This window comes from Armigeres subalbatus, chromosome 3, assembly GCF_024139115.2.
Source record: "Armigeres subalbatus isolate Guangzhou_Male chromosome 3, GZ_Asu_2, whole genome shotgun sequence".
Lineage (NCBI taxonomy): Eukaryota > Metazoa > Arthropoda > Insecta > Diptera > Culicidae > Armigeres > Armigeres subalbatus.
This window is the reverse complement of record NC_085141.1, coordinates 105,612,008-105,674,789: the sequence shown is the minus strand read 5'-3', so window position 1 is coordinate 105,674,789 and position 62,782 is coordinate 105,612,008. Positions and strand designations below refer to the sequence as shown.

General features: G+C 41.2%; 2 protein-coding genes across 2 annotated transcripts; one reads left to right on the top strand and one right to left on the bottom strand.

Annotated features, from left to right (window-relative positions):
* Nucleotides 1–25,593: 25,593 nt before the first annotated feature.
* LOC134227169 (acidic fibroblast growth factor intracellular-binding protein) lies at nucleotides 25,594–46,754 on the bottom strand. The gene is made up of 4 exons (XM_062708483.1): nucleotides 46,614–46,754; nucleotides 46,026–46,549; nucleotides 45,835–45,968; nucleotides 25,594–26,065 (listed from the first exon to the last, which is right to left on the bottom strand). The coding sequence occupies exons 1-4, from the start codon at nucleotides 46,696–46,698 to the stop codon at nucleotides 25,729–25,731; spliced, it is 1,080 nt and encodes a 359-aa protein (XP_062564467.1). The 5' UTR covers nucleotides 46,699–46,754; the 3' UTR covers nucleotides 25,594–25,728.
* A 798-nt stretch (nucleotides 46,755–47,552) lies between these two features.
* On the top strand, nucleotides 47,553–59,025 carry LOC134226198 (hemicentin-1-like). Its single transcript, XM_062706811.1, has 10 exons — nucleotides 47,553–50,080; nucleotides 50,145–50,809; nucleotides 50,866–51,821; nucleotides 51,886–52,060; nucleotides 52,117–53,071; nucleotides 55,380–55,510; nucleotides 55,564–56,772; nucleotides 56,842–58,281; nucleotides 58,344–58,470; nucleotides 58,536–59,025. The coding sequence occupies exons 1-10, from the start codon at nucleotides 47,952–47,954 to the stop codon at nucleotides 58,912–58,914; spliced, it is 8,166 nt and encodes a 2,721-aa protein (XP_062562795.1). The 5' UTR covers nucleotides 47,553–47,951; the 3' UTR covers nucleotides 58,915–59,025.
* Nucleotides 59,026–62,782: the final 3,757 nt, after the last annotated feature.

The window sequence follows — 62,782 nt, the reverse complement described above, 5'->3', positions numbered from 1 at the left end:
TCGTGCAGCAAAGTTGTACCGAAAGGCTATCATTTCACTACAAAATCGAACTTTTTATAGAAGTCTCGGAGACCCATGATGTCATATGAACAAATGTCTGTCTGTCCTTGTGTATGTGTGTGTGTGCACACGAAACCCGAAAAACATTAGCCACTTTGTCATATAGTAATTCTCAACCGATTTTCTCGCAACAAGTTGCATTCGACGGAGGACAAACCCTTGTTGATCACTATTGAAGATAATCACGATCGGTCATTGCGTTCAAAAGCTATAAAGAAAATTGTGTGTTGAACCATATACGGTTGGAGCCTTTGCAAGAGCCGTAATGTAAGCAATTATTTATGATGTGTAAAACAAGGCAAAAGGGCAAATAAGGCAATAAATAAGGCAAAACCAAGAAATTGAATCGAGAAAGACATCGTCACCGCTAGGTGGATTAATCTGGGTTTTTGATTCCTATTCAGTGAGTGCAACTAATAGAGGGATATTTGAATTTTCTTAAATGTCATGTCAAACTTTGAAAAATTCTCGTAAGAGCCAGATGAGCACACGCACTGAAAATACTCATCTGTTGGTCTTACGAGCATTTTTTTTGAAAGTTTGACATGCCATTTAGAAAATTCAAATATCCTTCTATTAATCGCACTTACTATATTAAGATTATGAAATCGTTTAGATGGTGTAAAATCAAAGAGCAGATTTTTTTGCACAGAGTGTAGGACAACACTGATTGCAATTAGGGTTATGGATCATAAGGGCTTTTTTTTACCATATTTACCTCTCGAGGAATTTGTACTAATGATGTATTGATCACAGGGCTTACTATCAAAAATTGTTTTTGATTTAATCAGTGATTCAGGGTTTTAAAATAGTCCTTTAATCCTACTCCGACTGCTTTCCACACGGTGCTCTGGTTTCACTCTCTTTGTCCGCTTCGTCCATGCTCTCGACGAGTATCGCCTGTTTCTTGGGAGTTTCAGCGCATAATTAGCTTTGCTGAAGTCTGCTCCCGCTTCCAGCAAGATATTCCCTTTACGCTCCCTGATATTCTAGTATCGACGGCTTCTTAATCACGTTCTTACAAAACGATTCCGATTGTTTTTAGATTTCGAGATGAATTTATTTTTAAAACTTTAAATAGTTCTTTTTGGAATCCCAAAACTATTTCTTTTGGAATCTCAAAACATTCCAAGAACGCAATTCCAAGACGATTATTTTTAGAATCGCAAAACGATTCCTTCTGGAAACCCAAACCGATTTCTTTGGGTTTCTAAAACGATTACTTTTTCAATACAAAAGCGATTACTTTTAGAATCCCAAAACGATGCCTTTTGGAATCCAAAAACGTTTCCTATTGGAATCCTAAAACGATTCCTTTTGCAATCAGAAAAGGATTAATTTTAGGATCTCAACACAATTCCTCTTGAAAACCCGAAACGATTCCTAAGACGAATCCTTTTAGAATCCCAGAACGATCCCTTTTAGAATATCAAAACGATCCACTTTTGGAATTCCAAAACGATTCCTTTTGGATTCACAAAATAATTCCTTTAGGAATCCTTAAACGTTTTCTTTTGAAATCTCAAAATGATTCCTTTTTTTTGTATTCCAACAACAATTCCTTCTGAAGCCCCAAAACGATTTCTTTCGAAAATCCAAGACAATTGCTTTTGGAATTCCAAAACGATTCCTTTTTCTGAATCCCAAAAAATATTCCAAGGTTTCCTTCTGGAATCCCGAAACGATTATTTTAGGATTTAAAAACGATTCCTGTTGGAAATCAAATAGGGTAACTTTTAAAATCTCAAAAGAAATCTCGAATACTCAATTATTTTTGGAATTACAAAACGATTTCTTTTGGAAAACTAAAACGATTCCTTCCGAAACCAAAATGGTGTCTTTTGGAATTCAAAAACGTTTTGAAATTGAAAAACGGAATCCCGAGATGATTATTTTTGGAATCACAAAACGGTTCCTTCTGGAATCTCAAAACGATTCATTTTAAAATCCCAAAACGATTTTTCTGGGTTTCTAAAACGATTCCTTTTGCAATCCAAAAACGATAACTTTTAGGATCCCAAAATGATTCCTTTTGGAAAATACAAAACGTTACCTATTGGAATCCCAAAATGATTCTTTTTGCAATTAGAAAACGATTACATTAAAAATCTCAGAATAATTTCTTTTGAAAACCTAAAACGATTCCCAAGACGGTTTTTTTAGAATCCCAGAACGATCTCTTTTGGAATCACAAAACGATTCCTTTTGGAATACCAAAACGGTTCCTTTTGGAACCGCAAAATAATTGTTTTTGGAATCCTAAAACGTTTTCTTTCGAAATCTCAAAACGGTTCTTTTTTGTATTCCCAAAATGATTCCTTTGGAAGCCCCAAGAAGATTCTTTTTGGAAGCCCAAGACGATTACTTTTGGAATTCCAAAACGACTACTTTTTTGAATCTCGAAAAAGATTCTTAAGATTCCTTCCGGAATCCCAAAACGATGATTTAAAAATCTAGAAATGATTCATTTCGGATAACTTTTAAAATTCCAAAAGAATTCATTTGGAGATCTCAAAATAATTCTTTTTAGAATCCCAAAACAATTTCATTTGGAAAAGTAAAACGATTCCTTTCGTAACCAAAACGGTTTCTTTTAGAATTCAAAAACGATTCCTTTTGGAATTCCAAAACAATTAATTTTGGAATCCCAACACATTTTTTTTTGAATCCCAAAATTATTTCTTTTGGAATCTCAAAACGATTTGCTTTGGAATCTCGAGACTGTTATTTCTGGAATCGCAAAACGATTCTTTCTGCTATCTCAAAACGATTTCTTTGGATTTCATAAACGATTTCCAAAAGAATTTATCCTTAAATCTCAAAATTATCCTTTTTGAAATACCAGAACGATTCCTTTTGGAAAACTAAAACAATTCCTTTCGGAACTAAAACGATTTCTTTTGGAATTCAAAATAAAAATTGGGATCCCAACACAATTGGAACCTTAAAACAATTCCTTTTGGAATCCCGAGACGATTATTTTTGGAATCGCAAAACGATTCTTTCTGGAATCCCAAAACGATTCCTTTTAAAATCCCAAAACGATTTTTTTGGGTTTCCAAAACGATTCCTTTCGCAATCCAAAAGCTATTCCTTTTGGAATCCATAACATTTTCCAATTCGAATCCCAAAAAGATTGCTTTTGCAATCAGAAAACGATTTCTTTTGGAATCTCAAAACAATCCCCTTTTGAAAACCCGAAACGATTCCTTTTGGAATACCAAAAATTCCTTTTGGAATCGTAAAATAATTTTTTTTGAAATCCTAAAACATTTTCTTTTGAAATCGGTTCTTATTTTTGTATTCCAAAAATGATTCCTTTGGAGGTTCCTTCTGGAAACCCAGGACGATTGCTTTTGGAATTACAAAAAGATTTCTATTTTGAGTCCCGAAAAAGATTCCTAGGATTCCTTCTGGAATCCCTAAACGATAACTTTCAAAATCCCAAAAGAATTCATTTTAAAATCTCAAAATTATTCTTTTTGGAAAACCACAACTTGAGATTGTCTTTTGAAAACCCAAAACGATTCCTTTTGGAAAACTAAAACAATTCCTTTCGGAGCCACCACGATTTCTTTTGGAGTTCAAAAACGATTCCTTTTGAAATTCCTAAACAATTAATTTTGGAATCTCAAAACATGTCCATGTTGGAATCCTTAATCCTTCCGTCACCAGCCCCCCTTTTAAAAACGAGAATAAAAATCTTTTTGGCTGTAACTTTTTTGTCTTTCGACATATTTTTTCGCAACTTTCACCAAAAGAAGCGGAATTTATTCAAGTTTCAGTGGCTTTATGGATTTTTAGGACTTGCCACATGATACCGGAGTTATTCCGGATTTCAAATGAGTGTTAGCTTTTGCCAGAACGCTTACTTCGAAATGATTATTTTAGATATTTTGAAAAGAAACGACGCATAAACTATAACAAAGTTGTTCAGGAATTTGATCGGTCCGAAATATGGCCTGTATTCCGGAATCCGGAGGTTTCGCCGGGACCTGTTACAGGGTCACTTTACGGAAATAGTCGAATACCATCCTGCGACCCATTAAACTTCATGAGTTCAAAAGTTATGATATTATATGGTAGTTTTGTACTTCTTGGGCCGTATTTGAACCGATTAGAACCAATTAACTGATTTACCGAGTACCGGTTCACGGGACAATTTTGGAAAATTAGAAAACCCCATCCTGCGGCATATCAAACTTCATGATTTCAAAAGTTATGGCATTCCATGGTAGTTTTGTACTTCCTGGACCACATTTTAAAATCGATTGGAACCGGTAAAATGTTTTACCATGAACCGGTTCAAGCGTCAACTTTGGGAAATAGTGTGCAGTGAAAAACTACCCGTCCACCGGTTCCAATCGGTTCAAATACGAACCAGGAAGTACGAAACTACCATGGAAGACTACCATGCCATAACTTCTGAAATCATGAAGTTTGATATGCCGCATGATGGAGTTTGCTTATTTTCCAAAATTGTCGTTTGAACCGGTACTCGGTAAATCCGTTTGCCGGTTCCAATCGGTTCGAATTCCGGGCAGGAGGTAAAAAACTACCATGGAATATCATAGTTTTTGAAATCATGAAGTTTGATATGCCGCATAATAGGGTTTGCTTATTTCCCAAAATTGTCCCTTGAACCGGTTCATGGCAAAACCGTAAAACCAGAAAGTACAAAACCACCATAGAATTCCATGAAAAGTACTCGATGGTACTTTACGATAAACTACGATTCCTTACGTCAGGGATGTGATTGTAATCAAGTTACACTTAGCGAGAGATGGATGATTAGGTTCTGAATGCTGACTGCAGACTGACTGATTCTTTATTGACATTCGCTCTTAAAACTAGTTTACATTCTTCTTAGCCTAGGTAAAATGTTTTACAAATGTACAGCGCACGTATGTAGCAGAAGGCCTGGTAACTGTAGTAAATGTATGATGCGTCTATGCATCTTGTTTTATGGTAGGGTCTAGAAATGTTGTTTGGATTTTTCTTGTTTATTTATTGCAGAGGGTTTTTCTGTCTGAAGATAATTTAGGAAAAGGCTTTTGGATGTGATAAATAATAATGTATGCTATATGCTACTGATAATTGGGGATTTCTAATTTTGTATACGACACCTTCCCCCTATGAATGACGAACCATTGAGTCATTCGATATCTAAGCTTTTATTATTCTATTCTTATGAACTGTTGACTGTTTATTTGAGGTGGTGTTAACAATTGTACATTTTGGGTTATCAATTGCAACTATTGTAAAATATTGTATTATTGTAAATATCGTTTTTGTTGAGTATTTTGTCTATTAACTGTTGCCTGTCCTTATAATTAGGTATTTCCTTCGAAAAAAAAAATTTTTTTTTAATAATTAGTTTATAATACAAAACTCGTTACATTTGTACCAATTTAGCAGCATTTCACGTATACTTTACACTCCAAATGATAGATTCTGAGTACGGGCATAATCAACGGATAACTGGCCGTTTGACTCTTGTCCTTATACTTTTTTTTCGCGCAGTAATTAGTGGATAAGTTGGCAACGTAAGTGTGTAACATATGTTCTGAGTAAGGCAGATGATTATTCTGTCCTTGGTTGCCTTCCACTTGATGAGTGCCGCTAGCCCCTGGGTGCTAAGTAGGAAACCAAATCTATCCATGCCATTTCGTGTACGACTCACTTTGGTTAGCTATTTTTACAAAGCAGAAGAATTTTATTAGTCGAGCTTGTTTTGCGGATACGAGACCATATAACACGAATAATTTGTAGCTCTCAGGTAACAACCCAAGCTGCACAAGTTGAGCAAATTTGGTTCTAGTAACCATATTGTGACTGAATCTAGTCATATATAAGTTACTGTGATTGACGTGCAATATGTGTGCAGCTTGGGAATGTTCATCATCATCAATCTAACTAGAAAAAACAAAAGGTTCTACAGAAATAAGTTTAAATTGTCCTTTAATTTTTATATTAGCATCACACTACAGAATAAATATGCTATTTTCAACAAAAAAAAAACATAGAGAATCATACACAAATCAGAAACATCGTTTACTATCTGCATATTAATCATTTTTGTGGAATGTGTACAAGTATAAATATAAGGCAGCAAACTGTAAGTAACAATGTTTGATTTCAGAAAGCACGGTGGAGACGCATGGTATATTATCGAAATGTTACGCGACACGTTCTGTGTTTGTATCCAATGAGTGCAATGCAACATGAACCCACCCAGTCGTTATCGTCCTGATGACTCTCTCGCCCACTCTTTCTGAGCAAAAGCATTCTGTACGCTCTCAACAGAACCAATCCCGACTGCTCTCCCTTCTGCGCCTAAAAGTAAATCCCCAACAACAACATCAAGCAGCAACGAAACCCTATTCTTGTTCCTTTCGCGGGCGGAATCGTGCGTGAAATGGAGCTATCACTTTTGTAACCGTCGTTTCCCACCACCATCGTGTGGCTGAGCTGAGCATTCATCGAATCAAATCGTCTCGGCTAAGCCACATGGCTCGTTCGAGTCGGGAGCTTTACGTGCATTGCTCAGCAATTTGATGAACACACAAGGAACGAGGTGATCGTGGGAGGTAATATTTATAATTTTGCAAACCAAGCGAAACGGCTGTCAGGACAAGCGTGTGCTGGCGACAGACCGGGCGGTCGTTGCGTTCGGACTCACCCAGTGGATAATTTATAGACGAGTGATTTTCTGGTACACGCATTGGTAATACTAAACCATATCCTCCTGATGGACAACGTCGGAGGATCGCAGTAGTAACCGCCGCTGTAAATCCAATTTAGGGCTCGAAGCGCTTGAGGCAGGTTGTTGCGTGTATGATAGGGAGAGTCTTGAACGACGGCCGATAGCTTTCGAATGGTTTGCGTGACTACTGCCGAAATATGCTAAGCACTCACGTTTCATGATAGGCGGCAACTTGTAAGCCAATTTTGACCAGTAATCTACTGAGTTACCCATAGCAAGCACAATTTAGAACAAACAAACGTCGAGCCAACAATGAATTCAATAATACGTTAGATAAAATCCATTCAATCCCAATCCAAGGCAAATGCAAATCAAATTTTATTAAATTTCCAATTACATCATAACTAATATAAATAAATTTAATACCAATCCAAAACTATTCCTAATTCAGTTCAATCCAAATCCATTTCAAATTAAATCTATATCCAAACTTCATATGATCACAAAAATAAGGCCAATATCCAAGACTAACCCAATTAAAATAAAATACAAATAATTCAAGACTAACATTTGAAAAGGGCGTAACAGCCAAAATTTATTCCTTCTGATTCCTCGTCTACATACATAGCAATCTATGTAGACGAAGAATCAGAAGGAATAAATTTTGGCTGTTACGCCCTTTTCAAATGTTGATCTAGAATTAACCTCAGGCTGAAAGTCTCTCAAATGAAGATTTAAAAAAATTCAAATCAAATCCTAATCCAACCATAATCTAATCCTCATTTAATCAAAATTTAAATCTAATCCAAAACCAGTTCAAATTCAATCGAAATCCAATCCAACCCAATACAAATCCAATTTGAATGTAATAAAAAAACAATCCAAATCCTCTTTGGAAACAATACATATCAAATCCGAATCTGAATGTAATGCAAATCAAATCCAATCCAAACTCCAAATTCAATCCAAATCCAATCTGACTTCTATCCAATTCAACCCAAATTCAATCCAACCTAAATCCAAACCATAATCCATAAACAGTCTAAATGCAATCCAAATACAATCACATCCAATTTCAATCCAAATCTAATCCAAATGCAATCGGAATCCAAACTAAATGTAATCCAAATACAATTCAAATTTTATTTAAATCTATTTCAAATCCAAATCAAATTCAATACAAATCCAATTCAAATCTATTCCACATCCAATTAAAATCCTATCCAGACCAATCCAAATTAAATCTCATTTCAATCCAAATCTAATTCAAAACTATTTTCAATCCAATCTAAACCCATTTGAAATCAAATCAAAACTCAATCCATTTCCAATGAAAATCCAAAATTCAATCGAGATCCAATCCAAATCCAAATCAAAACCAATCAAAATTCAATCGAGATACAATTAAATCCAATCCAAATACAATCCAAATCCAATCCAAATAAAATCCATATCCAATTTAAATCTACTTCGAATCCCATTCCATTTAAATACAATCCAAATCCAGTCCCAATTCAATCCAAATGTAATCCAAATCCATACCAAATTCAATTCAAATACAATTCTAATACAATCCAAATCTAATCAATCTTAGTCATATCCAAATACAATCCAATCCAAATTTAATCCAAATCAAATGCAAATCCATTTCAAATCCAATCCAAATCCAATCCAAATCCAGTCTTAATTCAATCCAAATGTAATCCGAATCCACACCAAGTTCAAGCCAAAGTCCAAATACATTTCAAATCCATTTCAAATCCAACCCAAATACAATCCAAAACCAATCCAAATCTAATTCAATCCAAATTTAATCCAAATCCAATCCAAATCCAATCAAAATTCAATCCAATTCGAATCTTAATTCAATTTTAATCTATTTCAAATCCAATCCGAATCCAATCCAAATTCAATCCAGACCAATCCAAATTAAATCTCAATTCAATCAACTGTCTAAGACGAGTTTAGTACTTTCCATTTAATTCCACTACGTTTTGTTATTTTTACAGATACGTATTTCGATTTCAACTGTGAGGCCGTCTCGTCTTCTTTTTATTGGCATTACATCCCCACACTGGAACAGAGCCGCCTTGCAGCTTATGCCCAGGGAAGTCGAGACAATTTCCAATTCGAAAATTGCCTAGACCGGCACCGGGAATCGAACACAGCCACCCTCAGCATGGTCTTGCTTTGTAGCCGCGCGTCTTACCGCACGGCTAAGGAGGGCCCCATAATTATGTATGCAGACGACTTAAAAATTTATCGAGTCATATCATCACTGGTGGATTGCTGCGCATTGCAAGCGGATGTTAATACAATTTTGGATTGGTTTGGTAGAAATGAAATGGAAGTTAACGTACAGAAATGCAACGTAATAACCTTCACACGCCTTCGTTCTCCAATTGCCTTTTACTACTTGATGCAATCCCAGGATTTGGTACGTGTCTCTCAAGTCAAAGACCTGGGCATTATTTTAGATAGCAAACTACGTTTCGCTGAGCATATTTCATCGGTGACCGCAAAAGCATATGCACCGCACGGCTAAGGAGGGCCCCAGGCCGTCTCGTACTTGAATCGATTTCAAGTGTTTCGAGTTAAGGGTCTGTTCACAAATTACGTAACGCAAAAATCTGAGTTTTTGACTCCCTCCCTCCCCCTCGTAATAAAAAGTAACATTTTCAGTACCCCCTCCCTCCCCCGTATAACGCGTAACTATGAAAATTTTAACGAACAAAACGAACACGCTGTCTTTTAGAATTAAAAAAATACACCAAAATAGCATGCTCTAACATAAAAAGTAAAAAACTACAAAGACTAGTATGGTAGTAAAGAGGATAGGTTGACGCGTATTCATCGTCAAGACATGTCAACGATTACTTTAATCAGTGATTAAAAAAACATTAGAAATAAATTTTCATTCGCGTTATGCGTAACATTTGGTAGTACCCACCCCCTCCCCTATCTTTTGGTGCAAAAAAGTATAACGCTAGTTGGACCTCCCCTCTCCCCCAAAAGCGTTACATAATTTGTGAACGGACCCTAACTACGAGACACTGAAGACACCCTCACAGTTGTGGTCGAAATACGTATCTGTAAAGATAAAAAAATGTAATGGAATTAAATGGAAAGCACTTAACTCGTCTTAAACAACTGAAGACATTCCACAAAAAGAGCTTAAATAATTTATCTGAACCTCTCAATTCAATCCAAAACCAATTCAAAACTAATTTCAATCCAATTTAAACCAATTTTAAATCTAATCAAACCCCTATCCAACTCCAATGAAAACGTATCCAATCCAAATTCAATCCATTGCAATCAATTGCAGTCCAAACCCAATCCAAACCCAATCCAAATCCAATTTAAATCAATTCGAAAATCGAACCCTAATTCAATCCAAATATAATCAAAACCTATTTCAAATAAAATCCATATTCAATCCAAATCCGGTCCAAACCCAATCATAAACCAATCTAAAATCAATCTGAATTCAATCTGAAAACAATCAAAAACCAACTTTATTCAAATCCAATCGAACTCAATCTAAATCCAATTCAAATCCAATCAAAATCAAATCCAAATCCAATCCAAATCCAATTCAAAATTCAAAATCAAAATTCAATGGAGATTAAATTAAATCCAATCCAAATTCAATTAAAATCCAATTCAAATCCACTCTAAATCCAATCCAAATCCAATTGAAATCCAATCCAAATTCAATCCAAATCCAATCAAAATCCAATCCAAATCCAATCCAAATCCAAATCCAATCCAAATCCAATCCAATTCCAATCCAAATCTAATCCAAATCCAATTCGAAATTAATCAAAATTCAATCGAGATCAAATTAAATCCAATCCAAATTCAATTAAAATCCTATCCAAATTCAATTAAAATCCTATCCAAATCCAATCCAAATCCAATCCAAATCCAAATCCAATCCAAATCCAATCCAAATCCAATCCAAATCCAATCCAAATCCAATCCAAATCCAATCCAAATCCAATCCAAATCCAATCCAAATCCAATCCAAACCAATCCAAACCAATCCAAACCAATCCAAACCAATCCAAATCCAATCCAAACCAATCCAAACCAATCCAAACCAATCCAAACCAATCCAAACCAATCCAAATCCAATCCAAACCAATCCAAACCAATCCAAACCAATCCAAACCAATCCAAACCAATCCAAACCAATCCAAACCAATCCAAACCAATCCAAACCAATCCAAACCAATCCAAACCAATCCAAATCCAATCCAAACCAATCCAAACCAATCCAAACCAATCCAAACCAATCCAAACCAATCCAAACCAATCCAAACCAATCAAACCAAACCAAATCAAACCAAATCAAACCAAATCAAATCCAAACCAATCCAAATCAATTCCAAACCAATCCAAACCAATCCAAACCAATCCAAACCAATTCAAACCAATCCAAACCAATCCAAACCAATCCAAACCAATCCAAACCAATCCAAACCAATCCAAACCAATCCAAACCAATCCAAACCAACCAAACCAATCCAACCAATCCAAACCAATCCAAACCAATCCAAACCAATCCAAACCAATCCAAACCAATCCAAACCAATCCAAACCAATCCAACCAATCCAAACCAATCCAAACCAATCCAAACCAATCCAAACCAATCCAATCCAATCCAAATCCAATCCAAATCCAATCCAAATCCAATCCAAATCCAATCCAAATCCAATCCAAATCCAATCCAAATCCAATCCAAATCCAATCCAAATCCAATCCAAATCCAATCCAAATCCAAATCCAATCCAATTCCAATCCAATCCAAATACAATTCGAAATTAATCAAAATTCAATCCAAATATAATCCAAATCCAATCCAAATCCAATCCAAATCCAATCCAAATCCAATCCAAATCTAATCCAAATCTAATCCAAATCCAATCCAAATCTAATCCAAATCTAATCCAAATTCAATCCAAATCCAAATCCAATTCAAAATAAATCAAAATTCAATCGAGATCAAATAAAATGCAATCAAATTCAATTAAAATCCAATCCAAATCCAATCTAAATCCAATCCAAATACAATCCAAATCCAATCCAAATCCAATCCAAATCCAATCCAGATCCAATCCAAATCCAATCCAAATCCAATCCAAATCCAATCCAAATCCAATCAAAATCCAATCCAAATCCAATCAAAATCAAATCTAAATCCAATTCAAAATTAATCAAAATTCAATGGAGATCAAATTAAATCCAATCCAAATTCAATTAAAATCCAATTCAAATCCACTCTTAATCCGATCCAAATCCAATTAAAATCCAATCCAAATTCAATCCAAATCCAATCCAAATCTAATCCAAATCCAATCCAAATCCAAATCCAATCCAAATCCAATCCAATTCCAATCCAAATCCAATTCGAAATTAATCAAAATTCAATCGAGATCAAATTAAATCCAATCCAAATTCAATTAAAATCCTATCCAAATCCAATCCAAATCCAATCCAAATCCAATTCAAATCCAATTCAAATTCAATCCAAATCTAATCCAAACCAACCAAACCAATCCAAACCAATCCAAACCAATCCAAACCAATCCAAACCAATCCAAACCAATCCAAACCAATCCAAACCAATCCAACCAATCCAAACCAATCCAAACCAATCCAAACCAATCCAAACCAATCCAAACCAATCCAAACCAATCCAAACCAATCCAAATCCAATCCAAACCAAATCCAATCCAATCCAAATCCAATCCAAATCCAATCCAAATCCAATCCAAATCCAATCCAAATTCAATCCAAATCCAATCCAAATCCAATCCAAATGCAATCCAAATCCAATCCAAATCCAATCAAAATCCAATCCAAATCCAAACAAAACCAAATCCAATTCATATCCAATCCAAATCCAATCCCAATCCAATCCGAATCCAATCCAAATCCAATCCAAATCCAATTCATATCCAATCCAAATCCAATCCAAATCCAATCAAAATGCAATCCAAATCCAACCCAATCCAATTTCAATCCAGATTCCAATCCAGGATCCAATTCGAATCCAATCCAAAACAAATCCAAATCTATCCCAATCGGAAATTTAATTCAAATCCAATGCAAATTTTTTTCAAATACAATTTAAATCTATTTCAAATCCAATCAAAATCCAACCCAAATCCAATTTTAATCCAATCCAAATGGAATCAAAATCCTATCTAAATTCAATCCAAATTCAAATCAAATTTAATCCAAATCCAATCCAAATTTAATCCAAATCCAATCCTAATCCAATCAAAATCCAATCCAATTCCAATCAAAATCCAATTTAAATCTATTTCAAATCCAATCTTAATCAAGTCCAATCTAAATCCAATTCAAATCCAATCCAAATCTAATCCCAATTCAATCCAAATTCACTCCAAAACCAATTCAAATCCGATCCAAATCCAATCCAAATCCGTTCCAAATCGAAACCAAATTCAATTCAGATTCAATAGTAATCCAATTCTAATCCAACCCAAAGCAAATCCAAATTCAATCCCAATCCAATCCGTACGCAAAACTAACCCAATCGAAATAAAATTATAATTCAAATTCAATGCAAATTTAATTCAAATCCCATTTAAATCTATTTCAAACCCAATATAAATTCAATTAAAATCCAATTCAAATCCAATTCAAATCCAATTCAAATCCAATTCAAATCTAATCCAAATTCAGTCCAAATCAAATATAAACCCAGTTTCAATCCAATCTAAATTCAATACAAATCCAGACCAAATCAAATTCGAATCCAATGCAAAGCAAATCCAAATTCAATCCAAATCCAATCAATTTCTAAAACAAATCAAACCGAAATTCAAATCTAATTCAAATGCAATGCAAATTCAATCCAACTATGCAATCCAAATTCAATCTGAATCCAAATGCAAGTCCTATTAAATTCAATGTAAATTGTATACAAATACAATCAATATTTGATCCAAGTCCAATCTAAATATAATTAAAATCCAATCCATATTTAGTCCCAATTGAAATCCAATCCGAATTAAACCCAATTCTAATCAAAATGCGATCCTATCTAAATACCTCTCGAGTACAAATTTAATCCAAGTTAAATCAATATGCAATCTAGAACCAATCCATATTATATTTGAATCATATCAATAAAGAATGTCTATTTAATTCAAATTCATTCAAAATTCTTGCCGAATTCAAATCCAATCCACATTCTTTCTAAATCCGATTCAAATTCCACCTAAATCTAATAATTTGATTTGAAATTTGAAAGTATATGGAAGATACAGCATTTAAAAATCTGGAATTGGCAATAAATTCCAAAAGCTTCGGAGGGTGTCTAGAAAAAATCTATCTACGGCAGGAAGATATTTTAAATATACATATGTAGAAGTGAATTTGAAAGCAAGCGGTGAGAAGGTTTTGTGACTATGTACGATAAATTCAAATCCACTTTTATATAAAAATCGATTGTCGAGTCAAGTACGAGACACTGAAGATGGCCTTAGAGTTGAGATTGAAGTACGCATATGTAAAGATTACAATGTAATGGAATTCCATAGACTCGTTCTAAACTTGTCTAATGACAAGTGTTTATTCTTCTGACATTGAGTATAATTCTTCAAAGCACAACTACATTTTTCCTCTCCTCGGTTGGAGCATGCTGCCCCTACTTAAATGTTTATGACATCTTCGGAGCGAAAACTGCCCTTGGGGATTTGGGATTATTAAAGTAACGACCGAAAGCCATCCACCGGACTAGCATCCCGGGAGATGGGAAAGACGCGCCAAAAAAAATGTGACCCAAATTATCACTTCTGATAAAATTGGTCTTCGTTTGCCCTAAATAACGTGGTGTGCTTTGCCAGGAAGTGCAAACTGGGTAACAGCAGCCAGTAAATACGCACCGCACACACTCGAAGGTCATTTGGAGGTTATCTCATGCCATCAACCTCTTTTTGCCGTTTCTCATCCTCGGTCGCAGCACGCTACGACGACGAGATATGAACGGCAGCGAAGTAACCGGCACTGTTTCTGTGGGGGAAAAGAGGAGGAAAATGTGCATCTATTTGCTGGAAAACTGGTTGTGGGACTTACATTTCAAAATATCTCAAAATAATGAATCTACATGCTTCGAATGTGTAAAATTCTGAGCTTTTTGTATGATGCATATAAATAGAGCAATAAATTATGTATAAAATAAAAGAGAATAAATTTCATTTAATTAAATCCCACATGACTGAGTACTATCTATAATTTATGTATGTAGATAACACAAATTAACAGTACTGGAATTAAACTTAGTATTATTTTACTTTTCAAATTTACGACCAATGATCCCGCCGTATGATTTGGAAAGTGAACACAATTCTAGAACAGTTCTATAATTGTTTTTATACATAACGCACATCAGACTAAAAAGTTCCCATTTTGTCATCGATGCATTTGAAACCATCTCCTCGCGAATAAAACAAAAACAAGGACAGTTCGCACTAGTGAGTTTGTTTCAGCTTGCAGGTTGCCGGTGGGTTTTTTTTTTACAACCAACAACCCCACCCGGAGCGGTACCTAAATTTCCCGAACTGTCGACCGGCTGGCGCCCAGTTTGTTACAGGAATGAATCATCCTAAACAGCTCTCCTGTTGAGATCAGTAAAGACGAGTTACATTATAGCGACAGGAAGTAGCAAGTACCATTCTTCAGTAGTGAAAGAGCCAATTTGCTCAGAAAGGTTTAGCAGCTGACATAATTGAATGTTAAATGAATTTTAAGCTCGTTGACGGTGGAAACTGAAACTGCTTTCGAATTTCGTACCTTGTCGGAAAATCTTCAGTCTTCTTGGAAATCGAGTTAGTCGATACAGTCGCTAAGGATAGAACAGTAGTTTAAATCAAATTAAACTCCTACGTTATGTTGTTTTGTTTCCAAATTTGTTATGCAAATGGAATAGGTAATGAAAATCTGTTTACCAATTTACTTTTATCGAGCGTTGGAGGAAAACAAGTAAAATTTTTATAACAAACGTCTTATGATTCCAAACGTCTTATGGTTAATTTTAATCATTTCTACATTATTTGCAAGGAAAAAGTTTTTTTAAGCATCATTCAAAGATACGTCAACTATTGTTTAATCAATGCACATACATCACAGACAAATACCGAAATTTCTGCTAACTAAAATCACAATACAAAATATTGTTTGATCCATGGAAATTTAAATTTTCTCTATCTTTTGGAGTTATTTTTTTATTTATTGCCATACTAAGGCCGGAGTGGCCTGTGCTGCACATAAAAGTCTTTTCCGTCGCGTGGTTGGCGACGTGCAGCCATGGACCGAGCTGAATGGAAAAGTCTGCAAATCGTCCTCAACCTGATCGATCCACCTTGCTCGCTGTGCAACTTGCCTTCTTGTTCCCGTCGGATCATTATCGAGAACCATTTTCACCGGGTTACTGTCCGACGTTCTGGCTACGTGTCCGGCCCACCGCAGTCTTCCGATTTTCGCGGTGTGAATGATGGATGGTTCTCTCAACAGCTGATGCAACTCGTGGTTCATTCGCCTCCTCCACGTACCGTCCGCCATCTGCACCCCACCATAGATGGTACGCAGCACTTTCCTTTCGAAAACTCCAAGTGCGCGTAGGTCCTCCACGTGCATCGTCCAGGTCTCTTGTCCATAGAGGACTACCGGTCTAATGAGCGTTTTGTAGATTGTCAGTTTGGTACGGCGGCAAATTCTATTCGATCGGAGCGTCTTGCGGAGTCCAAAATACGTACGATTTCCAGCCACTATGCGTCTCCGAATTTCTCTGCTGGTATCATTTTCGACAGTCACCAGTGAGCCCAAGTACACAAATTCTTCTACCACCTCGATTTCGTCAACACCGATGCAAACTCGCAAAACTCGCGAAGAGTGCAGACAGATTCTGGAGGAGAAGGACGCAGCGCGGGCGGTCGCGCTGCAGCAAGGTACCCGGCAGAACGTGGAACGTTATAGACGGAAGCGGAGAGAGCAGACCCGCCTTTTTCAGGAGAAGAAACGCCGCCTGGAAGAAGCGGAGTGCGAGGAGATGGAACAGCTGTGTCGTTCTCAAGATACACGCAAGTTCTATCAGAAGCTCAACGCATCCCGCAAAGGCTTCGTGCCGCGAGCCGAAATGTGCCGGGATAAGGATGGGAGCATCTTGACGGACGAACGTGTGGTGATCGAAAGGTGGAAGCAGCACTACGAGGAACATCTGAATGGCGCTGAGAGTACAGGCAGTGAAAGTCAAGGCAGCGGAGGAGATGACTACGTCAGCTCAGCGGACGACGGAAGCCAACCAGCCCCCACCTTGAGGGAAGTTAAGGATGCCATTCAACAGCTAAAGACCAATAAAGCAGCTGGTAAGGATGGTATCGGAGCTGAGCTCATCAAGATGGGCCCGGAAAAGCTGGCCACTTGCCTGCACAAACTGATAGTCAGAATCTGGGAAACCGAACAGCTACCGGAGGAGTGGAAGGAAGCGGTTATATGCCCCATCTACAAGAAAGGCGACAAACTGGAGTGTGAGAACTTTCGATCGATCACCATCCTTAATGCCGCCTACAAAGTGATATCCCAGATCATCTTCCGTCGTCTGTCACCATTAGTGAACGAGTTCGTGGGAAGTTATCAAGCCGGCTTCGTTGACGGCCGCTCGACAACGGACCAGATCTTTACTGTACGGCAAATCCTTCAAAATGCCGTGAATACCAGGTCCCAACGCACCATCTGTTCGTTGATTTCAAGCCGGCATACGACAGTATAAACTGCGTAGAGCTATGGAAAATTATGGACGAGAACAGCTTCCCTGGGAAGCTTACCAGACTGATCAAAGCCACGGTGGATGGTGTGCACAACTGTGTGAAGATTTCGGGCGAACACTGCAGTTCGTTTGAATCGCGCCGGCGTGAAGCGCAGCGAGCGAGATGGGCAGACCAGGTGCAAAACGACTTGGCGAGCGTGGGGCGTATCCGAGGATGGAGAGATGCGGTCTCGAACCGTTGGATTTAAGGACACTCCTCGCGGAATCCAATTTTCAAAGTACTCACGTTTTCAAGGGCACACCATTCGATACGGAAGCAACGCACAACTGTCATTTTTATTGTTTCAGCTTTGCTGCGTCGCAGCATGCGTGAAATAATAAAAATAGCAGTTGTGCGTTACTACAGTATCGAATGGTGTGCCCTTGAAAACACGAGTACTTTGAAAATTGGATTCCGTGAGGAGTGCCCTTAAGCAACTATCGCTCAATCATATTGCTGAACGCCGCCTACAAGGTACACTCCCTAATTTTATCCCGTCGACCTCAATCAAATGAAAAAGCCCTTTTGATTCATGTGCCAACCCACATGGATTTTTGCAATGGAATTTGTCCAATGAATGGTATGTGTGAAATCAATAAATTTCCTAAAAAGTTTATTTTCATAAAATGCCACTTGGTTCATATATAATCCATAAAGTTCACACATACTTTTGATTAGGTTATTCAATGAAACATATGCGAATGGGCAATAATTTATATTGCTGGATTTTATGCTTATTTTGAAATTATTTTTCCCCTTTAAAATAAAACATTGTGAAATATATTAAGCTAGAAACACATTTATTGATGTTAATAGATATAAGATCACGGAGATCGTTAAACATACTACTGGAACTAGTCCATAATCGATTGAATTGTAAGTAAATTGTAAGTTCTATGGCAGCCGCAGCCGACCGGAATCTCAATGCTACATATAACTGACTCGAGAAGAGCATGCGGGAACTGAAGTAGTAGGGGAAGGTGGGTAGACTTGATCACCGGGGAGACTTGACCCCTGTTTTATCGAGAACTAAAGTAGTTTTGTTCTAGCGTATTTTTTAATATGGATCCTCTAGACAAATGACCTTTATGTGGTAAGTTATTTTGACGTAGGACTTACGTCTTTCTTTACTATACTGGGTGTCATTTAGATTTTTGGAAATCGAAAGCGTTACGCTGGAAGGGAAGATTTTGAACGTTACTAGCGCCTTTATCCTTCGATTGATTTTTAAGATTTATATATCAATCGACTCGGACACTCTCCAGCATTTTGCCCATTTCATTGAAACTTAAGATTATTAACGATAAGCTATTGCAAATCTCAATTCTTGTCAAAGCCAGCAAAAATTTCATATGTAACCAATCCCGTGCATTCCTAACACGGACATCAGAATGCGCTATCTCACGGGCCTTCGGGTCTACCGGAAGATTTTCTTTGTGTATAAAAGTGCCTGCCGTGTGCGAGTCATTACAATTTGTGACAGCAGCGCGTACTGACGTGCTTTTTGCTCTCGCATTTTTAGTTTCGTTCGTTCGTTTGCTGTTTACCTACACAGCGATAGCATGCAGCCACCTGCGGTAGAACTGCCGGTGGGCCTGCGAATATGCATGAAAGAAGTGGGCGCATTTTTTTGTCATTCTGTGCTTGATGATGATCGGATGCAGTGGTGTCGGTTGCAATGGATGCAATCGTCCATCGCATCGCTCGCAGTTCACGGCTAGAGGCCGATGATGGCGGAGACAGTGAGGGCAGCGGTGGTGGATGAGGAAGAATAAACTTAGAGAGATTTGGTCTGCTCATCCACGAAAAGTTATTGGTTTCATAATCCACATGATCCCGGGATGGGTACGAGTCATGTCATTTGACTGACCATATGTTAAGTTGTGCTTGGTACTAAACGACATGTATATTAAAACATGGTTATACTATAACAGTTCTGATTCCCCAGCAAACAAAATCAACTACACTGATGAAAATAGAAATTTGATTAATATAATTACTTACCTTTATTCGCAGAAGGCCAAGGCATTAGCAATTAAAGATGCACAGTCAGCAATATTGTTAATATCCAGATTAGAAAATTTCGCTGTATTACATGTAAATGTTTTAAAACAATTCGCAAAAAAATATTTCCAGAAGAATATTTGAACTTGACGTAGACTCGGAGTTTGGAATCAAAACATTAAATAATTTTTCGTTGACGTATTAGGCTCCTCTATTTTAGTAGGATTACTGCTCCTTGACTTGTTTTTTATTGTTGTGATTTTTTCAGCAGTAAGCACGCATGTTAGCAAAAAGAAGCAACGAAATTGGTGCTGTATTTCTTTGTTTGGAAAACGGGACAGTTCCCCTAAAATAGCACATTTTGCCCAAGTCTGAAAATTTTATAAATAGAATTTTTAAACTTCAAATACTATCATCAATAAGAGATCTATAAATGCCCTACATTTGCAGGAGCAAACAAGGGCTAAATAGTTAGAAACAAAGCAATTCTAATTATGAATTTAATTATTAGTTTTATTTCTAGAAGTTTTGAATAAACAAATACAGTATCCCCCAGCTGATTCGACAAATGTATGGCCGGACTATCGGGGTTTCTCTCGTTAATCCGACTGTCAAATCCATACAAATGAACGAAAACAAAATCACAGCACAAATTTGAAAACTGACAGCATGATGTGTTTAAATGGGTGTTGATACTTTTTAATCCGGAAAATTCCGAATTAGCGAGATTCGGACTAACGAGTCGTCATACTAGCGAGGCCTGGATAAGCGGGGGGATACTGTAGCTAATAATTCTATACAGCATGGAAGTTGACGTTTCCAATATCGATTCCTTTAATCAAACTCCATAGATCCAAAAGTTAGAAGTTAAATGTAAATACGTTACGTTTATACAAGTCCTACGTCTACTCGCGGTTATGTTAAAAACATTACTCATTGCTCGTTTTTTTGGATTGACAACCTCATTTATTCTGCAGGGCGGTTTGTATGTTTTGACCCTCCTAAAGATTTTTTTATTGGCCACGCAAAATTTAAATAACTTTTCATAACAATGACCAAATGCTTTCGTTTTTTCACAGCACAAAGCTATAAATGTGCTTAATGATCTGCACTGATAAAAATGTCAACATTCTATCTAAGTTTTAGGATACTTGGATTTGAAGTTATTGCCTCAATATGGGGACATGTGATACCCCATTAGTCACCCATCTGTTCTCAGGCTTCTAATGCTTTGTAGATTTGATGAAGGGTAGGCAGGAAAAAATATTTATTGCGTAGATATCATAGAAAGGTGATCAAATCTCCCCAAGTTTTAAAATTGCATGTGCTGTCGAATTCAATAACAAAAATCGTTCACGTATACGCACAGCAATTCAAAAATTCCGCGTATTTTGAAATTGGATTTTTGCAATGGGGTCTTCCTCATGAAACGTATGTGTGAAACTCATGGATTATTTCCAATCTTGATTTTTATAAAATTCATGATTGCGTTAAATGGAATCTATAAAGATTTTAATTGCTGGTATTTCTTTCTTAATGATATTTATTTTGCTTTATTCTGCAGAGAAGAAAGAGAATACAAGAATATTAGGACAATACAAGATACATGTTTATTCATAAACAATTAAAACAAAAATATCACAATAGATCAAACCACGTAACGCAAAAATACCCTTTTAACGTATTTTCACACTCCTGTCTCACTGTTTGCATAAACGTCTGCAAATTTGCATTAATTTTGAACGGATCGTCACACTTCAAACTCTCCCCCTTCAAATGCTGCGTATCTTATGGAGAGAGAGGACGCTATTGATGATCCTCTTTTTTGGTTCCGTCGAACAAAATGATACTCCGGAACAGCTACTGAAGAAGCTCGAACAATAATTGTGAATTATTCACTGCCTCCCCAACAATGATCTGCAAAATGGAGCACTTCATTTTCAATCCCCAAGGACAGGAACGCATGCAGTTCGGATGATGGAATGGATGAATTTCAAGTTTGCAGAATGACTTCCTGTCTTCCAGGCAGCTAATTTTATGGCACGCAGCACCTGTATCACAGACAAAAAGACATAACTCTCATCAAATTTCCATAGTTCACTAATTTACTGGTGAGTTCAAATAATCATTAGTTGGCCAATCGGTCACTAGTGACGCCCGCATCGGATTTGCTCGAGTTTGACATTTGCTCACTACCACCATCTGGTTCGTGATTTGTCCAACTAACTGAAATCAACAGATGTCGTTAGTGCTTAAATGACGACGAATTTGATGAGTGAATGTTCAATGTTTTATGTCTGTTTGTCTGTGCCTGTATGTTTAAACTCTTGTATATTGTGGAGCGCTTGATTGATGATAATAAATAATTTACTTAGCAATTCGAATTTAGAATCCATAAAACAGAACACTAACCTAAATTGTCTCCACCGCACCCAAAATGATTGCAACAGCAGCAACTCTAAGGGTGCGACCAGGGTAGACGCGAAGTGCGATGCGAAGCGAAGCGATTTGACAGCTCCTTATTATTGATTGTTATTCCTTCGCGTGTAGTTTTCGCGCGACGACGCGTAGACGCGTCTGCTCTGGCCGGCACCTAACTCCGCCTTTTTTTCTAACTTGGCTCCAGCAGATCTGCTGGTCGGCAAATGCTAAGGGTACATTAGGTGAGGCATTTTATTTAAATCCAGCACATATAAAAGATATGTGTCACAAAAATGATTGGTATGAAATACAAATAAGTATAATGAGAAAGAAAATATGAACAAAGTATGTATCGTTGCACATGCATTTAAGGAGTCAATTTTCTTGAGTGTAGGATATAATAACTATACACCCAAAAAGCAAATCTGGCAATAATTGTATAAAATCTGGGCATATACAATTCTGTAAGCTTTTTATACAAATATTGTATTAAAATAATACAAAACTGTATTATTTTAATACAAAAATTGTATTAAAATCTTCCGAAACTGTATATGCCAATTTATTATACAGTTTCTGTAAGGTTCTTATGCAGAATTGTATTAAAATCTCCCATCCGCTGGTTGGGTGTAGTAAACACATTTCTAGATATAATAAATCCTACTTTAAGACATTTTTCTCAAAATTGTTTTTTCTCACAAAAGCGAACAAAAAAAAACATTTTGCAAATATCGCTACATAACTTCCATATCGGGGTCGCGAGTTCTTTTGATACTTTCTTCGCCTCATATTTGTGAGGGGAATCAGTAGCTGAAGATCGTCGTCAATGATAACGGAGTTGAATATAATTTCACATTTAGGATCGATAATTAAATTTATCAAAGTTACTTGAGCATTGCAATGTCACATTTGGTATCCAGATTCCAGAGGAATCAAAGCATCAAAATAACTTATATCAATAGTTTTATACAAATCTCAATCAGCTCTCTGATGAATAAAAGTTAGACTAATTGGATTAAAAATGGCTTCTTGTGAGATTTTAAACGACACAAGAAGGTAATCAGAGTCAAAGTAAGCTTGATTTACCAATTGGCCAACACAGCTGACTTGAATCAGTTGTAACCAAATCAGTTGTTGAAGGATTTGGAGTGGATGAAAAATAGGTGGGCCCATCTAGATACCTACTGAATCGTAAAATATCCCACAGAACAGTCTTCAAATACAATTACCCTCTTAGAACTACTACGGTGTTTGACATTAAGGTCACCAATTATGAAAAATTTAGATTTGTTGCGAGTTAGAGTTTAAAGATCAACTTTCATTTAATTTTCTTGCTGCTCAGTGCATTGAGAAGGCAGTTGTAAAGTTGTTGTTTGCTGAAAACTCGTTTCAATATATTAGACCCAAGATAGACCCAAGGATTCAAAAACTTTGTTTTTAGATTAGTATTTATTACCTAATGCTGAAAATAATAATAACAATCACATCAAAAAAACGCTATGTTCTCTTAGCGGAAATCTCATGGAAGCAAGCCCCACAGCGTTTAAGAAACAACGTACGCCCTTTTCGGTATGAAAGTAAGTGGATATGTATGGAGGCGCATGGTAGATAATGATGCTGAAGCTATTTGGCTTGCAAATTTGTTAAATAGGGCATTTGTTCCATTATTAATAACATGCTCCTATATCAATAACATTCGCAAAGCAGACAATTTTGGCTCAATTTGTGTCGTTTTTTTGTTGTTATCTAGCGTGCTCACTGCTGAAAAAATCACAAAAATGAGAAACAATACAATTTGCGCTCCAATTCTTTGTTTTCGATTGTTATTGATTTGGGTGCATGGTATGAATTCAAGGAGCAGTTCCCCTAGTTCATTTAAAAAGGACATTCGCCATTTTTCAATAACCTCCCTTTTTATTGTTTTTACATTTTTCAATCTAACTTAGAAAAATAGCCTACCCATAACTAAAGATATCCCACAAGAAATGTGTGGATGAATTGATATGAAATGATTTCTGTTTTACTTTTACAATCAAAATATCACAAGTCAGTCAATAAGCCGCTTGGTCCGTTTTGGCAGAACCCCGACCAAATATGAGATAATACCAAAAAGGCGATTTTACCTTCTATTAGTAATATTCCCATGAGTTATAACTTGGTTTTTCAACTTCACAGTGGATAGAAAAGCTTATTGAGTACAAAGCTGCAAGGTTGTGTTGTGACCCCACTTTGTTGTAGATGCCAAATAAAAGAGCCAAATTGACTCTTTATTTGAAAAGGAACTTTTCTTTTGCCGCATCCACATCTACCTATTTGCGAAACGAATTCATTTCTGCGACGACTCCTCACTATAATAGCTCCCACGATCGTCTTTTCCCAGTTATTGCAGCGCTGAAAGACTTGGCTCGCAACGCAACACCAAAGTTGAATGAAACGAATGCGGCAGAAGTTTCCTCCTTCATTCACCCTGGCATTTAGTCACATACATTCAGTGGGTGTTGGGTTGGCGATGCCTGAATAAAAGGAGGTAAAAGACCATCGTAAATGAGGGCATACACATCACCGAGCTTTTTGCAGACGAGCTTCATTTTCTTCTCAAATGGGGAAACTAACGGAAGAATACTGACGCCACAAATGATGTGACACTGAGATCTCGCACATGAAAATGCCTACACTGGGAGAGGCCCGATGATGAAGTTGCCGTCGTCTAGACGCGTTTGCTTTGGTTTCATTCCGGCTTTAGGATCATTAGGATAATAACATGGCTCATAAGTTTCAGAAGATATCCATGTATCTAATGCTCAATTCGCAATTGTAATACAATTTCTACAAAAAAAAACTGTGCTATACATAAAGGTTTTGTGAGCTTTGGGAGTAAAGGGGTGGGATACTCAATCCGGACGTGACCAGGTTGATTTTTTGTACGGTTTAGAACCAAGCTTTCAATTACTGTCTATGGAAATGATAATGAGTAGAACATTAAGCATGCTAAGTTCATGAAAAAAATTAATCATTAACCAATCAAACACAATATTGCGTCAAATAATCGGCCGGCGTCACTTGATTCGGCACAATATTTCTACCACATTAAAATTATAAATTTCCGCAAAAATCTTCATGAAGAAAGATGATATTCATATCCATGAGAAAATATAAAAAAAGTAATAAAGTCGAATAAACTTCCATGAACGATGAACACATTTAAAAAAGAGGCCATCTAATAAAAAATTCTTGATTGTAGATGGATTTTTATATAGGAAAATTTTTATTTTGTGGAAACTTTCCATTTATTTATGGAAAATTCTTCTCTTCCAATTATATGTTAGTGCATTTACATAAAAGTGCTAATATCGGTTTGGTTTTTGGAAAATTGTTACAAGTCGACAGAAATTTGTTATCGACACTGCATGAACGGCAGTGATAATCGTAAAGATTTTTTTGCAAATGAGTTGCTTGCTTTCTTATCTTTTCTCTTGCTTGGGCGAGTTTGATGGAAGAATGCTGGCGCCATGAAAATGTAATATTGCTCTCAAAGTGAATGAACCGCCGACAAAGCCTTAGTATAGACGCATTTGCTTTTGTTTTATTTTTACTCTCAGCTAATTTGACGATAGTAATGAGCTAATAAACTTCGGAAGAAAATTGCATATATTAAGTCCCATTTGCCTGTCTCTAGTGTCCGGTTTTCATCGTCAGTTGTGGTACATCTTCAGCAAACAAACCGTAACAACCTGCATGTAGCGATCCCACAGGCAGCGAATGTCCTGATTGTCTCGGGGCACCTCCAGATCCAGAACGCTCTGTGTGAGACACTGCATAAACTGTGCCACTTGATCCTTGGACCAGTTGTTCATCTTCCACGGCTCGATGAGTCGTTCCGTCAGTTCCAGGAACAGTTGACGCATATCCCGCGTTCGATGCAGACTGGTTGCGACGGTGATAATCGAGCGCCAATAGGAACGAAAGCTGGCGTCCATCTCCTGGAAGGTTCGGTCCAGCATAGTCGGTTTCAGTCGGATCGTTACCAAGCTACAAGGAAAATATGGGAGGCGATTGGTAAATCAGGGCATGACAATGATGATTGATAATGGAAAAATTACAATGATATTAAAATGCTAATATCATCTTCCAAACATAGTACATTTTCATGATATAATTAGAGGCGTAGGCACAGATTTGATAGTTACGTCTAGAATAGGATACGGCAGGCGTGGAGATTTTTATATAGAAGTAGATTTGAAAGCTTGCAATCTTTGTAACGATATAAATCGCACGACCATCCTTCTACCAAGTTACCGTTTGAAGAGGAATGGGAAAGTATCAGCGTGGAAACTGATCTACCATGAAAATGTACGTCATTTCCATATCATTTTAAAATGCCTTTAACTTCATGCAGAAATAATACACATATCTCATTAAAAAAAATGGGAAAAATATTCATTCCAGTTTGGGTTTCGGTCGGAAACTCGGAACATGGAACTATACATCACTCGGCTTCACAAATCGCGATAGAATAATCAACGAATTACATCCTGCAACTTTAACGTCGCACAGTGGCAGAAACCCGGACGAAACCCCAGTTAACACAACATAAAATACTAAAGTGGAGGCGATATACGTACGTACATGTTGTATGGTAAAGTGCATATATGACTTCCACTTTAGCATCTTATGTGACAACATATACGATCTTGTGTTGACTGGGACCTCAAATATTTTTGTCGGTTTTCTCACGAATCTCGCATTTTTTTTAATTTCAAGCTAGATATATTAGTTATTTTGTATACTATTGTATATTGTAGTGTATATATATTTAAAATCTTTTATTTCTTGATTGCATCAACTGATACATGTCAAGGGACGCTCTCATTCTTCTAATTGATATCCTCTTAGTTTAATGCACTTCTTCGTTCATATTGTGCTGACATTTCAATGATGATATTGCATTGCTGGAAATACAGCAAAATATTTTGATTTTGATTTTGTTAAGTACCTGCCATTTTCATGATTTCCATATATGCTGGAAGAACAGCAAACTAAATTTTGCTGGATGGATTGTTGGTTTTACAGCTCGGAAAAATGTTGCTGGTTTTCAGCGAAAAAAATTGGCGTGCAAGAGGATATATCGATTAGAAGAATGAGAACATCCCTTGACATGTCTTAGTTGATGAAATCAAGAAGTAAAAGATGTTTGCTTAATTGACTGCTGATACACATCATAGAAAACCACTTGATATACCAATAGTTTTGCTTTGGATCACTTTTTATTTTCTGTCATTTTATGTAAATAAAAAAAAAACTTTATCCGATACAGATACAACAATCTGCTTAATATTTCATTGAGCTATCACTGATTTTTAGCGTTCGATAGCCCAAGATATACCGTTCAACCACTCGACATCATCCTTCAGCTTTAATAAAAAATAGGGTTAATAATGATAGGGGAGGAGGTTCGGTTGTGGGCACCCTTTTGTCTTTGGTTTATAACCGTAGTTGATCTTATGCCGACATTTGTTTACCAATGGAAAGCTAGACAAATAACTCTACTATTAGCGAAGAAATTATGTTGATTTCGACGATTTGGGAAATTTGACATTTTTGAATATTTCAATTTTGTGGTTCGGTTGTGGACCCTTGAAAACTTGGCAGAAAATAAAGAAGAAACAATCAAAACCACCTAGATTTAAGGAAAAGAAATAATTTGTTTACTCTAATAGCCAGGAGGCACTAAAAAATTCAGATCAATCCACCTAGCAGAGATCATGCCTTTCTCGTGCATTGAGGAGGATATTGAAAACAATCACATGAAGAAAAGATTGAAGTTGCACTTTAGATAAATGGATTTCTTTTTTTTTTCATTGATTTACGTATATTACATTTAAAAAACCCTGATTAATCACCCTAGCGGCAATGGTGCCTTTCTCGTTCATTATATAAAAAAAATAGTTATAAATTTTTATCCCATAGTCCGATTTGATATTCAACTGAAAGCAATAGGACAGGATTTCCCGTCGAATGCAACTTGTTGCAGGCAAATCGGGCAACGTTTAGTTCCAAAAAGTATGTGTACAATAGACTCCACCCCAGTACCCCGAATACCAGTATCCCGAATGCCATTACCCCGAAGGCCACTACCCCGAATGGAACAGTACCCCGAAATCCATTACCCCGAAAGGCCAGTACCCCTAAAACATTTTGAATCTGTAGCTTTCCAGTATCATTTTTCACAATCACAGATATCGATGAATCCAAAACGACAATCTTTACAAAGAATAAAAAGGAGTTAGAGTAACTTGGAAAAACGCATTGAAAATTTAACCAGCTGTTTAACCAGCAATGTTGATTGTTCATCTAATTAGGGAAACTATTCCGATCTTCATCTCACTGAACATATATTCATCTTATCACGAAACAAAGAAATACGGCACCAATTTCGTCACTTCTTTTTGTCAACATGTGTGCTCAAAAAATGAAAAATAAATCAAATACCTTTTTATTGCTTTGTTTTTGATGGGATGAACATCGGAGTCATGAGATGAAATCCAGGAGCAGTTCCCCTAATGTAAATTGTCATTCCACCCCATTATTACCAGGAAAACTACTATTCTACGAAATATAGTAAGGGGGTGATAATGTCTTTTTCAATAGGACGTGTTTGCAGAGGAGATAATGCTTTCTTCAAACGAACGCGTTTGCCCGGTATAAGGCGAACAGACGAGATGATGCATTTTTTTAAATGTACGCGTTGCTCGGCACCAGGCACACAGAAGATATAATGCCTTCTTTATGCGCTTGCCCGGTACAAGGCGATCAGAGAAGATAATGCCTTCTTTAAATTAATCCTTTTTCCCTGTACAAGATACACAGAAGAGATAATGACTTTTTAAATAAACACGTTTGCCAGGTACAAGGCACACAGAGGAGGTAATGCCTTCTTTATGCGTTTTTGTTGTATGAGGCGAACGGAAGAAAGGATGCCTTCTACAAATCCACGCTTCTTTCAGAAAACAAACAGAACTCTCTCTCACCTACGCACAATATATGACTCACTCACTACCTCTACCTCACTACCTGTTCCTCACTAACTATTACTTACTCACCTACTCTTACTCACTCATTCGCTCTTACTCACTCACTTACTCTCAATCTCTCGATCACTTTTACTGACTCACTTACTCTTAATCAGTACTGCAAAAGGTCGTGATCGTCATATGGCAGAGAGCAAAGCGATTTATTCTATATCTGGCGACTAAATGAAAGAATCGTAGAATCTTTGATCAATTTTGCATGAGAAATAGTCATGAAAGGATATTGTGCTTGGGTCCGCGACGTTAGGCATAATGGACGTTAGGCATAACGGACGATAGGCATAATGTACGTTAGGCATAATGGACGTTTGGCATAATTCTGCCTTCTTTATGTCATAGGCTCCCTAGTAGCACAATTCAGTTCGACTTGGTTGCAGCAACTCCAATGTGACTGGATTTGGTCGCATATGAGTCACGGTTTCTTGTATATGACAAATGTGCTACTAGGGCTGTTCTTTGGGTCATTTTATGCCTAACGTCCATTATGCCTAACGTACATTATGCCTAACGTCCGTTTTGCCCAACGTCCATTATGCCTAACGTCTTTATGCCTAACGTACTTATGCCTAACGGGGTATACCCATTGTGCTTTGTTTTAAAATTAAAATTTCTAAATTATTTCAAAAGATAAATGCAGAAAACAATAACTGGACGATAAATTAATCATATTCCTTGAATCCAACGAGTTGAAAGCGGTAATAAACACAATAATAAAGCAGATATTGCAAACTTTCATGTCCTGTCACGGAATAAAAATTGGTGAAATTTTTGCAGCATGCCTTTCATTCTTCGCGTTTCTATAGAGAATGAGAGGGGCAGATATGCAAACATCGCGTGACATCTCTTATTGAAATTGAGAAATTGCAGTACTGCTCTTAATCACTCACACTCTCTTATTCGCTCACTCACTCATTCACTCTTGCTCACTCGCTCAATCTTACTCACTCGCTCATTCTTACCACTTACCTACACTCATTCTTAACATCTTACTCACACACTCCTGCTCACTCACTCATTTTTACACACAAGCTCATTCTTACTTACTCACTCCCTCGCTCTTGTTCATTCATTCACTCTGTTACTCACTCACTCACTCACTCACTCTTACTCACTCACTCACATTTACTCACTTACTTACTCACTCACTCTTACTCACTTACTCGCTCTGACTCATTCGCTTACTCAGTCTCACTCACTCACTTTTGCTCACTCACTCGCTCTTACTCAATCACTCACTCTTACCCATGCGCTCAGTTACTATTACTCACTCACTCACTCTCTATTACTCACTCACTATTACTCACTCACTTACTCTTACTCATTCGTTCACTTACTCTTACTGACTTACTCACTCTTACTGACTCACTCACTCTTACTAACTAAGAAGAGGAGCGTGTTGAACGACGGGTGGCGTTCGTGGCTGCTAGAGCCGCTCTGAAGACTGAGATTAGATCAAGCAAAAAAGCCTGCTTCGAGGGCCTGTGTCAAAGTGCCAACGCGAATCCATGGGGTGACGACTATAAGGTCGTAATGGCCAAGACACGTGGGGCGATGGCCCCTACAGAGCGGTCTCCAGAGATGCTGGAGAGGATCATCGCGGGGCTCACGACCCAAGTCCCTGGCCTCCCTTTGTGGAGCTGCCAGGGGCCAGGGTGGCCGACGAAGGAATGGTAACTGTGGCGGAACTTGCGGGGATTGCACAGTCCCTTAGTGTAGTAAGTTCGGATGGTAATCCGAACCTGGCCATCAAAGCGGCCATTGCTGAGGCTCCCGAGATGTTCAGATCTGTCATGCAGAGATGCCTGGACGAGGGAGTCTTCCCTGAAGCATGGAAAAGGCAGAGCTTGGCCCTATTGCCAAAGGCGGGAAATCCACGAGGAGGATCCATCGGCATATAGACCAATATGCCTGCTTGATACGGCGGGGAAGGTGCTCGAGAAGATCATCCTCAACAGGTTGTTGATACGCACGGAGGGTGCGGATGGTCTATCGAGTAACCAGTTTGGCTTCCGAAAGGGTAAGTCGACCGTAGACGCTATCTTGTCGGTTACCAAATCCGCGGAGATAGCTATCCAGCGTAAGAGGAGGGAGTTCGCTATTGTGCAGTAGTGACTCTCGACGTGAGGAATGCTTTCAATAGTGCCAGTTGGGCAGCTATTGCAGATGCGCTCCTGCGTCTTGAATTCGAGTACCTGTACAAGATTCTCGGAAGCTACTTCCAGAATCGAGTACTGGTATATGACACGGAGGCGGGTCGGAAGTGCGTTGACATAACCTCAGGGGTTCCGCAAGGTTCCATACTGGGTCCGGTGTTATGGAACGTCATGTACGACGGTGTCTTGAGGTTGAAGTTCCCGGTGGGCGTGGTAATCGTCGGCTTCGCTGACGATATTACGCTGGAGGTCTACGGCGAATCGATCGAAGAGGTGGAGTTGACTGCAGCCCACTCGATCGCAATTGTGGAGGAGTGGATGAGTTCCAGGAAGTTAGAACTGGCTCACCACAAGACTGAGGTGGTTGTTGTTAACAACCGAAAGTCGGAGCAGCAAGCGGTGATAAGGGCAGGCAACTGCACGATCACCTCTGAACGCTCAATCAAACTCTTGGGGGTAATGATCGACGATAAGCTCACCTTTGGTAGCCACGTCAATTACGCCTGCAAGCGTGCCTCCACAGCTATAGTGGCATTGTCCCGGATGATGTCCAATAGCTCTGCGGTTTATGCCAGCAAGCGCAAGCTTCTGGCTAGCGTTGCTCTGTCCATACTGAGGTATGGGGGCCAGCTTGGGGCACGGCCCTGCGTATTAACTGCTACAGAACGAAGTTAGAAAGTACGTATAGGCTCATGTGCCTAAGAGTTGCGAGCGCGTACCGTACCGTGTCGCACGATGCACTTTGCGTCATCACCGGTATGATGCCTATCGACATAGTTATCGGTGAAGACATAGAGTGCTTTGAAATGCGCGGCACGAGAGGCATCCGCAGGACTGTCAGGTTGGCCTCAATGGTCAAATGGCAGCGTGCGTGGGACAGTTCCACTAAGGGTAGATGGACACATAGGTTGATACCGGAGATAGGTACGTGGGTCAAGAGGCGCCATGGGGAAATCACTTTCCACCTGACCCAGGTCCTTACAGACCATGGTTGCTTCAGACAGTACCTACACCGGTTCGGACACTCGGCCTCGCCCGAGTGTCCGGTGTGCGTTGGTTTAGAGGAAACGGCGGAACACGTGTTGTTCGCGTGCCCGTGTTTTCGCACAATGCGTGAGCACATGCTTGCCACATGTGGTCTGGACACTACCCCGGACAACCTAGTTCGGAGGATGTGTAAAGATGAAGTTGGCTGGAACGCCGTTTTAGCGGCTATCGTCCAAATCGTCTCGGAGCTACACAGAAGGTGGCGCGTGGACTCGAGGGATGGCTAGTTCAGGCGCAAATAAGAGGTGGTCCAAGGGTTCGGAGTCGGCTTCATGGGTCGTACCGGTGCCCTGTGGTCGAACTCGATCCTTTTATCGAACAAGTGGCCGCGTGAAAAACAACATGGTATCGTCGCTTTCGCGGCGTCGGTCAACCGGGCGGGTTCCGAGCCCGAGGACGGAAAGGGGTCCTCGTCAAGGCTGGGGCAGGCGTAGGCACCGTGTCGGCAAGTCCCTCTGTGTGCTGGCGAATAGGCCCTATCGCAGAAAGGTCAATTTGGGGTGCACGCGGCATCATCATTCTTGATACCAGTCGTGCAGAGGGAAGCAGGCGCGAAGTCGACCCTGCCCACCTTCCGAGGACATAGGGCGTGGTAAGGCCACCTGGAAAGCCGGCAATGCGCTGGCACGATACCATGGTGTTCTTCTTAAAAAGCGAGTCACGATGTTCGATGCTGCAAGGACACGCAGCTAACCTCGAGGGTGCGTTATGCACTGGCCCAACTTTGAAGCATTACTTTCTGGTTGTACCGAAGGGACGATGGGCTTGGCGGCAATGGAAACGGTTTAGCTGGTCGGGGATGCAGTCCTGCCTCCCTCATTGGAGGTGGCCCCTAACCCAGCACTTCCTGGTCAACCCAGGATGTCTGTTGAGCAGATTCCCCCTCCATTGTCTAGGAAGAAAAAAAAAAAAACTGTTGCTCACTCACTCACTCACTCTAACTCACTCGCTCACTCTTACTCACTCACTTACTCTTACTCACTCACTCGCTCTGACTCAATCACTCACTCTTACCCATTCGCTCGGTTACTCAGTTACTCATTCACTCTCTATTACTCACTCGCTCCACTCAGACACTTTGACTAACTCACTCACTCTTGCTCATTCGCTCACTCACTATTACTCACTCACCCACTCTGAATCACTCACTCACTCCTAATCATTCACTCTTACTCATTCATACACTATTACTCATTGCTAACTCACTCTACTCACTCACTGATTCACTCACTCCTACTCACTAACTCAATCAGACTAACTCACTAACTCATTCAATCGTAGACCAGCCAAGATGGCTAAGCCAGGGTCTTCCAATTTTACCAAGAAGAAAATACGTAGGTACCGTGTGTTGTGTTGCGGAAAACCCAATAGCTAGCCGACCATCGGATTGGCGGATAGTCTCTTCTATCCTCGGTTAGTCAGTGGGTTTTTTCGAGCTTAGAAGGAAATAATACCAAACACTGATATTCATGAATTTTTATAAAAGTTCAGAATATGCAATAATTCCAATGCAACATTTTTGTAGCTTTTGCATAAACTACGATTCAGAAGATCCTAAAATGTTGCCCCCTTCCCCCTGCTCGAAATCCTGACTATCCTGACCTGTCCATGGAAGAGGCAAATAACAAAGCATTCGTTTTGTACATTGAAAGTGGGGTGCTTTGAACGTGATACCTTTACAAATCAAGGGGGCAGCAGGAACTACGTCCAATGGTTTGATAATCCCTCCCCAGGTCATCTGCGAGTTGTCGTGCTTGCCTAGGATGTGGTGGGGTTCGATCAAGGGCTCTGTTAAACTTCTATAAAAAACTGCATGTATCCGCAAGCAGGCTCCACCAAAGCAACCGTGTGCCGCTCAAAGCGCACAAGCACAAGTCGTGGTGTAAGGTGGGACGCTAAACAGACCTGACACGACGGCCCTCCGACGAGACAGGAGGTTTGCGAACATTACGAACAAAATAAGAGATAATACGACTCGATATAATCCATAAGACCCAGGCGACGAATAAAGGATCACGATTGGAAGCTTGGGACATGGAACTATCAGTCGCTAGGTTTCGCAGGTTGCGACAGGATAATCTACGATTAATTACATTCCCGCAAGAGTTCGATTTTGAAGCGCACATTTAATTATGCAATGTTAGGCAATTTTAGCCATTATCATATACGCAATGTACATGATTGAATTCAAACCAGATTTGGATGCAACAGGTTTTGTTTTGAAGCATAATAAATATACTTATTGCTCCATGTTATTAAATTAATCTAAAAAAGTCAATTTTTTTATTGTGTTTGTGGTGAATTTTATAGAAAAATGTAATTTTTCTTACGATTTCATATAGCACTTACTGGCGAAACAGTTCGAAACGATCACATAAAATGCGTTACATCGTAAATTTTCTCTACTATCCGAATATCAAGGTAGCGTTTTGCTCATTTTTGCTCAAAAAGGTCAAATTTGCTGTTTATTGTCTTAAGGTTGGCCGGATTTTTGAACATATTTCTTATTATGGAGCATATTTCATGCAACCTAAAGATGAATGACACAAATCATTCATCATTTTGCAAGATTCAATGGAAGTATTATTCTTGAGCAATGATGTATTTTTTTATTTCTGTTCTTTCGTTTTATTGTACACCCAATTCTTTTTTTTTTACAGGTGGATGCGTTCCATGTAAAAAAAGTTTTTAGTTCAAACTTTGAAAATCCGTGAAATGGAGCAACTTTGCAAAAATTTTGTGTGGGATTTTTTTTACACAGCCGTGTAAAAACAGAATCGGGTGTACTCTTATCATAATCTTTATCACCTTCTACGAGAATAAGTAAATCCTGTGTTTCTTTCGAAGAGATGTTTTTTGGTTTCGGTCTGAAGTCGAATACATCACCAATTATCCGTTTACAGGATTCTCTCCCAACGTGATCATCCCGCATTCTCCGAAATTTTTTATTCATGCATCATGCATCTTCCGACAAGTTATCGCTGGGAACATTTTTGTAAACGTGTGCGGACTTGGTGCGGGGTGCAAAGCAGTCCGACATCAAAATCGGCAAGGTTTTATTGATTTCTCGCCAGAAACCTTTCAAAACGGATACAGCTTTTTTGCCGGAGCGCTTCAGATTTATGGCTAGAGAAGGTACAAAAGTGGTTGTAGAAAGTAAGACAGGAATACAGTATGCGAGGAATGTAAAGGAAGTTTAAAAGGATCCTGCTTTGGAAATATCAGCGAAGTCAGACCCAGACGACGAGGAACTTGACATCGAAGAGACTGAATTTGGAGCTTTAGTTTTTGATGAGGTACCAAAAGATTCGAACGGTATTACTAATTCTCAGCAGTGAACCGCAAACTTTTCGAAGCAGAAACTTGATGGCACGTCTTTCCAGATTCAATGACCACTTCACTTGCCCCTTCATATATTACGTACTGCACTAGCTAGAACAATTCAATATTGATCCATTTTCCGTCTCGCAAAATGATGGCCGAAATCCTTTTTCAGCGGTACATATGGGAAGGTGTATTTGCCGCATTTGTGCGAAAATACTACCCAGCTAAGATCCTATCTTTTTTTAGGGATGGTCCATCGTATGCATGGAAGTTCACCTTAGCGGCAAATATGTATATGAGTGATCTAAAATACTAAAATATAGTTTTAAACCCTTGGAGTTTTTCTTAATTTTGACGCAGGAAAAAAAGCGTCCTTCCTCTAGTTTTGCTTACTACGATCCTGTTTTAATTGTTGCTAAAACCGAATGATGCCGTTGCCAGTATCGAATGGAGTCTGCATATTAAATTTTACTACTAAGAAAGATTCGAAAACACTGTAGGGGTATTTTAATTAATTTATAATGGCTTCTAATGCTTAAAACGGAGATGTCACACTAAGTTTATAATCAGGGACGATTTTCAGGATAATTCAGAAACATTTTAGGTTTTGTCCGAAATTTGTTCTCGGCCCTGCTACTGTGTGACGCTGCAGACAATTTTCTGGACAGGGCAGAATGTGTGGAAAAGCGGGCATCGAGGGGCTACCTTCTACCAGAGCTGTGGCACCACCAACAAGCTGGAAACCGTCTTCATAGTGCGGGGCAAGATGCGCCAACGCGTGATTGCGTGGCACTGCTGGGAGCATACATATGATGGAGGCCTACTGCGAGACGTCGAAATCCTCATCGGTGATATGAAGGCTCGGGAAGGGAGGAAATGTACAGACCGCTGATCGGACCGGATAGTCTGTATACCGCATCGAACGACAACGGCCAACGAGGCATAAACTTTGCAGCCTCCCACGGAATGGTAGTCCGAAGCACTTTCTTCCCCAGCAAGAATATCCTCAAAGCCACTTGTAAATCATCTAACCAAGAAACGGAAAATCAAATCGACCACGTTCTAATCGACGGTAAATTCTTCTCCGACATCACGAACGTCCACTTCTTCTTCTTCAATGGCTCTACATTCCAACTGGAACTTGGTCTGCTTTTCAACTTAGTGTTCTATTAAAGCTTTTCTATGCCCGCCATAGCATGAGTATGTATCTTGTGTGGCAAGTACAATGGATACACTATGCCCAGGGTGTCGAGAAAGTTTCCAACCAGAAAACATCCTAGACCGGACCGAGATTCGAACTCGTCATCTCCGGAATGGCAATCCTACGCCTTTGCTCGCAGACCCCTATCCCTAGAGACCCCTTCTTCTTCTTATTGGCATTACATCCCCACCCTGGGACAGAGCTGCCTCGCAGCTTAGTGTTCATTAACCCTTTATAAGGCAGACGAATCTAAACAATAAATTAACAAAAACAACAATAGGACACAATGTTGACATGGTATTAAACTCAAATGTATGTTTGTTATACATTAAACAGTTCAGAAACATTGAAAAATTGGTGGCAATATAGTTGCCACTGCCCGCGAAGCGGGACAACATTGGTGGCAATATAGTTGCCACTGCCCGGCAAGCGGGAAAACAGGCAACAACAAAAATATAAAAAGATTTTTAAAAATTTGGTTTTTCGTAGAATGAGTCAAATCAAAGTACGTTACATTTTTTGGTGAAGAGTCCTAGTCAGAAAACGCATTACAAGTGAAAAAAAAAATTTCGCGTTTTTTTCTCCCAAGGGGGGACCCTTAGGAAAAAACACAATTTCGTCAAAAATCCAAAAACCAAATATACAGAAAGGCAAAGCTTTTTTCACGCTAATCACGTAGTAATCTAACACAGGAGATTCAAAATAATTGATACCAACGAGAAAAAATATATCTTTGTCGTTTTTTTAACGAATTATAACTGAAAATCATTCTTCCACTCGAAACTTACGATCTGTTCGTAAAAAAACTGTTCTCAAATTGACATTTCAATTTTTTTATGGCTCAAATTCATCTGGGGTGTTACTAGGAAGCAAATAAAGTCACTACATGTGAAATAATAAGTAGAGCTCTTGTTAATAAATAGAAAAACATATTATTTGTTGGTGGCAATATAGTTGCCACTGCCTTATAAAGGGTTAAGCACTTCCACAGTTATTAACTGCGAGGTTTCTAAGCCAAGTTACCATTTTTGCATTCGTATATCATGAGGCTAACACGATGATACTTTTATGCCCAGGGAAGTCGAGACAATTTCCAATCCGAAAATTGCCTAGACCGGCACCGGGAATCGAACCCAGCCACCCTCAGCATGGTTTTGTTTTGTAGCTGCGCGTCTTACCGCACGGCTAAGGAGGGTGCCCACCTACTGAGACCCCTACCTACTGCGAATCCGACCACTACTTCACTGCAGTATGCTTGCGCTCAAAACTTTCGACGGTGTACAAAACTCGTCAAAGTTGTTCGCCGCGGCTAGACATTGGGCGACTACAAGACGGTAGACTAGCCCAAGACTACGCGCAGCAGCTGGAAGTGACACTCCCAACGGGAGAGCAGCTAGGCGCTGCTTCTCTTGAAGATGGCTTTAGAGATATTCGATACGGCAAGGTGATGGTCTTTCGTGTATGCTATTGAACATCGCTCTGGAGGGGATAATACGAAAGTCAGGGATCGACTCGAGTGGTACGAATTTCACAAAGTCCATCCAGTTATTTGGTTTCGCTGACGACATAGATATTATGGCACGTATCTTTGAGGAGATGGAGGAACCTACATCAGACTGAAGAGCGAAGCTTACCGGTTTGAACTAGTCATCAACACGCCGAAGACGAAGTACATTATCAGGTGGAAGACAATTTGCAGACCCAGCGCAGACTGCCCGGTTGGCGTCGGGCAACCTTGGACGTAGCTGAATAGAGAATACTTTTTATGCACTGCACAGGCTACTCCGGCCTTAGTCTGAGAAAATAATAAATAATAAATTTAAAAAAATCATCTTATTTTGAATCAATTTGCAAGATACTGCCGAGAACACTCAACATTTATTTGCTTCGGGCATAGTGCAAAACTGCACGTTTAATTTTTTGTAGCCAATTATATGGTTGAGCCGTTAGATATTATGTTATGGGTATTACATGAATAAGCAAATAGCGTTGCATTTTCTCTTCTATTTATTATTGTGCCGCTAAATTGATGAAACGTGTTTTGAAGTAAAGAAAACATGTTTTGCTTGTCGCGGTTTTCTTTTCATTGTTTAAGATTTGCGGATTTCACGGATCGAAATATTACTAGTTTGTGGCAGCCCTGTAAATTCCAATAGAATAAGGACAGGAATAGGATCAGGGTTGTTAATCGATAAATTATCTCCGTAATTTAACGCTAACTAGGTACGATAACGATAACGGTTGTACGATGATTCTTCGTTGACGATAAAATGAGCGTTGAATTAACGTTATCTTTATCAAGTATTCGTTGATTTATCGATTAAGTTAAGTTAATTTCAACATGTACTACAGTTAAAAGCATAGCATAGCATAGCATATGTGATTGTACAAATCGTGGGTGGCTATACAATGCTCAATTGAGCAATCTACTGTATATTGTCGCAAATTGGTACTTGGGATTAGTACCTTTTCCTATACAGTAGCAGTTGTATACCTGGCCACGTCCTTACAATCACGGAAGGAAGGGAAGGAATGCTAGTTCAACATCTACTAGTGAAGATGCAGGGAACCCATACTACCTTCATAGATGTCTCGGGAAGGAAAATTTGTGTTAGTGGGCAAGGGTAATAATAGGGAGCTCTATTCGACAAGATAGAGCGTTTGTCAATAACAGTACATGCTGAAAAAAAAATTAAATTATTTATATTCATCAATTTACTTACGAACCGTCCATAGGAGGACAAACACTCTAAAAAATCATCACGTCATATTCACGTGAAAAATCACGTAACTCGTCTGTCTTGAACAAACGACGATTGTTACGTGACGTTAGTAATGCTCACCTGAAATTCACGTAACTTTTACTAAAAATCTTGGTGAATATGACTGTATACCCACGTAAACAATTTAAGTGAAATTGTGTTAGTGTGATTGCAGCTTCGGCATTTGCGGAAGACCTGCATTGTAAACAAGAATGAATGATACATAACCTAAACATAATGAGGCTTCGCGGAGGTAATTTCCTGCATTTTTCCTCCTTGGAAAAAATCAACGGAGGTTGGATAAAATTTATTAGAATCGTTGAAAAATGATGTGAAAGAAAAAGAAGCTGCTTGGAAGTCTAGAGCTACAGTTTTCCGGTCGCGTTAGTATAAAAATTGTAGTCTAGTTTCCACTACTTTTTGTTTAATTAACAGCGGCAATATAAGCAATTTTCGAGCAAAAAACTGGTTTTAAAATTCTCAGCGATTCTCATTGAAATCATTTCTCAACAAATCTGATAAATTCCATTCAACATCCGCCGATAACTTTGTTTTTTCTTCAACAGTGTTTCTGCAATAACTCCATAGCGCAATGACCAAATGACGGCATTTCAATGTATCAATGCATCAACAACGTGAAAAGATTCCCTTTATAGGAAGTCCCTGTTCATGTTTGCATTCATTCCAAAATCACTATATTTCAATACATTTCAAAACATGCAGTGGTTACCTGCTGTCTTGTAGTTTTCACTAAAATTTCACGTAACCAGTACGACCAAATCACGTCAGGTTCACCTGATCAAACACGTAACTACTTTCAAGCTTCACGTCATTAGTACTGGAAGATCCAGTTAGAGTCACCGGATAAATCACGTAACTCAAGGGAACTAAAATTTGTTCAGATTACTTGTCATTCAGGTCACTCTTAGGTGAAAAGTATGGTGGATGAGAACCACATTTGTTTTCAGGTAAATATGACGTGAAGATTTTTCAGAGTGAAGTAACATGAATTTTACAAATGTTTCGCACCGAACATTAAAATCAGAACCAAAAACTCGGATAACGAATGTTCTAAATCCTACCTGCAACATGTCCGATCACGCACCAATTGTTTACTTACTCGGCCGCGCGAACTATCTGCTTACTGAGCAGAAACACGACAAAACAGGCACTGACGGCCGCGCAATGCAGAACACAATATTTCACAATATATTATATACAACACACTTTATATTTTTTAACAATATTTCGGCAAATCGCGCGATCGTTCTGTCGTCCGAAACAAGGGCCAACTCGCACTGAACTAATCAAATTTATTACCGGCCGCGCAATGCAAACCACAAAATTTCGGCAAATCGCGCGATCATTCTGTCGTCCGAAACAAGAGCCAACACGCACTGAACTGGTTAACTTTATTACCGGCCGCGTAAGGGACGATTCAAATATGACGTCCACTACTTTTTGGGATTTTCAAACCCCTCCCCCCCCTCTCTCACGCTTTTTTGTATACCTTGTACATATACTGTCACAAAATCTTAGACCCCCTCCCCCCAAAACTTGTGACATCATTTTTGAACGACCCCTAATGCAAAACACAAAATTTCGGCGAATCGCACGTTCATTCTACCGTCCGAAACAAGAGCCAACACGCACTGAACTCATCTCATAGCTCCTATTTCCATCACATAAAAAACAAAGCAATGGAAAGGAATTTGGTTTGTTTATTATTTTTGTGTTTTTTTTTTCAGCCTTCAACATGTACTACAGTTAAAAGTACAAATATTCTCAAGTTGGGTTTACAATAACTATTTTAAGTACTGTATCGCCTGTCTGCCTAGGATGTGGTGGGGTTCGACAGTGGGCTCTGTTGAACTTCTATAAAAGCTGCATGTGTCCCCAAGCAGGCCCTATCAAAGCGACCGTGTGCCGCTCAAAGCGCGCTAGCCTAGTCCTGGTGTTGGGTGGGACTTTAAACAAATTTGACCCGACTGATCGAGCGTCTGTCCACCAAGGAGGTGCGGCTCCAACAGCGTCTGTTCTGGCATCCAGCGGCTGAGTATGAAATGCTATTCCCCGGAAGCTATACCACAGATCGCCGCCCCATCTCGATGGCTAGGGAACCTGGGGCCAGCAACCTACTGTTCCCTGCACATCTATTTGTTCGAGAATCCGATAATGAAAGAATACGGACTGATTTTACGGCGACGACTCTTAGCGCGAAACAACGGACACGAATAGGAAATGGAACGTTTTAACCCTAGCCCAGCAGGGTAAATTGGCACAACTTGCCAATGAGGCACGCCGCATGAAGCTTGAGATCCTGGGACTGAGTGAAGTCCGTTGGCCAAACTTTGGAGAACACAGAACGCCGTCGGGACAAGTTCTGCTATACTCTGGTTTACGAGGTGAACACGCTCCCCGGCATCGCGGAGTTGGCTTCCCACTAAGCGCTCAGGCACACTCTGCGCTTATGAAGTGGGAACCTATAAGTGAAAGGATAATCGTTGCCAAATTTAGAACACGGGTCCGAAACCTTACTATAATCCAATATTATGCGCCAACCGATGCTGCCGATCTGCAAGACAAAGAGAACTTCTACAGTCAACTCAATGCCGTTGTAGATAGAATCCCGAAGGGTGATATCAAGATCTGTTTGGGCGACTTCAATGCGAAGATCGGATCCGACAACTCGAACCATGAGCGCATTATGGGACGCCATGGTCTCGGAGAAATGAGTGAAAACGGAGAGCTGTTCGCAGAATTTTGTGGTAATAACGACATGGTGATCGGGGGATCACTCTTCCCTCATCGACCGGTTTACAAGGTCACGTGGGTCTCCCGTGACGGCTTTACAGAAAATCAAATCGACCACATCTGCATCAGCCGAAAATGAAAACGGAGCCTTCTTGATGTACGGAATAAACGTAGTGCCGATATCGCGTCTGATCATCACCTCCTCATCGGCGAAATACGCCTGCGCATTGCGCGGATTCATCGGCAGGAGGAAAGAGTTGGACGACGATTCAACACACGCCGACTGGAAGATGCCACGGTGAAACGGTCCTTCGTTGAAGAACTGGAGACGCGTGCTGCAGATATTCCGGAAAGTGGCAGCGTGGAAGACCAATGGACCGCCATCAAGAATGCCTTCATCGCCACCAGCGAGAACAATCTGGGCGAACTACGCACCCAGAGAAAACAATGGATCACCGATGAGACCTGGAGGAAGAGGAGCCAAAGTCTTAGCCCGTCAACGATACACGGCTCTTGAGAAGGAAGTAAAACGCTCATGTCGACGGGACAAGCGAGCGTGGGCAGACTCTCTGGCCGACGAAGGAGAGAGAGCCGCCGCAACCGGGGACATTCGCCTCTTCTACGATATCTCACGACGCTTAAGCGGGCGAAGATGAATGCAACGATGCCTGTGAAAGACGCGAATGATCAGTTATTGACCGACCCAACTGACCAGCTGAAACGCTGGTTCGAGCACTTCGAACAACTTTTTCAAGTGCCAACCAGGCCATCACCACCTCGGCATGATCTGCCTAGGATCCGACGTATAACACGTGTCAATACCGAAGCTCCATCACTGCTAGAGATTCAAACAGCCATCCAAAGCATGAAATCGAATAAAGCCTCAGGGGTCGACCGCATATCAGCCGAGATGCTCAAAGCTGACCCCATGACATCCGCTCAACTACTGCATCGTTTATTTCGTAATATCTGGGACACCGCAACTTTCCCGGTCGACTGGATACAAGGTATCTTAGTGAAGGTGCCCAAAAAGGGTGACCTGACTGTATGCGATAACTGGCGAGGCATTATGTTGCTGTGTACCGTTCTCAAAGTTCTGTGCAAAATTATCCTAGCCCGGATTCAGGAGAAGATCGATGCGACTCTCCGGCGGCAGCAAGCCGGATTCCGTGCCGGAAGATCCTGTGTGGACCATATTGTCACGCTCCGCATCATTTTGGAGCAGGTCAATGAATTCCAAGAGCCCTTTACTTGGTATTCATTGACTACGAAAAGCTTTCGACCGTCTTAATCACGAGAATATGTGGGCGCCCTGAGACGCAAGGGGGTTCCTGAGAAAATCATCGGCCTCATCGAAGAACAGTACGAGGCCTTTTCGTGTAGAGTGCTGCACATTGGAGTCCTGTCCGACCCTATCCGGGTCGTAGCTGGTGTGAGGCAAGGATGTATCATATCACCGTTACTGTTCCTCATCGTAATCGATGAGATTCTGGTAGATGCGATTGACCGTGAACCAAACCGCGGGCTGTTATGGCAGCCTATAACCATGGAGCACCTAAACGACTTCGAATTGGCGGATGACGTTGCACTCCTCGCACAACGGCTCTCTGATATGCAGAGCAAGCTCAACGACCTTGTCGATCGCTCCTCTTCGGCAGGTTTAGTCATCAACGTCAACAAAACCAAGCAAAAAACCAGTTTCACAGTAGCCGGGCAACCAGTGGAGAATGTTGAAAGCTTCCAATATATTGATAGCCAAATGGCGTCAGACGGCGGTACCAAGATCGACATAGGCGCACGGATCAAGAAAGCAAGGGCTGCCTTTGCGAGTTTAAGAAATATCTGGAAAAACAGGCAGATAAGTGAACGCACTAAAATACGAATTTTCAACTATAACGTGAAATCTGTGCTGTTATACGCTAGCGAAACATGGTGTGTATCAGTGGAGAACACTCAACGGCTGCAGGTGTTCATTAACAGATGCCTGCGGTATATAATTCGGGCCTGGTGGCCTCACAACTGGATCTCAAACAACGAGCTCCATCGTCGTTGTCACCAGAGGCCGATAACAACAGAAATTCGGGATCGGAAGTGGGGCTGGGTCGGCCACACTCTACATAGGGGCGGAAACGAAATCTGTAAGCAAGCATTAGACTGGAACCCAGCGGGACATCGCAGCAGAGGCAGACCCAGAGGCTCATGGCGGCGAAGCCTCAATAAAGAAATAAAAGAAGTCGACCGAAATCTAACCTGGCAACAGGTTAAAGCGATAGCCGGGCATCGCTCAGGATGGAGAACTTTCAAGTCGGCCCTTTGCACCACCGGAGGTGTACAGGATCCATAAGTAAGTAAGTAAGTAAGTATCGCCTTATTTAAAATATTAAGAAATGCCTTCAAATCCTGGAATTAAATTGGGATTCAAGGAGGTCTACTTCTATTTTTAAGATCTGGAGCACCCAGTTTATAATTATTTGATGACTCACAGTGTAGACCAAACTTCTTAGCCTAAAAAGTCATAAAAAAGTGCCATCCACAAAATACGTCACGCCTCTAGGGGGAGGGGGGGGGGGTTCAGAGCAGCGTGACGATCCATACAAAATTAGAAGTTTGTTACAAAAAGCGTGACGAGGGTTAAAAATCGCCAATTTTTGCGTGACGTACTTTATGGATATCCCCTGAGTAAAAGCGTACTTATGTTGATGTGTCTCTGTCTCAGAGAATTTTCGGCTTCTGACAAAATGTTACACTCCTTTATTCGCGTAATCTAGTAACCCAATTAATGCGAAATTATCGAGTCAACTTACACACTTAAAATTCTAAGTTTACCGATTGCCGAGAATCCAACAGCCAAGATATCGGTAATAATTCGACGAATTTCGGTAAAATTTTTACCGAGATTTCGGTAAACTTTACCGAATCTTTACCGAGATCGCGGTAAAAATCAACTTCACCGAATTTCGGTAAAATATTGACGAAATTTCGGTAAAGGAAATACCGAATTTTGGTTAAAAAAATTACCGAGATGTTGGAATCTCGGCAACATTTTTGCAAAATAATTTAAGTGTGTATGTTAAATTATCATAGTCCGTTAATAATTCAGTTGATTCATCGTTATTGTAGCAACCGACAACGTTGATCACAATCAACTTTATTGGCGATAACGATTGATTAACGATTAACAACCCTGAATAGGATTCTATCATTGATACCATTTTGACTTGAATTCATCTTTACTAAACATTCCCCGAGAACATTTTTGCATTCATTCCAATTTTGGGTTCGACCACGACACGCGACACCAATTAGCATTCGGTCACTTAATAGAACAACTGATGATTTCAAATCTTGAATAGAAATCCTGAATAAATACTAAGTTACGAGGTGATAATACCCCAGTTTACAATGCAATGACAGTAATAAACCATCCACAAAAATGTAGATCTCGCAAAATAAGTTTTGGAAATATTACCATTTGATTTCTTTTTCCTTGTCCAGAAGGTATCGAATTTCCCGCAGATCCAGCAGAAATTCTTTGTCCATTTCTGTGTCATAGTACTCGGGTCCAGCATGTTGATAAGTGTAGGTCCAATTTGTCATAATTGCCTGCAAAACAAAATAGTTCATCTTCTATGCCATTCAATACAGGTTTTAAAACCCTACTTGTGAACACTCGTAGAAATCCTTAAAGTTAAGATACTGCAGCTTGCGCTTCGTGGTCTCGAAGCGCAAACATGCAATGAACACAACCGCGGCATACTTCTGGGCCAACTCATCGGTCAGCATGAATTGCTGCTTGATGTTGGCGGCCGTGTTACCCGGCATCTCTTCGACGGCTTTGAAAATACGTTTCACATTGTCGAACTGCCGCCGGCAGGACTTGAGCCGTACGCCCGTTTTCTCCGCCACCTCGTCCAGGTCTTTCCGGTTGCGGGCGTTGAATTTTTTACCGAATAATTCCCGCGCCACGGAGTCATCCAGCGAGTAGTATTTCTCTATCAACAACGAACGACTTTGTGGCTCTAGCTGGAATGATGGTTGCTCCGAGAGCTTCGATGGAGTATGCAACAGACGCTCCAACAACGAGTAGGTGCGGTAGTGATCGAGTATGTCTGATGTGATCAAATCGAGTGGAATGCCTGCCATTAGGTTACCTTTCTGTTTCAGCAGAGTGACCGCTTCGGAGGCTGTCGATGAGTTGGGATAGTTGAGATTTAGTAGCGATCGAACTCAATTCGAGATAATACCTACAGGAATAGCCTTCGATCCATAGTTGATAGATTTCCGGATCGACCAAAGTGTAATTGCTGATGAAAACATCTACTTCTGCGAACATTTTCACTCACTACGGAGGGCTTTTGTTCTTTATCATGACAGATCTGCCTAACGTCATCATGTTAATGATATTTACAAACAAACTCGCCGAGAGTTTGCTGTTCGAAAAGAGAGGGAGAAAGAGGAAAGAAAAATTGCACATGCGCAGGGAGAAACGCGTTGCACCTTAAACGGACATGGTCCTTAAAATATAAGATTTTGTAGGAAGATTAGTTCAAACAGGTTCAAACTAATTGATGTTTTAGAAAAACGAACATTCGGAAAGAAATCTTCATTATTTTTAGAGAAAAGAAGATAATGTAAATGTCAACATTCAAATGCAGAATATCGAATAGTGGAGTGAACCTTCGCTGTTGCCTTACATTTTATGCAAAAATAATTATCTTTAATATCAAATTTACACATACATAATTATTGATTTAGCTATTTAGAACAAACAATGATAAAGAAATATTAATGATTTCAATGATTTTTTCTTGATGAGAAGTTCATCACTCTGAAAAGTCAAGTTATATCAATCCTTTTTCCAGGTTTATAATATTGTAAAGATTTTGCCCTTGCTGGATGATAAATTTATAGCACAGCTATCCTAATAACATTTGTAAATAAACATTCTACTTACTTTCAACAATTTCAAGTACAATATATCTTCTGACCTGCGTAAACAGAGAGCCGACCACGTGACTGTCGTCAAGAGAAGAGAGTGAGCGAAAGAAACGCACGTGGTTGAGAGCCATGGGCATTCTCTTTGTGCATTTGCTTTCTCCGGAAAATCCGGGGCCACCAGCTCTCAAGCGACGCCGGTGCCATCTGTCGCGATCGCGTGTCCGTTTCAAATCGACCAGTGTTCATTCGGTCCAGAAGTTAGTGAAGATCGCCTCCTCGTCATAACTACAATCGCTGTTGATAACGCCGGACGTTCGAGTGATTTGCTCCGCGGCATTCTATCGTGCATCAGTCGTGCGTGACTCAATTGTATCTGAGAATATCTTCGTAATTCGTGCTTCGAAGTGAGTGAAACTGCGAACCTTACTAAGTGATCGTGTTTTAGCAATCATAAGTGCATAGTTGATTAGTGGCATAGCTGTTCAACAGAGAACTGGTTCATAAGCGTGTCACTTTTACAGATTTAGGACGCCATCTTGAATCATGAACCTTACAGATAACGTGTGATACTAATCTAGACAGTTTAAATCGAATAAATCGTGAAAATCTTCAAATTTTGCTTTAAAATAAGAACATTTAAATCCAATCATGCGAACAGATTGGCTTATTCCAGTGCTTTCAATCGCGCACTTTGCAATATTTAGCGCTGCTAGCAGTAACACAACTGATAATGATGAACTATGGACGCTTCTGCTCAATGGAAAGCTCAACCAGATCATAACAGAACAGTCACCGGAGGTCACGCCGACGGAGGCAGCAGTTACTCATTCAGAAGTGGCCATTAACGGCAATATCAATTACGTCGAGAGTGATAAGGATGCAGATGACAGCGAACAGCTGTTCCACGCGGGTGACTTGAGCGAAGCGCTAGACGTGGGGATGATCACGGAGGCTGACGCAGATAACGTTACGATGCCCGAGTTGTTTAGTAGTGATTGGGAAAGCTCCATTGAGACAATTCGGAAAACCGACGACAACGCTACCATAGACGGTAGCGGTGAATTGTTTGATGATAGCGAAGGAATGCAGGCTGACGGCACAAAGATAGATGATGAATTAATTGATGTTTTGCTGAGGAAGCCGGCGTCACGTGAGATCTTAGGGTTGCTTGGTCTGCTAAAAGAGAGAAACGAGACGGAGGAAATGAAATCGAAGGTTATGCAAGTACTACGGCCAATGTCTGAACGCTTATCTATCGGATTGCCTAGTATTTTGGAGGAGACGACAACAACGGCTGCTACACCAGCTGAAGAAGTTGTAGTCGTAGACCCACTTGAAGCGGAATCACTGGTGTCAGATGGGGTACAGAGTCCAACTATAAGCAATATTCTTATTCCGAACCTAGAGAAGTCTGTTCCCACCATTCGTCGGGGTTACGAGGCGCCTACTGTAGGTCAGCGTAGTTTGGTTATAGTTTTCGATGCAACCGGTTCCATGTTGGATGATCTGAAGCAACTAAGAGAAGGTGCAAAACTGATTATCGACGAAATCACTCAGCTGAAGAACAATCCAATCTACAACTACGTATTTGTTCCATTTCGCGACCCACAAGTAGGTCCCCGCTTGGTAACTCGTAACAAAAACGAGCTCCTGCAGTCCCTAGAAAATTTACAAATCTATGGTGGTGGTGATTGCCCAGAAGCTGCGCTTGGTGCCATATATGATGCCATTGAAGCTGCACTACCGCATTCTTTCGTTTACGTATTTACTGATGCCACGGCCAAAGACTTCAAGCTTGATCAACGAGTCCTCCGATTGGTTCAGCAGAAACAGACACCAATCACATTTCTGTTGACTGGGTTTTGCGATGGTAAAGATACCCCAGGCCACAAAGTTATGAATGACATTGCAGCCGCTAGCAATGGCCAAGTGTATGATCTAAAGAAAGATCAGATCGAGCATGTGTTGCTTGGCATTAAAGAAATGATGAGCATCGATCATGTTCCCCTCAAATCAGTGGACTCTAATACATCCGAGACTCACGATATTGATCTAAGTGTCGATAGCACCTTGAAAGAGTTTAGTGTGAGTGTAGCCGGTCACCGTCCAAAAATCGAAATCATCGATCCTCGTCACACTCCCTACAATAATACCAGATCTGTGCTAGACCTCGAGAACATCAAGGTTGTGAATGTAGCCGAACCATTACCCGGAAAATGGAACATTAAAGCTGGATCTACTTCGTCTCATTCCGTCCGTCTATCTGGAAACAGTGAGCTAAAATTCAATTTCGGCTTCTCCGGAACAAAACCAATCTCCATGGACAAACTCTCCCGTCAACCAATTCTCAATTCCGAAACAATTCTCACCATTCAACCATCGCAGCCGGATTTAGTGCACAGCCTTTCACATGTTACCATTGCTTCGCACGATCCTGACAAATCCGACGGTGCGTCTTTCAAGTTCAAACTGCCCCTAAACAAAACAGCCCTCAACGATACAACACCGATTTTTATGACCCCGAAATTCCAAGCGCCCAGGCAACGCTTCAAGGTGTCCGTATCTGGGAACGATGTCAACGGAAATCCTCTGGATAGGCTGATCTCCACCGCGATTCAATCCAGTGGTTTAAGTGCTCCAGATCTCTCCTTGGACCTCACCGACATCGATCTTCTGGAAGGTGATGACTTCGCAATTAACTGTCGTGCTGAATCTTTGGTACCCATGTTGATGCAATGGAAGAAGTTCAACCGAGTACTGGTGGAACAACCTTTCGAGTAAGTATTAACAGTTGTGTTGAACAATTGATGTCTAATTATTCTTCGTGATCTAAAACACCAGCGACACCAACACCCTTCTATTGCGGTTCACGAACGTGACGACGAAGCATTCGGGTCGGTATGCTTGCCGAGCGATGAACAGCGTTGGCGAGCAGGAAATATTGGCCACCGTTAGGGTACATGTCCGGCCGGAACCCGAACTCGGTGTCTATCCTAAAGATATTGTAGCTTACGAATCCGAAAGGCTGATTGCTCTCCGCTGCATTACGAAGCACGTTGATCCCAAGGCGCAGATCGTTTGGAGCCATAATGGTAAACAGATAAATCATACTCTAGGACAGGAGTACCTGGAACTTCATAACATATCGACTGCTGACGATGGGACTTACGAATGCCGGGTTGAGAGCGACGGCAGAATTCTACGAGACTCGACGCAACTCAGTGTGGAATACGCTCCGCAGGCCCCAAGAACTCTGAAGGACACCGTTTCTGCAGCGTACGGACAACCTCTTAGCCTTGGGTGTGGACTGAAAGGAAATCCAAACCCTTCGATTTCGTGGAGCTATCATTCGTTGGATAAATCGGAAGAGCAGCGATTGACGGAAACCGGAACTAGCCTGACGATAGCGAAAGTAGTTCCCGAGGTCGAAGGATTCTATATTTGCGAAGGTAGAAACCGTCATGGAACTGCTAAACGAACGATACTGGTGCAAGGTGAAGCAAATGGTGAGTTTGTGTAGAAGTTCGGTTCTCGGCTAATAATAACAAGTGTTCCATTGCAGAAGCACCAAAGATCACCAAGCCAACGGAAAAGGTCGTCTACGTCGAGCCCGGATCGCGTGTGACATTAAACTGTTCTTGCGATTTGTGCCAACCATTGCGTGAATATATCTGGACCAGTGCGAAGTTAACGTTTGAAAGCAATCCGTATGATGTGCAAGGTAATGCCCGGGTGAACTTGAACATTGATCAGACCCGTAATGCAGTTCAGTACCAGCTGACGATCGATAACTTCGGTCCGGCGGATCAAGGAAGCTACAGTTGTATTCTTTCGAATGCGCATGGCGCAGACAGTTTTGTAATGCAAGCCAGGTTGATGATAGTTCCTCAAGTTGACGGTGTATTGATCGATGACGAACTACATGGTACTGAATTTCTGGGGTTGAAGGACTCCGTGGAACAACTGACGTGCGATACAAGTGGTTTGCCAGAACCATCGATTCGGTGGACGTTCAATAAGCAATCGTTGAACCATGACGACCGTTTCAAGTTACTAAACGACAACAAAACAGTTTACTTAGTTGAGCATTTCAGCGAGAGTTATTCAGGTCATTATGAATGTACCGCTACGAACCCTATTGGGACTTCTACTGGAGAGGTCTTTCTACGGTATGGAAGTATCCCAGAGTTCGTAACCGTTCCGACGGACAACATCTTAGCTGAAGCTGGTCAGCCTCTCTGGTTAGACTGCCAAGCAGATGGTGTCCCTGAGCCGGAAATCAAGTGGTATTTCAATGACCAACTTCTGGAGAAAGTTCAACCCTTTAATATGACGCTGCACGATTCCGGTATATACGAATGTAGAGCGACCAATAAGTATGGATTTACGTCGGCAAGTTCAACGGTTATCGTTTACGGTAAACCAGAACTCGTGTTTCTCTCAGCTGACGATGAAGTGATTTCTGTTTCCAGGGATGAAAATATAACTTTGCCTTGTGCTGCTACAGGATTTCCCGAGGTAAAAGTTTGCAATTGTACATAAATAAATCAATTGTTATTGATACATGATAATGATTTTTTAGCCCTACATCAGTTGGACATTTGACGGAGAACATTTGGATGAGTTAATAAACTTTGAACCGATCGGTACCGGCCTTCAGATCTTCAATATATCATCGAAGAATCAAGGTTCATACGTTTGTAATGCCGAGAACTCCCAAGGCCGCGTCCAGAAAGTGTATTACGTTGTTGTAAAAGGTTTGTTTATCCCATGTTGTTTAATTTTAAATCGATTACCGTACATGTTCTTCTAGAATCCCCAAGCATTACATCTGACATTCCGGATCACATAGAGATATTGCCCGAGCAGGAAGTTCATCTTAATTGCACAGGAACAGGAAATCCTATTCCGCGGACTTTCTGGACTAAGAACAACGTCAACTTACCAGAGACAACAGCCCTGAAGATACTTCACAGCAGTAATGCATCAGGAACCTATACTTGCACTCTAGAGAACGAAGAAGGATCAGATTCCCGTTCAACAGAAGTAACTGTTCTAAATCCACCAATAAAGACAGACAACGCATCATCTGTTGATTCGTCGATAGATGGTAAACTGAACAACCCGCTGACCCTGGTCTGCCCATTCAATAATTATGAAAGTCTCCTGTGGCAATTGAACCATCGCAATCTGGATACCTACTTCGACCTGTCGGATGTTCGTTTGTTTCAGAATATTCTTCAAATCGATAAACTCCGGCAAGATCACGAGGGAACGTACACTTGCTTCGTGGAGAATCAAGCCGGGCGAAACAATCACTCCTTCATAGTGGGCATCCTGTCTCCACCAGTTATCTATTCACCAGATGACGAAATCAGCGAAGATATTGATGACTTGGATGATAGCGACGAAGACTCCGGAATTGACGCTGAAGTTAGTCTTCTCAGTGGGGAACAACTTCGTCTGATATGCCACGCAAGTGGATCACCTCGACCATCGATATCGTGGACCAAGGACGACAACGTCATCATCAACGGAAACGAACTGACCATCGACAACGTAGACACGCATCATAACGGCGTGTACACTTGCATAGCCGAGAACGATCTGGGAAGTGCGCGGAAGGTCTATCGTCTGGATGTAATGAATTCGCCCAGACATTGGGGAGAGGCAAGCAGTCACATTGAAGTGTTCAAGGATGAAGACCTACAACTCGAATGCTCAATGGAAGCAAATCCTCCTGCCCATTTCCGATGGACGAAAGATGAGTATGTATAACTATAGTTATTACTGGCGAAGTTAGGCTGGGGCACGATGGAGCACGTGACCGAACAAATCGAACATTTTACTGAAATTTAATTATATACTGTAAAGTGCCCAATAGTGGACCCCGAACCAATAGTGAACCCTCCAAAAGGGGGCTTCCGAGCCTCACGAAAGAGGGTCTTTCCAACCTCTTGAAATGAGGCTTTGGGCATCTTGAAATGACATTTCTGAGCCTTTTGAAAGTAAGCCTCCTCAGCTTCTCTAAGGAAGAATTCCGAGCCCCTTCTAAAGGTGGTTTCCGAGCTTGATGAAAGGGGTCTTTCGAGCCTCTTGAAAGAAGGCATTAACCATCTTAGAATGACTTTGCTGAGCCTTTTGAAAATAGGCTTCCAAGCTTCTTGAACGAAGAATTCCGAGCCCCTCGATTGGGTTTCCGAGCCACTTGAAAGTGGGCTTCCGAGCGTCTTGAAAGGGGGTTTCCAGGTCTTTTGAAAGAGGGCTTCAAACCCTCTGGAAAAGAGGGCTTGTGACCCTCTTAAAAAAGGGGCATCTGAACCTCTTGAATGAGGGCTTCCTATCTGTTTTGAAAGAGGACTTCCGAAAAAAGGCTTCCGAACCTCTTCAAAGGGGGCTGACTGAAAGTAGAATTCCGAGCCCCTGGAAGCCTCATTTCAAGAGGCCTGAGAGCCTCCTTTCAAGAGGCCTGGAAGCCTCCTTTCAAGAGGCCTGGAAGCCTCCTTTCAAGAGGCCTGGAAGCCTCCTTTCAAGAGGCCTGGAAGCCTCCTTTCAAGAAGCCTGGAAGCCTCCTTTCAAGAGGCCTGGAAGCCTCATTTGAAGAGGCCTGGAAGCCTCCATTCAAGAGGCCTGGAAGCCTCCATTCAAGAGGCCTGGAAGCCTCCTTTCAAGAGGCCTGGAAGCCTCCTTTCAAGAGGCCTGGAAGCCTCCTTTCAAGAGGCCTGGAAGCCTCCTTTCAAGAGGCCTGGAAGCCTCCTTTAAGAGGCCTGGAAGCCTCCTTTCAAGAGGCCTGGAAGCCGCCTTTCAAGAGGCCTGGAAGCCTCCTTTCAAGAGGCCTGGAAGCCTCTTTTCAAGAGGCCTGGAAGCCTCCTTTCAAGAGGCCTGGAAGCCTCCTTTAAAGAAGCCTGGAAGCTTCCTTTCAAGAGGCCTGAAAGCCTCCTTTCAAGAGGCCTGGAAACCTCCTTTCAAGAGTCCTGAAAGCCTCCTTTCAAGAGGCCTGGAAGCCTCCTTTCAAGAGGCCTGGAAGCCTCCTTCAAGAGGCCTGGAAGCCTCCTTTCAAGAGGCCTGGAAGCCTCCTTTCAAGAGGCCTGGAAGCCTCCTTTCAAGGGGCCGGGAAGCCTCCTTTCAAGAGGCCTGGAAGCCTCCTTTCAAGAGGCCTGGAAGCCTCCTTTCAAGAGGCCTGGAAGCCTCCTTTCAAGAGGCCTGGAAGCCTCCTTTCAAGCGGCCGGGAAGCCTCCTTTCCCGAGGCCTGGAAGCCTCCTTTCAAGAGGCCTGGAAGCCTCCTTTCAAGAGGCCTGGAAGCCTCCTTTCAAGAGGCCTGGAAGCCTCCTTTCAAGAGGCCTGAAAGCCTCCTTTCAAGAGGCCTGGAAGCCTCCTTTCAAGAGGCCTGAAAGCCTCCTTTCAAGAGACCTGGAAGCCTCCTTTCAAGAGACCTGGAAGCCTCCTTTCAAGAGGCCTGGAAGCCTCCTTCCAAGAGGCCTGGATGCTGCCTTTCAAGAAGCCTGAAGGCCCCCTTCAAGAAGTCTTTTCAGTGACGATAAAATACAATTTAAATGTCGTTACATTTAAACTGCCTGATATTTTTTTTAAATCAATTTATCGATTGACACCTCCAATTAGAATTCTTACTTCTTCTTCTTCTTCTTATTGGCATTACATCCCCACACTGGGACAGAGCCGCCTCGCAGCTTAGTGTTCATTGAGCACTTCCACAGTTATTAACTGCGAGGTTTCTAAGCCAGGTTACCATTTTCGCATTCGTATATCATGAGGCTAACACGATGATACTTTTATGCCCAGGGAAGTCGAGACAATTTCCAATCCGAAAATTGTCTAGACCGGCACCGGGAATCGAACCCAGCCACCCTCAGCATGGTCTTGCTTTGTAACCGCACGTTTTACCGCACGGCTAAGGAGGCCCCAATTCTACTGACGCCGAATTATAAAAGAACCAATTATGCTAAAAATGTTGGTGCCCCACCTTTACCAGAACTCTGGCGCCGCCAGTTATAGTTATAGTTCGCAGTATACTAGGACAAAATTTCTGCTTGTTGATGTATAATTGCCCGTTTTCAGCATCATACTGGACGAATTCGAAGACGTGTTGGAGTTCATCGAAATTCAACCGCAAGATTCCGGTGTCTATTCTTGCGAGGCTGAAAACATTTTTGGGGCGGATGAAAAGAAGTTCCATGTCACCGTGTATCGTAAGTTGATAAACTCAGATAGGCAGATGGAGAATAATTTAAAATATTTTCAGAGCCCTCAGAGATCACATTCTTCCCGGAGAATCTGACGGTGACCTCAGATAATACTATTGAGCTTAACTGTGAAGCTGTTGGAAGCCCTTTACCAATCGTTAGCATTGTCCATAGAGGCGAAGTGTTAGCTACAACCTCTGATTTGGATTACGATACCCTCACCTTTGAGCATTCCTACAGGGTTAAGCCCAAATCTTACGCGGTTCAAACGCAGCAATTCATTGCTACAAAACTATCATCAACCGAAATACAATTCACTATAATCCAACCCAACGCCGCCATTAACAATGCCGGAAAGTATCATTGTTTAGCTCAAAACGCCGTTGGTCATGACGAAAAAGTCTCAAAAGTTGAAGTTCTTGTATCTCCTTATGTCCAACTGAGTAAGCTGAAGATCGGACCCAACCTCTCCCTTTTGGAAGGCTTGCCTTTATATCTCCACTGCCCGATTTCGGGTTATCCGAAGCCAACAATCACCTGGTATCGCAACGCCAAACCAATAAAATTCGATGGACAAATTTTGTTCATCGCCTCAACTACCCGCACCGATCAAGGCAACTACACATGTCTCAGCGAAAACTCCGTCGGAAAACAAGAACTCTCCTTTTCCGTAAGCATTCTAGTTCCACCGACCATGATCAACAGTGTAGTGCTCGGAGAAGACGAGGTAGCCGATCAAGCTAGACAAGAAGAGATCCACATCCTGAAGGGCGATAACGTAACTCTGGACTGTGCCAGTTTGGGTAATCCCAATCCAGAAATCTTCTGGACTAAAGTTGTTTACTTGGATGAGAAACTCAACGAACAGTTGTCCAACAAGGAAGCAGTTCTTGAACTGTATGACATCGATGCCACTTCTACGTATTCTTGCTACGTGAACAATACGGCCGGATCTACCGAAAAGCTGTTTCATATTGTTGTGCAATCTCCTCCGCGATTCCTCAACATCGAATACAATTCCAAGCCCGTTGTATCTGTCCATCATAGTCTGGATCTAAATTGCGAAGTGGTGGGTGCCCCGGAAGCGGAAGTCGTTTGGACTAAAGACGGCGTATTTGTGGATAGCCAACTCAAGGGTATCTTCCTGGCATCGAACGGGCAAATTCTGAGAATCTCAGGCGCGCAGTCAACCGATGCAGGTGAATACAAGTGCGTCGGTCGAAACTTGCATGGACAAATCAGTCGCGAATTTTTTGTTACTATTGACGGTAAGTGGTTCGCTGTCGTGAATTAAGATCTACCAGTTTATGTTTCAATTCAATACTGTTCCATTCCAGTTCCCGTCAGTTGGTCACCGTGGGCTGAGTGGAGCACTTGCAGTGCCACCTGTGGCAAAGGCACTCAGTTCAGGTCACGTATTTGCCTTCTTCCAAGTGGATCGCCGGCACATGGGAAACAATACAACTGTGTTGGTGAGAATGTTCAAGTTAAAAATTGCGAAATGCTGCCCTGCCCCATCAACGGAGGTTGGGGAGCGTGGAGTAAATGGAGCAACTGCTCATTGGATTGTGTCACCGAGTATACCGGAATGAAGTCGATTCGTTTCCGTAACCGGAAGTGTGACTCCCCTCCCCCATCACTGGGTGGAAAGCTCTGCGTCGGGGATGAATACGAAGAGGAAATGTGCAGTGCCAAGTTTTGTGCGATCAACGGTGAATGGACACCGTGGACAAACTGGACGCCCTGTAGTGAGACCTGCGGTTTCGGCCGAACTCTTCGTTGGCGAAGCTGCGCTAACCCAGCGCCACGCAATGGAGGTCTGCCTTGTCAAGGACCTGAGAGTGAGCTCAAAATTTGTAAGGAAAGTGAATGCATAGTCGACGGGGGCTGGTCCGAGTGGGGACCTTGGTCCAAATGCAGCAAATCTTGCGGAGCTGGCATTCGCAGTAGAGAAAGGTTTTGCACCAATCCAGAACCAAAAAATGGCGGCAAGCAATGCAAAGGGGATGTTTTTGAGGTTGAAAAATGTTCCGTCAAATCATGCCGCAATGATGCTCTTCTGAAAAACTATGCAAGCAAATCTGCGTATCAACGAAAGTACTCTCCTCTTTTGACTTATGAATCAAAGCATCCTGAAGGAGAGAACGAAGAATACGACGACGAAAGCAGCATCGAAGAGCCGCAAAAGTTCAAAGTCATTCCCAATTTTGCGTTCGCTGAAACGGCTCCTGTAGAATACGTTGACGCTCCAGTCGATTCGGATTTCGAAAATGAGCTCAATGGACACCACAAAATCACCGTGAGTCTGAAGAATACCGTGAACTTAACGCATGACACGACTGTTTATAGCCTGAATTTTGGCGGCTTAAGCAACCCCGTGCACATCAACTGTGCATCAGGGTTCGATTACGATCAAAGCCTACGTCAATGCATAGACGTGGATGAGTGTGAAATAGGTGACCACAAATGCACCTCAGTGGGACAATTCTGTGTCAATACTTACGGTGGCTATGAATGCGATTGTTCCGCTGGCTATCGCTTGTACGTGGACGTGTGCGTCGATATCAACGAGTGTCGAGAGAGCAATCACGATTGCTCGCACTTTTGTGAAAACAGCCAAGGCGGCTACAGCTGCTACTGTCCAGCCGGATTCGTACTGTCTAGCGATGATAGAACCTGCACGAGACGAAGAACTAGAGACAAACCAGAGTTCAGTGTAATGAACTACCAGATGATCTGCCCGGAAGGTTATCGACTGGAGGGTGGCAGATGCGTTGGTTAGATTCTAACGTACTTCAACATTATTCAAACTATTGTTAATATGTTTCGCGCTTTCTAGATGTGGACGAATGTCAGTTGAAAGAAGATGAATGCAGTGATGGGCAAGCTTGTCTGAACACGAATGGTTCTTACTTGTGTTTGCCGACCGGTTGTCCAGAGGAATACAATGAGGATGAACAACTTGGGTAAGCAACTGTGAAGTGCGTTAAGTATAATACCAGATTTTCATTCAATCAAGCCTTTGTTGCAGTCGATGCTACCAGGACTGTCTCTACGGGTCCAACCCTGATGTATGTAACGATGGAGCGCACATCCAGCAGACTCTTACGTATAAGGTCATTTCACTGAAGAAATATTCTTCGAAACAGCCAATCGCCGTGCTCTCGATTCCAGCCTACCAGCATGATTCGACGGAGGCATCGTTCAGTTTTCTAGAACGGACGTATGCGCATGTTTTCCGATTGGAGAAGACTCCACAATCGTCGGGAGCGATGTACCTGTATGGAAACAAAAAGTTCAGACGCGGTATGATCTACAAGCTAAAAGTGATTGCTCATGTGTTTGGGCTGGAATCGGGTGTCATGGATTACGCTCATAGGTTTATTGTTTTTGTATACTGTGTAGAGTGAAATTGGGATATTGCATTCACTAGTTTTTTTATAGTAATAGCAAATTTAGTACACAGGAAAAAAAGCATACAATCGACGTTTCCAATGAATGAGTCTATTCGAATAAAAGAAAATCCGTACAATACTTAAAAACAATTACTTAGTGCATTTACGTCTGCGGAATATGGGTTGAAGCAAGCTTGGCAGTCACATGACTACCGCTTTATCTTTATACGTAGGTCGCGGGTTCAATTCCAGGCTCGGTCGATTTTTCTTACTTTCATTTTCATTTTCATGATGCATACAGGGGTCGGAGTTGGAAGTGGGAGTAGGCATTGTATCGTCATTAGCCCTGCTGCTTTTGCATTTTGCGGGATACACGGGAGGTGTATCCTGCCTAAGGGAGTAGGATAAGAGAGAGGCAGTCTGCAAAGGGTCCGCAAATCGTCTTTCACCTGATCGATCCACCTTGCTCGCTGCGCTCCTCGCCTTCTTGTGCCCGTCGGATCGTTGTTGAAAACCATTTTCATCTTCACTGATTTCGATGGATGGTTTTCCCAACAGCTGCTGCAACTCGTGGTTCATCCGCCTCCTCCATGTACCTTTTCCATCTGCACCCCGGCATAGGTAGCAGGCAACACTTTTTTTTAATAGGTACTCCAAGTGCTCGTTGACCCTCCACGAGCATTGTCCAAGTCTCATGTCCGTAGAGGTCTACCGGTCTAATCAGCATTGCGTAGATAATGCGTCTCCGAATTTCTCTGCTGGTATCGTTATCGGAGATCACCTGCGAGTACACGAGTTTCGATTTCGTCACCACCGGTACAAACTCGTGGTGGTGGCTTACATTGTCCTCTATTAAGACTCTTCCTGTGTACTTCGTACATGTACATGTACTTCGTCTTCGACGTGTTGATGACTAGTCCAATCCGTTTAGCTTCGCTTTTCAGTCTGATGTAGGCTTCCTTCATCTTGTCAAAGTTATGTGCCATAACATCAATGTCGTGGGCGAAATCAAATAGTTGGAAGGGCTTCGTGAAAACCGTACCACTCGTGTCAATCCCTACCCTTCATATTACTCCCTCCAAAGCTATGTTGAATAACAGGCACGAAAGACAATCACCTTGCCGCAACCCTCCGCGCGTTTCAAAGGAACTTGAGAATGCCCCTGAAACTCGAACTACGCACATCACTCGATCCATCATCGCCTTGATCAAACGTATCAGCTTATCCAGAAATCCGTGTTCGTGCATTAGCTGGCAGCTTATCCGGAAATCCGTGTTCGTGCATTAGCTGCCAGAGCTGGCCCCGATCGATTGTATTACATGCGGCTTTGCAGTCGATGGGCACGTAATATTTGCGGCATTTCTGCAATACGTTCGCCCATAAATCCCGCCTGGTACTGTCCCACGAACTCTGTTGCAAAATGCAGCTTATCGCCCTTTTTGTAGATGGGACACACGACACCTTCTATCCACTTCTACGGCAAAACCTCCTCCTCCCAAATCTTGGTAATCACCCATAACTCTCCTGGTACTTGGTCAACCCCAGGGACTTTGTTGTTTTTCAGCCGGCCAATCTCCTCCTAAATTTCCTGGAGATCCGGAGCTAGAAAACATATGTCTTGCACGCGTACTCCCAGGTTCGTCACAATGCCGCACTCGTTTCCTGCCGCATCGCCATTCAGGTGCTCTTCGTGGTACTACCGCCGCCTTTGGATCCCTAATTACGTTTACAGTATGGTCCATAAAAAAAAAATCCGAAATCATAGCTACGTAGTTAAGTTAAGAAACTGTGTTACATAGTTATAAATTTGTTTATAAGTGCATTCACTAGATACAAATGCATTGGCGTAACTAGCCCCGATGCCTAGGGGGTTGTGGGGTTGTGGGGTTTGGGTAAGTTACCATCAGCGTGTGATTGTATATTAACACCTCAGCGTGTCAATCGGTCAAGCCATGACTCGCCATCTTCTTGTCAGATCCCCGTTGCGTGCACACGCACTCGCATACGCGCATTTCGCTCCGGCCATTTGAGGCCACACATTTTGGTGATCTTGTCAGGTTATTTTTTGGATCCTGACGCTGATTTCAAAAGGTGAGTTGTTATTCAAGTGGTTAATATAAACCTACCTGGATACCTGGTTGGCTACAGCGTCGATACACCTATGCCGGGCGTATTGTAGAGCTCCATAATCGTCGGTCTTGGGCGATTTCCTCCAGTTTCCCCGAACGTTCAGGGTCCCCAAGTCCGATTCCATCGCGTGCAGCCAGCATGTTCATGACCTTCCACGAAGTCGCCGGCCCCTATCTGGCTCTCTGTTGAATATTGTTTTCGCTATTCTTTCTTCCGACATTCGCACTAAGTGACCAGCCCACTGAAGTTTGCCGTATTTTATACGATTCACAATATTTTATTCTTTGTATACTTAAATATTGTATTTTATTCTTTGTATACTACTTCATGATTCATGCGTCTGTGCCACACACCTTTTTCTAGTTTCCCTCCGAGTATTGTACGCAGCAGTTTTCGATCGAAAACCCCGAAAGCTCTCCGGTCCGCCTCTTCAAATGTCCATGTTTTATGTCCATAAAGGGCCACTGGTAGAATCAGAGTTTTGTATAGAGCAAATTTCGTTTTCGTCTGCATGTTGCGGGACCTAAGCTGCCGTTCTACGCATGCTTGTACTAAATTCAAAAAAAGACAATTGAGAAAATGGCATTTGAAATTGAACGCTTATTTTCATTGCTGATGTCCAACCGGTGGGAAATTTAAAATTATTACATCACAGGAGCTTTCGGAAAACTCTATTTCATTGAAATCATTCTAAATTTTCGCCCACAAATAAAACCTCCATATTTTCCCATATTTTCTGGATAATGTGGTGGATTGATTGATGCAGCTGCTCACTTCCGTGTTTAAGAAGCTCGACCGGGATCTCGTCTTTCCCAGCAGCTTTACTGTTTTTCAGCTCGTTTAGAACCTTCTTAACCTCGTCCAGCGTTGGTGGTTCCACAGCTTGACCGTGGCCGACTATGTCCATCCTGCTCCTTAATACACCTTCATTTTCACCGTTCAACAAATCTTCGAAGTGCTCCTTCCACCTGGCTGCCACCATAGTCTTGCCTGTCAGTAAATTCCCCTCTCGGTCATTGCACATGGCGTGCACTAGCGCAGTCTTATGCCGCACTCCATTGACAGTTGCGTAAGACCTCCGCATATCGTTTCTATCCATGTTCTCCTGCACTTCAGCTATCACACTCACACTGTTGCCTTTTTTTTCTGCGGTGGAGCCACTAGCATTCGACTCCTAGCAACATTTTTCTCGTCCGTCACTCGCTGGCACTTCTCATCAAACAAACCATTTTATTGGCGTCGCTTTGCAGTGCCCAACACTTCCTGCGCTGTTGTAGTCACAGCTTCGTGGATATGTTCCCACAATCTGTTGACGTCGCCATAACCGGTGGCATCTCCTATCCGCTCGTCCAACTTCTGGTGGTACTGTTCAGCAACTCCTTCAACTGACAAGCGTTGGATATTGAAACGCATCGTTCTGTTGTTTCGTGAACTCGTGACGCTGGAGAGTCGTGTCCGAATTTTTGCAACTACAAGGTAGTGATCCGAGTCGATGTTCGGACCTCTGAAGGACCTTACATCTATAACATCCAAGAAATATTGTCCGTCGACCAGCACGTCTATCTGTGAGCAAGTGTCTCCACTCGGATGTTTCCAGGTGTGTTTGAGGATATTCTTACGTGCGAAGTAGGTACTGCTTATTGCCATCCCTCTAGCAGCAGCAAAGGTTACAAGTCGCAGACCATTATCGTTGGTAGCGGAATGAAGGCTTACCGTACCAATGACAGGGCGAAAGAAACTTACTCTTCCGATC

What these genes read in the sequence shown, in the direction of transcription:
- LOC134226198 (XM_062706811.1), top strand. Translation starts at nt 47,952, where the DNA reads ATGCGAACAGATTGGCTTATTCCAGTGCTTTCAATCGCGCACTTTGCA. An exon ending in GTATTACGTTGTTGTAAAAG is followed by an intron (nt 52,061 to 52,116) that starts GTTTGTTTATCC and finishes ATGTTCTTCTAG; the next exon opens with AATCCCCAAGCATTACATCT. An exon ending in AATGAGGATGAACAACTTGG is followed by an intron (nt 58,471 to 58,535) that starts GTAAGCAACTGT and finishes CCTTTGTTGCAG; the next exon opens with TCGATGCTACCAGGACTGTC.
- LOC134227169 (XM_062708483.1), bottom strand. Translation starts at nt 46,698, where the DNA reads ATGTTCGCAGAAGTAGATGTTTTCATCAGCAATTACACTTTGGTCGAT. An exon ending in ATGGATCGAAGGCTATTCCT is followed by an intron (nt 46,550 to 46,613) that starts GTAGGTATTATC and finishes ACTCATCGACAG; the next exon opens with CCTCCGAAGCGGTCACTCTG. An exon ending in ATTTCTACGAGTGTTCACAA is followed by an intron (nt 45,969 to 46,025) that starts GTAGGGTTTTAA and finishes TTTGTTTTGCAG; the next exon opens with GCAATTATGACAAATTGGAC.